This window comes from Clupea harengus, chromosome 10, assembly GCF_900700415.2.
Source record: "Clupea harengus chromosome 10, Ch_v2.0.2, whole genome shotgun sequence".
Classification (NCBI taxonomy): Eukaryota; Metazoa; Chordata; class Actinopteri; order Clupeiformes; family Clupeidae; genus Clupea; species Clupea harengus.
The window spans coordinates 23,667,027-23,720,224 of NC_045161.1; the positions used below are offsets into that span (position 1 = coordinate 23,667,027).

Here is a 53,198-nt window from a genome sequence, read left to right on the forward strand (position 1 = left end):
TAAGTCTTCACAATTGTGCTTTTTAAAGGTTTAGATAATGATTATGTGCAGTCGTTGTCTTATCTCCTATTAAACACTTGCCAACTGTATTGATTTGGAAAAAGTAGGACTATTCGTGTAGCTTATGAACATTCTGAGATGTTGTTGTTGTTGCTGTTTACCCTAAAATAACAGCAGGGTGTTCATTAATTAATGGCATACTCTAATTTCAACTCTGTGAAAAGACATAATTATAACTTGCAAGAAGTCATTATGAAATGCAATGAAGTCAAATATGAAATGTGGCAACATGTCTTGAAAACAGCTGTACTGTATCTACCAATTAAACTGGTATGGAGATATTTGGGTTCATTGCTGCCATTTGGCTGAGTAGTTTATGGAAGAAATAGGAGGCCCATTTTATATTACTCTTATATTGCCTTCTAACAGTACTTAGGAACTATGCTGCCTTAACTTTATGGTGTCTTCATCCCAATAAGTGGGACATTTCTGGTTGTGCTGTTTGATACAGGTGAACCTTTGTTTCAGAAACTTCAGTCATAGTCCAGAATGCTTAATTTGGATGGTTCTGTGTACATGTTCGTGGTAAAAGCGTCAAATCTAGTCTAGTCTGTATGAACAGGTATTTTTGAGTGATACCTTAAATAGCCAATAACACACGGTGTAGGGAGTATTTATATTACAGTATCATGCATCTATCACAATGTTATAGACTAAAAAGATTACATCGGATTGGTGAATAACATGAAAACGGTTAGTGTCTGTCTGTGATAAGTCCCTATTATATGTATCCGATAGTGTAAAGCAGTCTGACCACAGCTCACTATTTGTTTGTGCTGTCCTCGAACAAAGCCTCTGCAAGAACACTTTGGATTGTTCATGCCTTGAATGCCTGCGCGACTCCTTTAAGAAGGCTTCCGGTGTTTTGTCGAGCTGTGTTCGCTTTGGCTCACACTGTAGATGACGCTGTCCCGTGCTGTAAACACGGCTGACGTTGAGCTGCGTGGCCCAGACTGCTCTAATCAAGGACTCGCATTATATTCGTGGACGGGGCTAGCGAGGCGCTATTCACATCCTGAACCTCATATGCAATCACAAAAACAAAGACACGCGAGAAATCTGCCGTCTGCCGTGCAATGGCCAGGAAAACGGAGATCCCTTCTTCATATTATGGTGAGCGCTCTTCTTTTGAAAATCTTTGTTGTGTATGAGCAAGTTTTTTCTTCACCGTATGCTCTCGTTAAGACAGCTGACAAAGAGACTGGAATAACGGTTTCCCCCGAATTCCACTGCATCCCCCTCTAATTGTTTAATTTTTTTGGCTCAATATCCTCGTTAAAACACTGAGTTTTTTGCAACACTACGGGTGCATAATAGCTGCATTGTGTCAGGTTTTCTCCTTCGCGACTATGCTACTTTCTTACCAAACTGGTAAGTGGGTCGTCAATGGGGGAAAACAAAGAGGCAGCGCTTGTTATTTTCATACTAATTCCATTCCATTCACTTCTTGTCCCGTCTTGAAAATAATTCCTAAACAGATATTTATAGCCTACAAAACATTGTCGTCGATTGTCAGATTTTGATGCGACGCTTTGTTGTCAAACCCTGTCTCATCTTTGTACAGTAGGCGTTTTTGTGTTCATAGTAACATTATCTCATCACGTCTAATTGTCAGATTCGAAGTGTTCTGTATCGTGAACCTTCTTGGCTCGTTACAAAATTACAAACGTTAACACGGAACGTGTCATTGTTATCTAAAACTCTACTATTATATTGCTTACTGTCTGAAGATACTTAGATTTTACTGTGGTGATAGAAATTAGTAATCTTACTGCTTCAGAACAGTAGCCTACACTGTATGCCCCCTCTCCTACAGCTCACAGTATATCTTCCCCTTAGGCTTTCATATCGCTGTATTTGTGGAATTGACTCAATATTGGCAGTAATATGTAGTCTGAAATCTATACCTATAGGAAAGCATCACACCATGAGCCAGCCCAACTTCACTCTATTATCCAGTCTAAAAAATAGAATCTAAGTTACAATTTCTCCGGACAGACTGGCAGAAACGCTATTAATACGCCAGGCTATTATTGCTGCGGTCTGACGGCTAATTTTAAGACTTTCTACCGTAGCCTACTCAGTGTGAGGGCAGGGCAGGTGGCGTACAGTAGCTGGTTCTGTCAACCTTGGCACAGCAAGGTGCCTGCCCTTGCATTGTGACCCCCTGTATGATTCAACTCCCAGTGGCCTGCCAATCATGTACTATAGCCTGTCAGCTTGAGCAGGGGATTTACTGCAACTAACTGCCACATTTGAATACCAACTGTGCCTCTAAATGACACTGTACCCATTCGTGTTGTGGAAGAAAGACTGTTCAGTGGCCTTTAATATGGCTGTATCACTAATCTACTGTACAGTATTCTTTTGTATTCTCTGCCTTGAAGGAATAACGAATAATATATTACGACTTTCCAAAACATTCAAAGACTTTTTTGTTATTCAGTCAGAGTGAGTTCTCACTGTGGGCATTTTGAAGTGTTTCTCCTCTGTGGTGCCTTGAAGGCAGGTCTCTGCGGCTTTAAATTCATGGGCTGTGAGAAGCAGTGGGGCATGGAGAGGACTTCTGCTGACTCCCCGTGTTCAGGTCAGCTGTTCTGCCCCAAACGGCCATCCTTTTCAGCAGCTCAGGCCCGTGAAAGAAACTTCCCCCATCCGTCTACTCGCCATTCTCGCCGCTGACACCCAGCTGAGATGGCACTGTGCTGTGGAAATGGCTGCTGTTTTCATTTCAGCCGAAAAAGGGGTACCATTCGTTAACACGTCCTCTACTCTATACTAACGTAGCATGCAGAGAGAGAGCTGTGGCACATCCTCCAATGTTCAACCTTGCTGGGTTGAAGTATTAATAAAGACTGTACGAACCACAGCATGCTCACTCTAAACTTCAGAGAGGTGACTTAAAAGGCTCGCTCACTCCTATGAAAGCCATGAGCTCAGCACCTTGTTAATTAACAGATTTCCCCGCATGATCAGCCTGCCTGAGTGTGCTGTTTCTAAACCGCAGGCCAGCGGAAGAAGAAGAAGAGGGGGGGGGGGAATAACAATGATGGAAGAGAGCAAATGAAATTCTTGATTGTGAGGTGGAGACAATGCGCTCCCAGCACCCCCAGTCTTCAGGGATTCACTTCAAAAACTGTCCCTTTCCCCGGGAACAGGAATAGATGCGGTGTAGGCCTCTCTCAAGTGCACGAACAAAAGCACAAAGAACAGAGCTCCAGCCAATTAGACAGCAGTCTCTCTAAAGCATCTTTATTATAGGGCTGTGTTTTATTTATTTATGGAGGAGAAGCCTCACATCCCAACTATGCAGACAGAGAGACGGCCTGTACGTACTTTATTTGGAAACTAACTGATAATGGCAGTGGTTGACTGATCAGAGTCAAGAAGATCACATCCAGGAAAGAGAATTTAGAACACAAGACTGTGACTTTGATTTTCCTCTTTGTGTTGGACATTGATAAATAGCATGCAGGCAGCACTATTCTGTTATGGTGTGAATGTAAGGTATGATGAGTAAGTAAATGTAAGTGAGATGACTGTTCAGAGATGCATGCCTGCAATGATGCATGCTGCTCTGGTTTTGAATGCATGGCAAAAAAAGGAGACTTTGTTGATCTGAAGTGGAATGGGAAGGATTGTGCCATGAAGCTCTTTGCTGATGCTGATCTGGAATTAGAGAAGTATTTGGAGAGACAGGGCTTAGAGGAATCCCCAGCCTCGGGATACGGAGAGTGAGATCTCATTAATGCCCCTTTCGAGTCCACATCAATGTGCCGGTCCTCCCTGAAGGACTGAAACAAATTATAGACTTTTTTTCGCTTACTGAGAGAGAGTTCAGTGGTGAGTAGAGTTACGGTGCCATTCTGCAGTTAATTGGATGTGTTGCAAATCTTTTAGGAGATGCCGATAATTCGGCACTGTTTGAAGACTTTGCCGGAGAATTTCCATGAACGAGAAAAAAGTTACAGAACGTGCCACATGTGGATGATAATCACGATGAAAAACATGACCACAGGCGAGGCTGTGAATTTAATACGTGCCTCAGGGGAGAATGTTATCTGTGCAGGGAGTAGAGTGGACTTCAGTGCTTAGTCTAACGTAGTTCCTTACATAAGCAAGACGCGACAGTGTAATCCAGACGGAAAGCGATGAAGAGGAGGGACAGGCGTGTGAAGGGTGGGGATGAAGAGGAGGTTTAGCTCAGAGTTGCTGTCTCACCTGGTCATGACACAGTGTCACAGTGATGCATCGCTCACCGTCATGCAGTTAAGTCATGCACTGAGGAAGGATGTAGGCCTACATGTAGAACTCAAAGAAAGTATCAGTCATAGTTCGGAACAATCTGCTAGTTAGTAGAACTACCAGAAGTCATATGCCTTACAGTCATAATCCTGCTTTTGTCCTTTAATTCTCATCGAATAACTATCTATTTATAATCTTTTGTAATAACATTGTACACCTGTCTGTTAGCCTATAATAAAAGTATAACGTTATCAAGTTATGGTATTTATAACAGGTAAAAGGTTCCTACATTCCTTGACGCTCATTTGTATTCATGCTGTGCCCTACTCATGGGTTGATTAAGCTTCTACATCAAATCAGGTGTTTTTTAACATTAGATTAATTACTGCCATCATCTTAATTAATGATTCTATTAGCAGCTATGGAACATTGGCCCTCCATGGATCATGTCCGTTAAGTAGTGTCTGGAGTTTTGGGTGAGCCACTTTTCAGAAATGGTTCCATTAAGTCATAAATCAAATTATATTGCTGTCTCTCTGACAGTGAGGGTAACATGTTACGCTTATGCTCCTGATCAAAAGATTAGTTGCAAACCACGACATATGTAGTTAAGTTGGCAGCATGTTTATGTTGTTAGGATTTCAGAATATAGTAAAAGAGAAAATGGTTTAATGAGTAGACTTGGTGATCTAATTGTTGGATGGGAATATACTGCTCCTGCATGATATGGTCCGTGGGTATAGCGTAATTTATATTTATATAATGTATAACGTACTTTAAATGCATTTCTTTATTCAGTGCTGTGTTGTTGTGTGGGGTTGGGGTTGGGGGTGCACGACAAATTTGTGGGACTTTGTCTGAGCTGATGATCCGAATCAAACGCCACATGGATTATGCAAAAATTCCATCTGTGGGGATGTTTAACTGTATAATGGTGGCATTTTCTCTACAGTGACTCTCTGTATGAGCCACACTGAAACTTTTCAGGATTAAGAAAATGGATGTCTCCCCCAGCATCTCTTCACATTATCCATAACAAAGCCTATTAAGCCTGCGGCTGATCCCCCCGTGAAAGGATCATTTCACACCAGAGGAGGCTACTTGTGCGACTGAGAAGAATGTTTAGCGTAGTATTTCATATCAAAGACACATTCATGCTCACACTCGGCAAACATGACCACCCCTACCCGCCTGGTACAGACTGTCACGCAAGCTACTAAGGCGGCTCTCAAATGCCCTTCACAGAAACCCAAAGCAGCCTTGTGCTTCAGCAGAGCCTCGCTGCAGTGACTGTAAAGCACTGGATGAAGCCATATATCTCATCTTTAATATATAGCCTTATATAAAGCCATACATCATTACTCCAGATCTGCTTAGGTAGAACATTGTGTGTGTGTTAGATGAAACAAACTGCCTGTCATTGGGGGACAATCGTTAATTTTGTTGTGGTTGAGCATTGACTAGTTTTCTTTGTCACGGAATAGGATCTCTCTGCAACCCAGGTCACCAGTGATAAAAGCATTGGAATGACCTCAAACTAAAACGGGGCCTCAACCAACAATGCTGTCCCCAAAGGAGGCTGTAGCCCTCAACAGAGTTGCTGACTAAGGCTTCAACCCACATAGCCACAGGGGTCCCACAGAGGCATAGTGGTTTTGCGTTGAGGTTGGCCTCTGGAGTAGTTGACTAGCCTACTGCAGTGCTTTGGCATAGTTTTTTACCCTTTGTTGTTGCGGCTTGCTGTTACGTATGCTTCCCCGTGCGGTCTCGGAAACGAGGCCGTAAGTTGTTGTTCTTTGCAGTTGACGCAGAGGAAGTTACCTGAACGAAGCTTGAGGAGGAAGCTGTGGGTTTATTATTAGAACATCAGGTTGTAGCCCTCACTGCTGTCTGACTCAGCAGTAACTCAGCCTCAGGGGGAGGGATTCGACCTGTAAACATTCCCATTGTCCTCTCTTATCATTGGCTCCCCTGCCTGCCTATCTCCTGTCTGTGCGCTGTTTCTATGGTGACGATTAGAGGAGCTTCACTTGACTGCGCTGATAAGAACGTAGTTTGGGCGTATCAGGAGACAAGGTCTTTCCTCACCTGCATACCAAGAAGGAAGTCATGACAGCCCTAAAGGTCACATTGTAGTTGTTTTTAGAGGCCACGGATGAACAAATACAAATAAGTCCAAGTGGAAGACAGATGATCTGTGCCCTTTTCATTTCACTGTATTGCAGTTGTTATATAATCACCATACTGGAATTCATTGATTTTCAGTGGCGGGGCCTGTGACAAGGATGAGGGGATACATAAATGCATGGATAGACTGATAGTTAGATGAGTGCAATGCAGGGTGATTGAAGGATCTCCACAAATTGCAGTTTCTCAATATATTGCAAACTCTTTTGTGGTACATTGAATAAATGAGTTACTGACCCATGGCAAGTCAACATTATCCTATTTATAAGTAGTTCAACATCAACGACACTCATTTTATATAAACGTGGGAGGGCACATGAAGATGTCTGTGTAACCAAGCTGGGTATTTGGACCAGCTGATTCATCACTCTGGGTCAGGCTGATACATATAGCATGTAGCAGCGCTAGCTACCTCTTTAAAAAGGGCATTATCACCTCATTATACACCTATATGACAATTCACAGCAACAAGCCATCTTAGGCAATACGATTAGTGATGCAAAACAGTCTGCATTTTATCTGGACCAAAATGTGGGGACCTGAAAAAAATGTATACGAAAATGGAAAAATGTGTTGGGTGGCTTGGTCAGAATGTATAGACAGGTTCGTGGGTGAATGAATGGTCCGAGTATGAGTTACTGGCAGTTATGGTAAATAGTGTGGGCTGGGAGACCTATCGACCACAGGCAGGATTGAGGGAAATAGAGGAGTGGTTGTAGGGAAGGCTGAGTGGCGAGATGAGTAGATGGAACTCTGGTAAGGAAGGAAAGGTGGGATCGCTGCAGTTTTTAGGAGGTTCTTTCCTTAGGGAATTAGTTGCTGTGAAAAAAACCATTGGGTTTTGTCATGGTTTCCATGGCAACTGCAGATGAACGACAGTACAAATGGAAAAGGGGAGTGGTGCTAGATGTAGCAGGAGTAGCTTCAAAAAAAGTTTAAATAATTTATGAAGTTGAGATAACAGTTCTAATCTCATGTCAGACAGACATATGCAGATGCCGCTGAGGCTAACAAACAACACATCCACTGTGCCGACCAGAATTAGTGTGTGATATTATTATTCAAAAGAATAGGTGAATGAAAAAGGCATATTAGTTTATTGTTGAAAATAGCACAAGCAATAGAAAGCAGAGACAGTCAGATTCCTCACTAATGTGCTGGTAGCTATAGGTACAGCAGGCAAAAGAAGGTGAAGATATGCAGAAGAGAAAGGATGCAGGGACAGAGGATGCAGTTACATGAGGCCCTGGAGGATTAGGGAAACGATCACCTGACAAACAGAAGCAGTAGTCTTACGTCTGGCATTTGCATATATTTTCTCAGTAAAAAAATAAATAAATGAAATGAGCACTTCCGAAACTGTCGAAGGTTAGTGTGTATTGAGGCCGTATCAAAGCTATGCCTAAGTACTTAAGTATAACTAATGAGGATGAGAAGAAGTGGGATTGAAAGAAATGAAACGGTAGATTTATTTCATACAGCATTAATTCATCCATGTATTCATAATTCAGTTGTCCTCAGGACAGAATCTACTACATTACATCAGCAAAAAAGGAATTTCCTCATTTAAAGTGGCCTGATGCTTCCCAAATCCTCTGTGCATTTGAATGATTAACTCTGTGAGGTCTGGTGACCACAATATACACACGACATACTCCCAACATGTTTGCATGTTGTGTCATTGAATTATTTCCTCATGTGCTATTTGTTAAAAACAATACGTTTGAATGTATTTTAAAATGTTTGAAGGGCACTGTGAGAGATTAACACTGAGAGGTGAGTGGAGTTTATTTTCAGCACATCCTGGATACGCTACGGACGATTTATTTTTCCTGCTTTTCCTTGCATACTGTATGTAGGCTAGTTATTTTTTTTTTCCTGCAACCTGTGAGTGCAATGAAAGGAGTCCTGTGTGTGCTGGGTGGAGGGGCACTAAGAGCCTGTGTGTGTTTATGTGTGTTTATGGAAAAATGTAGACGGCACCAGAAAGCATTAGAAAGGGTGGGGACAAACTAAACACACTGAAGGTAGCAGCTGGGATGATGTGTAGGAAGGCCATCGTGTAAGATTAATAAAAACGCTTCAGTGAAGGTGGGATCTGTGTTATTGGAATGCAATGTGCCGAAAAAAACACTTTTTTCTCGTGTCATGTTGACCTTGTGTTCTGGACACGCCACACAGTCGAGGGATGGTCGAAAAAGCTTTTCTTTTAAGTGTTCTGGAGCATTTGGAATGCCAAGGCAATAAACGGACAGGCTTCTGAGATGTAATCGACCAGCAGCTCAAGAGATGACGGCTAAATTGCTGTGAAAATGGCTCAGACTCTGGGCACCATGGCGGGCTGATTTCACCGATGTGTTTTGTATGTGTGTGTGGTTCTGGGGTGGGTGTGTGTGTGTGGGTTGTGTGTGTGTGTGGGTGTGTGTGTGTGTGTGGGGGGTGGGGGTGGGGGGGCAGTGAGATAAGGTGTCAGCACACTGACGGCTGCCCGGGGTCTGCTGGGGCTGTCAAGGGGTGGCTGGGTATGGGTGGGGTGGAGGAAGGGGTGGTTGCAGTAGAAAAAAAAGACCAAGATTTTTTTTATTTAAAATAAAACAAACGCTGGGAGACGTGCCACTCGGCTGCAGGGAACACGCTGCTGCAGCTCTTTGTCTGCTGCTCAGCCTGAGCGCCTGCGAGGCGCCCTCCATTAAACATGAGTGAGTGGGACTTCTGTGTGAAAGCACCTGCCAAGCCAGACCCCCACGCTCCCTTACATTCCAGCCGCCGCAGCCGCCGCCGCAGCCGCACACCTCCTCAGCTGCCCAGACCGCAGCACAGTGGGCTCGGGGCTAAAGCTGTGGCGCCCGGGAGAGCAGACGGGCATCAGGGTGCTGGCACTCGTTACGGTCCTGCTTCTTTCTCTCCTCGTAAACTGTAACATGGCGTTGTGCAGCAGAGCGGAGTAGACATTTGACATGGGCCCTGACCTTTAGAAGTCCAATTTGACCCACTGGGATGTGCTGTGCAAAACACAGGTGGCACGACGAACTGCAGGAGTTTGACTTTAGATGGGTGTTTAATGTGCATAATTCATAGCCTGGTGCTGCCAGCCTACATTGGCATCATTCTTTTTGGTCTGTTAACATTCCAATGGATGCCAGGGCTTGAAGTGTCACTAATGAGTGTTGAATTGTTAAATCCAAATTGAGAGTGACTGGATCAGTGTGTGGCTCACTATACGAGCGCTGAACTCCCCGTGGGATGGGGCTAAAGAGAGGGAGTTAGTTATTCAAACTTGCAGAACCCAGGTGTAGTGGAAGATGAACCATAGCTTCTTTTCCACTGAGGAAAAAGCCTGTGGGGCTTTCTGCTCACTTTTCCCAAGACTTTGTCATCTACAGAACTTCGGATTAAATGGATCCAAATGTGGCACTGTTTCCAACCGCAATGACGGCGTTAGTATCGTCAGACTTCGCGTGAAAAAGCGGCTCTTCTTTGTCATCAGTGGATGATTTCATTTTAACACCTGAAATGTAACACACATAAACAGGAGTGTATTGTTCACTGGTGTCAGCTGTGTGTGGCATGGCCGCTAGCATCCCTTTTTTAGACCTGGTGCTATTAGTCTACAGCAGAGAGCCACGGCGAGGACAGGAAGCCTTAAATGGAGAAAGAGGATACACGCTACACACAGCACACACACCAGCCTTGGAGCAGGTGTTTTATTTTCCCTCAGTTGAAATTCCACAGCTGGCTGACAGTGAGGGAGATAAGAGTCGTCGTCACACACACACACACACACACACACACACACACACACACGCTCTCACAATTCTCCCTGCTCCCACTGACAACCTCGCCAGATATCTGCAAGCTGGCATCGCACGCGATTACGGAACCCCCCCCCCCCCCCCCCCCCCATCTCCCGACTCACCCCTGCCCCTGCTATAAGGCAAAACTAGATTAAGAGTGTTGTTTACGGTATGTTTAGCGAAAGCATGTATACCCCAGTGATGATGCATCCAGTATTTAGGATTAGGGGCTGGGGGTTGATTTGATGGGGCCAATACCTCTCAGCTCATCTCAACTCGGCTCAACTCAGCTCAGCTTATCTCGCTGCTTCGATAGGAGGGGGAAAAACAGGGCTGGGATGGAGGAGAGGTTGCATCATGCCACACATACTGGGGCTCCTTTGTCTCCAAAGCCTTCCCACAGCTGGTCTGTGTCTCAGGCAAGTCATATCAGGGCAAGACGGCTGAGCTCAAGAGAGGCAGAGATGGATAATGAGCTAATGAGGACGGGCACATTTTTAGGGATGACGACTTCCATGTGGTCCGAAAGTGTTCATTTATCATAAACCTTTCCTTGTCATCCAGAGAATTTTTGTATGATCAGCCCCACAGTAGCTAGTACACTAACACTACGCTAATATGACTTCTCTGTAGGGGAAGAAGACGTCATTCCTAAGGTTCTTGTTGCGAGTGTGAGTTGTGGTTGATGTGAGAATAGACTCTTGGGAACTGGCTAACATTTTGAAGTCTGAGAGGTCTCAGACAAGTCCATCTGAGACCATCTGTCCTGTTCGTCACCGACGGTCTGCCTCCCCCAGTGGTGACAGCAGTGAGAGAGAGAGACAGGGGGGGGGGGGGGGGGGGGGGGGGACAGAGAGAGACAGAAAGAGAGGGAGTGAGAGAGAGAGAGGGAAGGAGAGAGACAGAGAGAGAGGGAGTGAAAGACACAGAGGAAGGAGAAGAGATTTATTTTTGCCGTGGCTCTCTGCTGCTTTTTTCTCAGTTCCCAGTGACACTTTCAGAGGGTTAAATATGACAGTCTTCAGTAATTAGAATACAGAAGTGAAACACTTTTTTTACTTTGAATTTTATTTTATGAATAATGCCATTTTATATTGGCGTCTCTACAGAACTCCTCACTACAGAGCTGTCTTGTGGAAAAAGAAATATTCTCTCCCCGTTCTGGTTTCGAGGGGGCCAGAAAGGGCATCTTTTCAACTACTATAGTGATGAAAGACTCTGTTAACATAGTCTGCTGTCTGATACCTTCACACAATCTGCACTGCAGTAATACAAAGGTTCACTCTTCAAGCAACACCTTTTTAAAAATCGCCTGCAATACAGTACATCACTGGAGGCCATCTGTCAGTGAGAGTATTGACATGAATGCTGCTCTAGCTGATCACTGTTGGTAGTGCTCACTACTGTTGTAAAATAGAGCCTCTTTGTGGTGGATCTCAAACCACACCATGAAAGTCAAAGGCCACTGTAATAATACCCATCAGTAGTAAGCAATATCACTAGATCAGTGTATGTATTTGTCCCGTTTCCTCTGCTTTACATGGAGGTATAGCTTGGTATTATGAACGAAATAGGAGATATGTAAGCTGAGAGCCCAGTTATTTGTCATTGGTAGTGTAGGGTCTTCAGTTTTCAGTTTTGGTAGCACAGGAACAGAGAAACGATGACAACTGAGACATGAGATCTGCTCCATGGTAATCATCTTACCAGTAAATTACATCATTGTTGCTAAGACATATGATGAACACGGTAATATCTTCCATTTCCTAAAAAGGAGGAACTGGTTTGGATTGGTTACAGTCGTGACACCTTGTCTGACATTTAAATCTCACATCGTCTTTCTGTCTTCATTTTTTATCCTATTTTCAGATCCGGTACCTCCTGGACCCCTTTAAGTATAAGTCAGTGTTTGCAGTATTGAAAAGGAGTTGGAGAGTGTCAGTAAATCAGCCCAAACTCTCAAGACCTGCATACTCGTTCTGCTCTGCATGTCACTAGTGATTAACTGAGTTTCCATTCGGGGCAACTGGGCAATAGCACAGCGGTGGATGTACCCATAAGCCTAGTCCTGGAGAAAAGCAATCCAGCATTGACTACTGAGAGGGATACAGACCCTGGCCAGTCCTCTGAAAAGCTTGAAATTGATTCATGTTCAACAATGTATCCTCTGAGTGTGCATACCTTTCATAAGGAAGAGCACTACACTCGTCAACAAAACAGACCTATTTAGAACTGAAGGGTTTGCTCCTATCCGAATGTGAAAGCTTTTACTCAGAAAGCAATCTTCTTTCAGAGTTCCTGTTGATTGACTATTCATAGTAGTTAAGAGATGGCAAAGGTAGGGTACAGCCCGCACTTGAACACTGCAGAGACGTCACACAAATGCCAAGCCCCATTATGCTTCTTAGATCTAATGCTGTTAAGATGTGCTGTGTGGTGAGTCAATCTGTTGCCATGCAGGTTGGCAGATTTAAAAAGGGATTGAGCAGAGAGGATTATTTGGCCTAGTCATTTTCTGCTGTTTGCCCGGCACATAATTGTACCCCCCCCCCCTCCCCCCCAACTCCTCCACAGCTGACTCCGTGCAAATTAGAATAAGCTGTTGTTTGTCCCTGTCACAGAGACAAACATTGGACATCCTTCATTATATAGCCCAGCTTATTACAGGAATTGATTGACAGTGCTGAAATCAGATGTGGTGGCTCATTCTATGTGAGAGGGCAGCCCACAGCACAGCTCTGTACCGTATGTTGTAGAAACACGCTGTCTGGTGCAGTTACACGGTTACGGTTATGGCTGAAATTATGTGAGCCATCGCAGAGCGTTTATACAAATGACTGTTCTGAAACGGCGAAGTAATGAAAGGGTCAGCGTGCACGTGCAGATAACATCCGATCATTTACTCTCTCTCGGTCATAATGGTAATGTGTGCCGAATGCTGCTCGCCTCAATCAGAAGCACCGTTTTGAGCGCCACCTGAACAGTTGGCATGCCACAGCCTGCCACGAGGCCTGGCACAGAGCAGATTACCCGGCAACGACGTGTCATCTCTCGCCGTGCCTCTGAGCCAGTTTTCCAAATGTTCTCCTGATGGCCGACTCTGCATGGGGCTGCGGGGCGGAGGAAAGTCGACACTCTTATTCCGCCGCTCCGTCTCTGAGGCCGTTTCACAAGAGGCTCTCGGCCGTTTAGGCTTTCAGCAGCAGCAGCAGCAGTAACTCTGCCTCCGTCAGCTCAGCACTGATTTCTGTAACTACCCAGTTCCCCGCTGAGCACTCAAAAGAGTGCAGCTTCCTGAGAAAAATGAGTCATGCGTCGCAGCTTATTATTTCCTCAGGTCGTTTCTCGGGTCCGCACCCGCAAGAGAAACTCCCCTGGCCAATGCCTAGTTGCGTAGCACACATATAGAAGAAGGCTGAGCGTTAGCATAACCACCCCTTGACATTCACTGGGGTACAGGAAGGAAACCCCTAAGGGAGCTTCATGATGAACACTACATGTACCAGAGCTCAGCTATGCAATGGAGTCTCAAGAAGACCTCAAAGAGCTTGTGAGGTTCTGTTTCCTGCTTCCCTGTGCTAAGCGGAGATCCAGGAATCATCATGGCTCGTGCCCCACCACCGCTGAGCCCTGGACTCACATCTAATAACAGAGAGTGGCTGAGTTCTGTCGCCTGATTGGCTGAGACAGTTCTCTCCCACGGGGCATCCAGTTGGACGTGAAGGCAGCCTTTCGCTGCCATGCAGTCGCCCACCAGTAGTGCCCCTAAGCGGTTGACTGGCAGTGAAAGCATGCCCAAATTGCACCCCCCTCAACCCCCCCACACCCGCCAGCCCGTCTCCCTCCGTCCATTAATTAACTTCTCCCCCCCCCCCCCCCCCCCCCCACTCCCCACCGTGGCACAGTCTGTTTTTCCTCTGTTTTTCCTCCAACTCCAAAACGGCTGTGACTTTCAGTTCCGCAGCGAGGGCCGTTAAGTGAGTTAAGTGAGACGCTTCACTCGCACAGTGTCCACGGTGGGTTGTAAAAAAATAAAGTCCCAGCCAAATGAGTATCAATTACTGTCCTCTTCCTCTTCTTCTTCTTCTTCATTTGCATTCTGCTCATTTCAGCTCATTGCCCTCTGAAATCCTACAGTCGGTGCTGCAGCTGTAGACCTAATTAGCTTTGATTTGAGCTAATGTGCTGCAACCTCGTGGCCTGGGGGTGGTGCGCCTGGCTCCGCTGGGAGCTTTAAGGAGCCGAGGACAATTAATGGGACATCACAGAGAAAGGGCAATAGTCTATTAGTACTGCATGACCAATCAAGAGACAGAGCAAATAGATCTTCGACCTGCTACAAGACTTTTGGTTGTTTTTGTTGAAGAGTTGAAACAGCAATGCCCGTACCATAACAGCATTAAGAGCCCACTTGCCACTTGAAAGCCTTGTAATATCCAACTAGGGAGGTGTGGGCCTTCTCCTGTTTGACATTGGCAGGATATGAGCAGATGTTATAGCAAGAGCAAAACTGCCATGGATGATTTCTGTGGGATTATAACCCAAACAAAGAGATCTTTAATGGTTTATGATTTAGATATAGATCAGGAGGCACTCTACATGCTGGAGACATGTCGTCATCTCTCAGACTGTCATAATTATCCTGGAAGGCCGAACGATTCATGGACTCCCCGTGGCTAACAGCACTGAGTTTGTGCTCACACTGACAAATTACCAGCCTTACGAGCCATCCTGCAGACCAAAGCAAATTTCTTTAGACAGATGGATTTTTATCTCACAGATATTTAGCTGTTCATGTGTCACTTTTGCTTCCATCAAAATGGCAGATCCCTTCTCATGTTTTCTCTCACAGTCACAAGTTTCTTCCAGGAGAAAAAATCCAAGCTAATTTGGCTCATCGTCTCATCATGACCTGTCGTTCCAAATCTTGACAGGCCTGCAGTTCAGTGGGTACGGAGGATAGGGAATATGGCATCTTGTGGCGTGTCTGCATACTAATATTGCCATTGTCAGTTTTTACAGCCATCCTGAAAATATCATCATCATTAGATGAACGCTCTCATTCTGTAGCTTGTCGTAAATGACAATCTGACAGAAATGGGACTTGTCATCCCTTTGAAGTGAGATTCCAGAATATTAGTAAGTGTATGATTCCTCTGATTGGCTGAGCTGTGATCTATCCAGCAAGTTAAGGCTGACGCATATGACCATACCAACCCAGCCGCACTGTGCTGAGGAGCAATGGAGTTGTGCCGGTCCAGATTACCCACACTCTCCCCTGGGAACACAAGCACTTAATTGCCCTGGGAGAGACCTTGGAGCCTGGTGCGGTATCTCTCAGGTTAGCCAGAGAGAGAGAAAGAGAGAGAGAGAGAGGGAGGGGGGAGGGAGAGAGAGAGAGAGAGAGAGAGAGAGAGAGAGAGAGAGAGAAAAAGAAGGGGTGAGACTTTTATCAGCTTGAGAGGAGGGCAGATGCCAGTCAAGCAGCCTCCCACTGCTGGCATGGTGTCTGACCTGTGCTATTCCTCTCCAAAACAACACAAAGAGCAGTGATTGCCAGACTTCATGCTCTCAGACTGAGTTCGTCTGGATGCACTTCTTTAATCTGGACGGGTCAAGGTGGTACACGTGCACTCAAACAGTACTGCCAGGAAGGATTTGTAAGACTGCAGAAGGTGGGAATGTGAATTATTCACAACCAAGGCAGTGCCTTTTTCCTGCTGACCTAGATATGCCCACACACTGAACTAGCCTGGCTATTCCCTTTTTCTACTAAGTATTGTTGTATGGGAATAGTACTCCACTGTACAGCACCGTCATGTTGCTGCCTGCAGTAGCTGGGAAATGACCTGGTTTGTGGGCTTCTTCTGAGTACAGTGATTTGCAATGTGATTCTGTGACACGTTTTGTCACGTTGAACAATGTTATGTCACAGAGTGCAGCTCATTATTTTTAACTGATTGGCATCATGCCATTTAGGTCATAAAGCTCTATGTATTGATCTGTTGACAGTATGTAGTGTTAAGCTTTATTCATGTTCAGCATCTAGTTGGTTTTTGTTTATCTTGATTATGTTAAGAGTCTAAAGATGAATCTGATTGAGATTAACTTCAATGTGTTTCCTTGTGCAGGTGAGCCCCAGAAGTTTGACCCGACATTCAGAGGACCTATTCACAACAGGTACGCCTCATGTCCACATTTCAAATGTACCCACTTGACCTTGCATGACTGTTTGCATTTCGACGTAGCCAGTTCGCTATCCGTCGTTTTTTTTTTTTTACGGTTTCCATTTTCATAGCCTCAAAGAGCACAACCTCACCTTGAAACGTCAAATCACCCACAAACAAAACAAGCCCGCTGTCATCCATCCGCCTCGGCCTCCCGCATCTTTGATTTTTCCACTCGCAGTCCGCTCATTGACTTTTGTTCATGATCTCGTCCACGCGCGCTTACCCGCGGTCGCTGCCCCCGTTGGCCCCTCTTCCCTGAGTGGCCTTGACGAATCGATGACTGGTCAGGCGGTGACGGACTCGAGCGTGAGCCGAGGCGCTAGGAGGTGAAGTGTCGAGCGCCCGCACCAATGCACCAGCCAATCAATGGCTATTAGTCGCACGGCTGGTTAGATTTGCCTTAGTGACACACATTATTAACAGGCCAGCCGGAGCGGGAGCTGGAGCTCAGGACTAGCACTAATAGAAATAAAAGGACAGGACAGAGAGTCTGTGAGCAGGAATAACTGGGCTTGGGTGATTTCCCTCGATGCGGAGCTTCATTTGATTGTATCTGTATTCAAATAATATTTTTATAGTGGTGTGTGTGTGTGTGTGTGTGTGTGTGTGTGTGTGTGTGTGTGTGTGTGTGTGTGTGTGTGTGTTTGTGTGTGTGTGTGTGTGTGTGTGTGTGTGTGTGTGTGTGTGTATATGTGTGTGTGTGTACTCAATCATATTGAATTGTTGCAATTTTCATTTTTCATTTTTTGTGTCAGTATATCAGATCAGTCCCCCATTTGAGCTCTTTGATGTTTCTAAGCATACAGTTTGATAAAGCCTGTTATTCAGGGAATACACATTAAAAGGCTTTAAGGATCACAGAAAGAAATCACTGAAGCAGATAATCAGTTCATCAAATATGCAAGTCATATTTGTGGAGCTTTCGCAAAATGCCAAGCAGTTGTCCTGGTAATGTATTCAAAGATACAATGAACTGACACATCAGTTTTGGCTGCATTTTATTCATGAATTCATTCATCAAATTAATTAATTGTAAATTCATGATATTCTAGTCCAAGTCAGTAGTGGGCATTCACTTGTCATGCCTCTCAGGTCTTGGGGAGCTTTGGCCATGTGTGTGTGTGTGTGTGTGTGTGTGTGTGTGTTCTTGCCTCTCAGGTCTTGGGGAGCTTTGGCCATGCAGGAAGAGACAGCCTCTCAACATGTGACATCATCTCGTAGTTCATGGGAGCCCATTGTATCCCTGTCACAGAACCTCTGCTCCTGCTTGATCTCATTACTGGAGACAGACAGCTTCACTGTCTGTATGTGTGTGTGGGTGTGTGTGTGTGTGAGTGTGAGTGTGAGTTTGTGTGTGTGTGTATGTGTGTGTGTGTGTGTGTGTGTGTGTGTGTGTGTGCATGTAAATAAGTTGAGATTCAGCTTTTGTTTTGTGTGTGTGTGTGTGTGAGTGTGAGTGTGTCTGTGTGTGTGGATGTAAATAAGTTGAGATTCAGCTTTTGTTTTGTGTGTGTGTGTGTGTGTGTGTGTGTGTGTGTGTGCGTGTGTATATGCGTGTGTGTATGTGTGCTGAATCAGAATGGCATCCATACAAGCTTGTGACAGTGTCACAGTTTCACCCACCCCGCCTCAACACCCACCTCCAACCCCCCATGCCCCCCCCCCCCCCCCCCCCCCCCCCCGCTCCCCACGTCATTGGCACCACAGTGACTGGGTCTGTGTCAGAGGCAGGCTGATGCCTCCACTGCCAGGAAACGTCCCTGCTCAGAGCCCCATGTGGCCTCACGGTCTCCCCAGAGTGACCTGCCAGTCCCATCCCTCCCTCTCTACCCCCTGTGCCCTGATCGCCCAGAGCTCAGCCCCATCCCTCCCTCTCTCCCCCCTCGCCCCTGATCACCCGGAGCTCAGCCCCAATGCGCATCTGCGCTCATGGGAGTGTGAGTTACCGCTGCCGCCACAGCAGCCACTGTGCCGGGCTCACATGTTGACGTGATCCGGTGGGAGAGAGAGCCATTGTGAGAGCATGCGTGAGGCTTTTAGCCGAGCAGCACGGGATCACAGCACAGTTGTGCTGTTAAATAGTTTATCGCCGCGGTTGGGATGAAAGCAGGGCTGTGTACAGTATTTATGGACTTTGATGAAGAATAGGCTTCTTTGTGGAGCCTGATTTTCAACTCCTCATCTCACTCCTTTCAACTCTCTCACTGTCTCTCTCTCTCTCTCTCTCTCTCTCTCTCTCTCTCTCTTTATCTTCCTTTGTCTCTTCCAACCTCTCCCATTTCTGTCTCTTCCTCTTCCTATTTCTCTCATTCTCTCTCTCATCTCTCCCAACCCTTTCTATTTTCTATTTCTCAACCCTTGTCCCTTTTCAATTTTTTTCTCCCTCTCTCTGTCTCCCACTCTCTCCTGCTAGAGTCAACCACAGCATTAACTGAGAGGTGACTGGCTTATTGTTGCTCCAAAGCAATTATCCTCAATTTGAAAACACCCTCACCTTCTCCCTCTTTTCTCCTCTGTACTAACCTATAATACGGTGTGTGTGTGTGTGTGTTCAGAGGGATTGGGGGCGGGGGGGGGGGGGGGGGGATTGGATCTTTGACGGAAGGCCCCTCACTTGAACAGATGGCGTAACATACAGCGCACTGACCTTAACGAGCTGGAAGGGGATAGCGTGCTTAACGCAATCAAAGGAGATGTCTAATAGTGGTGCCCTAAATTCCATTTGAGTTTGCCCAGCCTTTGGTGTTACGAGGAGGAAGACGAGGAGGAAGACGGCTATAGAGAGGTTCATCCGTAACAAGAGCGTTGAGGAGTCATTAGCGCCGCAAGTTTCTTTCTCTGGGAGCGGCAGGTTAGCCAGGAGGCTCTCTCTCTCTCTCTCTCTCTCTTTCCTTCTCTCTCTCTCTCTCTCTCTCCTTCTCCCTCTCTCTCTCTCTCTCTCTCTCTCTCCTTCTCTCTCTCTCTCTTTCTGATACACGATGGAAGCAGACATATTGTTAAAATATTTACAGTTAAAATAAAAGCGCAGCTGCTGCTACTTGCAGTATTTATACGGGTGCATAAACCTGCTGCCTAATGGCAGATGTGCTACCGAGCATTTTATAATGTGCCACACGTATCTGCCATCATAACCCTGTCCTCCCGTTTGTGTGTGAAATACATTAGTCTGAAAGTTTAGTGTGTATACGTGTGTGTGTGTGTGTGTGTGTGTCTGTGCATTTGTGTGTTTGGAGGACTTCATTTTCTTTGGAGTTTCCCAAGTGTGAGTGTGTGTGATTGTGTGTGTGTGTGTGTGTGTGAGAGAGAGAGCATGTGAGTGTGTTATTTTAGTGTGTGATGTAGATGTACAGTAGGTGTTTGTGCATATGCCTATGTTTGTGTGTGTGCATACACGCATGCATGCACACACACACATGTTACCATTGATCTGTGCTCGTTGGCCCAGAGCCTGTGTCTGAGGCACTTATCTCTTAAAACACCCATTGTGCTGAAATTGATATTCTGTGAATGCATCACTGATGCAGGCCTCAGGGGCCCGCCTGATATTTAATTATGAAATGGCGATCAGGAACCCCCGTAAGCTGCCTGTTGCCAGCCAGCGTAACGGCCAACCAGAGAGCCATCTCAGCATGGAGAGCTGAAGGTGCAGTCCTCTGTCCTGGTAGAGTGTCTGGCTCAGTCCAAGCCACTTTGTTTTTCATATTTGCACAGAGTTTTATTTGAGCACACACACACACACACACACACACACACACACACACACACAGCTAGACAGCTAGAGGACAATGAGGAGAAATGTGCTGAATTTGACAAAAAAGTGAATTTTATTGTAATGGAGGACGCACCGTTAAAGACCAGCTAAGCACCTCAGAGTGTGCCACTGCACCCTGCACCCTGCAGCCCCAGTCCAACCTCTGAGATCACAGTGATCTCTCTCTCTCTCTCTCTCTCTCTCTCTCTCTCTCTCTGTGGGTTTGTTTTTAATGTGTGAAGATGAAGGGGGCTGATGTCATGCCTGACAGAAAACAGAGGTCTGGCAGTGTGCGGAGGACAGAGAGGAACACCAGGGTAGGGTGGGGGGGGGGGGTTCTGAAGGAGGCTACAGAGAGACTTGAGTGACAGCTCCTCTGTCTTTTCTCCTCTGTGACAGTTCCAAACTGATATGTACTGCTATATGTAAGAAGAGGAGAGAGACAGAGAGGGAGGGAGGGAGAGATAGAGAGAGGCAAAAGAGGGAGAGGGAGAGAGGGAGAAGGAGTAAGAGAGAGAGATAGAGAGAGAGTGAGAGAGATGTGCTGCATGCCAAAGGGGGGGAGAGAGAGAGAGGCAGAGAAAGAGAGAGAGAGAGAGGGAAGGAGGGGAAGAGGAAGTGTGGATGAAAGAAAGAGAGGGAGAAGGAGCGAACGAGGCAGGCATCCTCCCTTTGAAGTGTGCCCCTTTGAGGAGTCCCGGTGGAGGCAGCGGGCGGCTGGGGGCGTAAGCACGTCTCATTAGAGCTGCTGCAATGGCCTGCTCCCGCCGGGACTCACTGTCTTCACTCCACACGGGCAGCCGCCTCCCATTACCTCTCTCTCTCTACCTCTATCGTTCTACCTCTCTCTCCTCTCTCTCTACTTCTCTCGCTCTATCTCTCTCTCTCTACCTCTATCGTTCTACCTCTCTCTCTATCTCGCTCTCTCTACCTCTTTCTATCTCTCTCTCTACCTCTCTCTCTCTACCTCTCTCTTTCTACCTCTCTCTCTATCTCTCTCTCTCTTCCTCTTTCTCTCTCTATCTATCTCTCTATCACTCCCCCACCCTCTTTCTCACCTGACAGAGAACACTGCACAGGGAGATGCCACTCCCCACCCCCCTTTCACCTGACAGAACAGAACACCGTGGGGGAAACCGTCATTTCAAAAGCCAAAAATACTGAGAAGAGCAGATGAGCTCGCGAAACAGAAGCTTTGTTTCTCACTCCACCCCCCCCTTCCCCGCTCCGACTTGCCCATTACCATCCACTTCACAGAGGAGCATCCTGGGATACGGAGCGGTCCTGGGATGCCGGCTGTCTCTGCGTTTCCAAACTATTTCCAGATATGATAATCAGAGAAGCCCAGTGGAGAACGTGGTGGCAAGAAACCCAAAACCTCAAAACCAGATTCTGTGTTTGTTTTGTTTTGATGGAGCGTATAGATTCCAGTAATAATAGATGTGAGGCTCTTTTTTCACATACTCTCTCTCTCTCTCTCCCTCTCTCACTCTCCCTCTCCCTCTCTCTCTCCCTCTCTCTCTCTCTCTCCTCTGCTGTCTTTCTCCAGGAGCTGCACAGACGTCCTATGCTGTGTGATCTTCATCATCGTCATCCTCGGCTACATTGCACTGGGAACCGTGGGTAAGCGGCGCTTGCTCCCTGTTTGCTTGTACTTCATCAGACTCAGTTGCATCTCAGCTTCAGATTGAAACGGTTCTGGGCCACATCTGGGCCGGTTCAGAGTGAGCCACTGTCCAAGTGAGGTGGGAGATCAAAATCCATACAGTGTAGTAGCGCAATATTTTGTGGCAAAAAATTATATCGATACAGTAGTGCCAATTATCGCAATATTTTTATTTTTATATAATTTATTTAATATTATGATTTTGGTTCATACGTCTCCACATGCATCTCCACATGCGTCTCCTCGTCTCTGCATCCTCCTGTGACTCGGCCGAGGTAATATTTGCCCGCCGTTTGAACTGAGTGAGAAATATGTCAGCGTTTGACACATACAGCCGGGCCCAAACACCAGTAGGCGAAGCAATTACCTCTAATCCCTTTCTTTATCTTCATGGTGGTGAGGAATGGCCGCCTATATTCAATCACGGCTGTTTCAGAGCTTATTTTCACCGCACATTTCTCACTTCTCTCCGAGTGTGTAATGAGGGGAATGATTCGTTTTTGGGTCGGAATTATTGCTGGTAATAAGCAGGTCTAGGGGAGAGAGTGGCACACAATTCACCCAAAGAGCAGCCGGGAATTCAGCAGCGCTGAACCAGATCAGAGCCAGATCAGGGCCAGATCAGGGCCAGATCAGAGCCACAGTTGGCTGTTAACAGGGAAAATGTTTTTGAGGGTAAACAAAGAGGCAAATGTTGGGCAAAAGATTGAAAAACATAATAGACCAACAATAGATTACCATGTCTGGGGCTCAGTCTATATATGCAGCATTTCTCTTCCCTCAGAAAGGCTTTTGCAGATATTATTTCCTTTCATAACGTTGTGATTAAGGCAATTCCCCGTCTACAAGATTAGACAGGAGAGACACGGTGCCTGCTGAGGTGACAGCTGCGTTGTGACTTCCCTTTTCACCGTGACTGCAGAAGCTGGCACCCCGCATGAAAGGATGAAACACTCTTATTGACCGGAGGCTATGCTGCGCTGCCATCTTTCTCAGTTCACCTCATAGAGAAATCACAGAGTCCCGCTCGTTTGAAGCGCCTCCCCCTTTGCAACCCATGACAACGCCCGTGATTGTACGAAGCAGACTGTGGGAGAGGAGGAAACCAGCTCCTCCTGCCAGACTCCCAGTCAGCTCCTCAGAGGGGTCACGCCTGCACAGATGAGTGGGTGGCAGGAATGCAGGAATCGTGCTTATTGTGAGACACACGGTTGCTTTGTGCCGCGGCGGCCGAGGCTTCTCCGTGCTTTTTCACTGACTCCCTTTCATCTCGAGTTAATCTGTCTCTCCCATGGACCGCAGTGACCCGCAGTGACCAGCTCTGTCTGAGGCGCTCGGGACGGCCAGCGGCCCCGACGGGAGACTGAGACAATACCAGTCACATGACTCTCAGCTCTGTGGGGTTGTTTTGGTTACACACACACACACTCACATATGCACACAAAAATACTTGCTCTTTTTCTGTATCGCACACAATCTCCCTCTCTCTCTCTCTCACACACACACACACACACACACACACAGACACACACACACACATACACATTCACACACACAAACACACACACACACACACATATATATACACATTCACACACACAAACTCCTCTCTCTCGTTCTCTCTCTCTGAGTAAAACAGATTGAGATCATCTCACTGAGAATTCTATCTGGAGACCCCCTTTGGCAGTAGTCTCACGTCCCAGGCCAAGGGTGGACTTTGTTGTCCAATTACTTTAAGAGAGAGAGAGAGAGAGAGAGAGAGAGAGAGAGGAGTTTGTATGTGTGTGTGTGTGTGTGTGTGTGGGTGGTAGTGGGGAATTGAGGAGACTTTAAATGGCTTTGGGCCTGGCTGTGAATAAGTAAAGAGTGTTTTTGGGCCCTACCCCATTTTTTTAATTGTTTGTCCTCCCTCCCAAGGCGTGGGCTGTGCCTATCATGACACGCTTAGTCAGCGTTACAGAGGTCAAGTGCAAGAGGTTTTCATGACAAAGCTTATTAAAGAGACTGTGCTGAGAGAACGGCCTTGAAGAGGTTGATCCATCTCTCCTTGAGCCAGATGGTTTAGTAGAGATTTGTTTTGTTCAGCCTTCTTTGGGATATCAACACGATCCAGCCTTTTTGGTGGAGCTGAGTTGAGAGAGCTGATGGTAGAGCTGAGTTGGTTCTTTTTCAACATTATCTGCTCGCTTTGTTGGGCCACGCGGATAAAGTGACTACATACTGTTTAGCCATGCTGACCACGTAGATTTGTAGAAATGTTAAATGATGATGTATATTGTTAAACCAGAGTGTCAGCTCTCAGTTCAGATCTTCCCTTCCTTATACCCAGCTGCGACAACTGTCTCAGTAGCACCTTGTTGTTATGAAACATATTTCATATTTTATGAAATTATTTCGGGACAACAAAGGTAATTTAATCTGAAATCTTTACATCACATGACACGGTGATGAAAAATGTGTATTTATATATTTATATGTTATATATTATATGTTATGTTATGTTAGGTTGTTGTGCGGTGTCTTGTTATAAGAATTTCAGTGCCCAGTCTGACCCTTTGTTGTTCTGTGCATCTGACAATAAAATACTTAAAATTGAACTTGAACTTGAATACTCCTTCGCTCTTCTTCCAGCCTGGATACATGGAGACCCCAGGAAGGTGGTGTATCCCACAGACAGCCACGGACAGTTCTGTGGCCAACAGGGCACTCCCAATGCGTAAGTATCACAAGCAGACTGTACTGGGATCACTACTTCCCTGTAAACTCGTATATACACTTATGACTGTACTGGGATCAGTACTTCCCTGTAAACTCACTTTATAGTGAGCCTCAATTGTAAAAGTGGAATTCTTAGGTTGGAAGAACTTTATAACAACAGTAATCTCCCTGTCGGAACTACCTAATGAAATGTAATGGCATTGTAATACCATAGACAAATGTCAGCAGTGTTTAATGATCCTGTGTTTTCCTATTTGTCCACAGAAACAAAGCCATATTATTTTACTTCAACATTTTACAGTGTGCCAATCCTGCAGTTTTGATAAACCTGCAGTGTCCCACAACTCAGGTGAGTGAGACGTTTGCGGTTTCATTTCCAGTCACGATGTCACATTTCCTAAAAAACCATCAAATGCATCACAAAATCGAACACCACGTTAGTAATCTGTACAAACCTCCGACTACGACAAAATCAAACACTCCATTCAAAGAGAGATTGTCCTCTGTCTAAATCAAACATTACCCGGAGAAAAGCTATCAGACTCGAAGACTGCACTCACTGCCTCATTACACAGTGAATGAGCACAGGAGGCAGTCTGTGCTTTAGAAACAGATTGTGTGTGATGGGCTTTATAGTTCAGAGAAATAAGCCTTGCTGTTGGTGACTAACACGCTGCTGTGTATGCGTCAGAGAAAAAGCATTACTGTAACCTTACAAATCACTAGTATAAAACCAGCCACCGCACAACATGACACTCATTGTCAGAGTACGACATATATCTCCATATATTATGCAAGCATGGAAGTGAAAGATCACGATAAAGTAACGTAAAAAAAAAGGCCTTGAGGTCATGAAGTTCTGAATCATGAATCTGAGTTATCCATATTTCTACCTGTTGTCTGTGAGGTACATTATGGGATGTAATGGCTTGTGTTGTGTTTCTAAACTAGTACATGGCTAAAAAATGTATAGTGTTTGTAGTGTAACTTTACATACGTGTGATTCATCCTTTTGTCCATCCTGAAGTGGCTTGTTTTTGTTTTGCTCATCGAATCAGTGTAACTGTTTAAGTGACTGTGCTAAACTGTAATCTCTATTACACATAATCAATGGCAATGTTTACTGCCCTATGCCCTATATGCATACTAATATCCCAGTGCTTACACACTCTTTTTGCCCTATGCATACTAATATCCCAGTGCTTACACACTCTTTTTGTCTCACCAGCTGTGCGTCCCCAAGTGCCCAGACAGATTTGCCACATACCTTGACATGCAATACAACTACAGATACAACAAGAGCCACTGGGAGTACTATCGGCAGTTTTGCAAGCCAGGCTTTGACAATCCGCGAAAGGTACTTTCTCTTCATCTTCAACACCACCAAACACCATTCCCACCTCTGGAGAAATCACAGCTGGATGTTGCGGTTGTCAGAGTTTCTAAATGTTTTGGTGAAATGCTGTGGTGACGATACACAAGGACAGACCAAGTAGGGAATGTCGGGAAGTGTTGATGTGATGTTGATGTGGCATCAGCCTGTGTGGTGGATCTGGCACGGGGAGCCCGGAGACACCAACGCCGTCCTATCATTAGCGCCCGGACGACGGGCAAGCTGGCAGGTCACACGCCAACGTAAACGCTGACGGCCTAGTTCTGCTGAGTCATCACACCTAACGGCTCTCTTCCCGCATGCCAACACAAGGCCGAGTTTAGATCAGCCTGCAAGATCTTTCACACACACACACACGCACACACACGCACACACACGCACTCACACATACGCACGCACATGTCCACAGTGTGTCAGAATCGTTATCACTCTGGCAGCGCTAGGGCTGTGTCGTAATTCTAAAAATCATCAGTCATCCTACTCATGGCTGGCTGTAGAGCTCACATGGCACCTGTCGTCTTTCTACGCTGTGTCTTCATGACGGCTAATTTTGGTGTCTGTCTCCCCTTCTGCAGTCTGTTGCGCAAGTCTTACGAGATGAGGACTGCCCGTCCATGATTGTTCCCAGCAGGCCTTGTAAGTGTGCCCACAGATGAGTCTTTAACTTTATGAAAGTACAGTTTTCAAATACCATTTAAAATGTCAATTTTACCTCACTTAAGGCTGTAACACTGTAAGTAACTATATCACTTAGGCTTAATGGCAGTCTTACATTTTTTTGTGTGGTTCAATTATTCAGTTGCTCTGTTAAAACACTGAAGGTCTGTATTTATTTCACACTTACCTGTAGTTTCAACACTGAAGCTCACTGCATCTTTGTGATGTTGAAGTTACTCATTCTGGATCCAAAGAAGTCAACACTGCGTTTTTGGACACTCTCTGTGGAATACACCTGTCCGGTGTGATGTCACAGCCTGAACCCAAGCTGACTTCCTCCATTTTGTATTTCAGTCCTACAGAGATGCTTCCCTGACTTCATCACCAGAAATGGCACCTTAACCGTCGCCAACAAAACCGATTTCAAAGACGGCTTAGGTAAAACAAGGAGCGTGACTGATCTTAGAGACGCCGCAAAGTAAGTAATTTTTTCACCCAGTGTTTAGAGGGTCATTTTGTTTCAGAGGAAATTGTTTATAAATCCAGGTTAATGCTTTTTCCTTCTCAGGGCTGGCGAGCATTTATGTAAGAATACAATCAGTCACTAAACCAGGGAACAGTTTGAAATAATCAGAAAAGCTTTCAATTTACTACCCCTAGTAAGTGTGGGCGACACTTCAGCTGATTATGCTTTTCTGTTAGTAGAGTTTAACACAGCAAACTGTGATGTAAGATATACTACCCAAAACGTAACAGTTGGATCAGCCAGAGTCCTTTAACTCCTCTAACTCCTCTAACTGTGTGAGTGAGCTCAGGAGTAGAGGAGAGGGGGAGACAGTGTAGAGAGCGACAGGGCAGATATGACAGTGGCCATCAGAGGGGAAAATGGCTCTAGAGGACTGGCAAACACCTCCTCATTCCCAGGAGGCCGTGCAGCTTGCCCGCACAATTAGGCAATGCTTTTTGTTGACATTTCAAACTTGTCCTGCAAACCCTCTCAATTTGTCATGGCATTAGACTGGACTAAATTGTAAAGGTGTGTGTATATCTGTGTGTGTCCGTGTCTGTGTATGTGTATGTGTGTGTGTGTGTGTGAGAGAGTCTGTGTGTGTGTGTGTGTGGTTGTGTGTGTGTGAGTCTGTGTGTGTGTGTGTGTGTGTGTGTGTGTGTGTGTGTGTGTGTGTGTGTGTGTGTTTGTGTGTGTGTGTGTGTTTGTGTGTGTGGGTGTTCTTACTGAAGATTAGCCAGGTCTGGCTCAGCTGCAGATACACTCTGAAGTCTGTCTGGAAGCCAATGTCTGAGATGGTGACATCAGCATCTGGCTTCCCCTGGAGCAAGCTGAGTGTGTGTGTGTGTGTGTGTGTGTGTGTGTGTGTGTGTGTGTGTGTGTGTTTGAGAGAGAGAGTGACTGTGTATGAGTGTGTGTTCTAAAGCTAGACTCAATATTGCTTGAGTGAGTGTGACTGTGTGTGTGTGTGTGAGTCTGTGTGTGTATGTGTGTGTGTGTGTGTGTTTGAGAGAGAGAGTGACTGTGTATGAGTGTGTGTTCTAAAGCTAGACTCAATATTGCTTGAGTGAGTGTGACTGTGTGTGTGTGCGTGTGCGTGTGCGGGTGCGTGTGCGTGTACATGTGCGTTTGTGTGTGTGTGTGTGTGTGTGTGTGTGTGTGTGTGTGTGTTTGCCTGCGTGTGTGTGTCTGTGTGTGTGTATGTGTGTGCGTGTGTGTGAGTGCGCCTGTGCATGTGTGTGTGTGAGTGTGTGCCCTAAGGCTAGACTCCATAATGCTATACTTGAACGAAAATCAATCGAAAGATGAATGTGAATTAATGTTGTGGTTTTCTAAAGCCACCATCTTAAGTTGATTATTTTTCCATTTAGGGAAGACTGGACAGCTATTCTGGGGTAGGATATTTGGTTTGTGGTTTAGACCAAAGAGACTCTGACATTTTCAGACTTTTAACTTCTTTAATGGAATAATGCATGATTGCATGAACGTGCAACTGCCGCTCAAGTCTTAGTCCTTAATGCTTCGTCTGTGCAAAGGACTTACAGTCACTTTGGGTATGCAAATCAGAGTCAGTAATTACAGCCTACCATTTCATAACCACTGTCTCAATATGTTCTGTCGAGTACGACACCAAGGACAGCCACTATGGCACAAGAATACAAACAAGGACACTCTAGAATAGAAAAGTTCCCTCCACTGCAGATGTGATTAAGCTGCTTTGTATTACATGATGTTTTACACAATGATTCAGTTTTGCATGGGCACAGTACATTCAGAGGGAGGGATGCAATGATGTGAGGAATTGTTTTGCTCTCGAAGGTTCTCTCTTTCTGTACCGAGTAACAAGCACAATGTCTTCTTTTGTAGCCGAGTAACAGCCATACAGCAAGGAACAGAAAGGTCTCTCCTCATTTTCTAGCCTCCACTCCTGACCTTGTCCCAAGCCTCCTGCAGACTAACCCCTCCACCCACCGTATAATTGGCCATATGCACCGGAGCGCAGAAAAACACAAAAACATACACATACACACTTGCCCTTGATTTGATCTGGGGCTCTTAGAAAACTGTACAGAGCCTCAGTGTCCATGTACAGTAGAGCTTGGGTAGTGCTGTGTAGTGTTTTAACTCTTTCATTAACATACTCCGCAGTTATGTTTTTAACTGATAGAAAGTTATAGTTACTTTATGTTGAAGCCGATTTATAAAACACTTGTTTAGATCAAATCTGTAGCATTGGTCTTGTTGCTATTGGTCTTGTTGAGATGACCATGTTAAAAAGTAGGATCTTGCAACTGGAGGGCAGGCAGCTATTCAGCTGGTCTCAGCAGTAAAAGTGGAGTTCTTTTAGCGTTAGTTAGTCAGGCAGGAAATGGACACCGACCGACCAACCGTCCCACACACTTGCAGATATGCTTTAGAACCCAGGTAGAGGCCGTCCATCTAGTGAACCTTAGAAACGCATTTCACCGATACTCCGGTTCCGATATCTATTACACCCCTTTGTGGAAAAACAGAGTACAGCGAGATACGACATGCGCCCTCATAATCTGTGACTGGGCCTGAAAGAATTGTACAAACGTTATAGTTTGTTTGAGTGATGGCTATCGGAACCGAGTATCCAAATTTGGCTTTTTGGCCCTCTTCTGTGTACATGCAACAACCCCGCCGTAGTGATTCTGTTCATGTACCCTTGGGTTACCGAAAAGAAAAGCCAAAGGGTGCTGGCTGATCTGTGACCTGTTTGCTCTGTGTTCCTCTGTATAACCCTCTGTGTGACCGGACATACTGTAGCCGTTAGTAACCGGTAGTAACGAGACATTCGCTTCCCCTCGACCACTGTGGTAGCACTAACGCTCACCTGTGTTGGTTTGATGACGGAGGCCCTGACTACTGAACGCCTGGTCGTGTGCAGGCAGTCGGTAAAGAGCCTCCTCATAAACTCCCAGGACTAATTCCGTGTGGCTTTGAGAGAGTGTGTTTGTAAACAGCTCTGTGGACGTCGCCGTTTCTGAATCATCCTTTCGTTCACTTTCAGCGGCATCACTGCCCTGTTGGATGCCAAGGAGGTGGGCATCAAGATCTTCGAGGACTACGCCAGCTCCTGGTACTGGATTCTCATGTAAGTCACAGCTTAATGTTTGCAGATGTGCACTGCTGGAGAAAATATGAATGTGCAGAAATAATCCAGTAGGACGAACTTGAGTGCTATTTTATGTTAGACAGAAACATTCTTTGATGACAGTGTGTGTGTTTGTGTGTGTGTTTGCTTGAATGTGTGTGTGTGTGTTTGTGTGGCTTTATCTCTGTGTCTATGTCTATTGTGGTTGTGTGTGTGTGTGTGTGTGTCTGTGTGGCTCTATGTCTGTCTGTATGTCTATTGTGGTTGTATGTGTGTGTGGCTCTATGTGTCTATGTCTATTGTGGTTGTGTGTGTGTGTGTGTGTGTGTGTGTGTGTGTGTGTGTGTGTGTGTGTGTGTGTGTGTGTGTGTGTGTGTGTGTGTGTGGCTCTATCTGTCTATGTCTATTGTGGTTGTATGTGTGTGTTTATGCCTGTGTGTGTGTGTGTGTGTGGCTCTATGTGTCTATGTCTATTGTGGTTGTATGTGTGTGTTTATGCCTGTGTGTGTGTGTGTGTGTGTGTGTGTGTGTGTGTGTGTGTGTGTGTGTGTGTGTGTGTGTGTGTGGCCCTATGTGTCTATGTCTATTGTGGTTGTATGTGTGTGTTTATGCCTGTGTGTGTGTGTGTGTGTGTGTGTGTGTGTGTGTGTGTGGCCCTATGTGTCTATGTCTATTGTGGTTGTATGTGTGTGTTTATGCCTGTGTGGGCGCCCCACCCTGTCACTAAGCACGTAGCGCGGCGTGTTCTCCTGTGTCTGCAGCGGTCTGGTCATAACCATGGTGGTGAGCCTGCTGTTCATCCTGCTGCTGCGCTTCACGGCTGGGGTGCTCCTGTGGGTCGTCATCTTCGGGGTCATCGCCGCCGTGGGTTATGGTGAGTGCCGTGCCGCGCTGCGCCGCGCCGGGACTAAGTGGGGCTGGGAGGGCCTAAACGCCTGCGCTGGGGCTGGAAACTGCTGCCCTGCTGGAAACATTCACTGCCTGACGCTGCCGACACTCATTCATCGCATAGCAGTGAAACCCAGTGTCATTCTTTCATCTCCCCCATGTCTGTCTCTCTCTTCCTCCTTCCCTCTGCTCTCTTCCTCCATCTCTTGTTCATCTCTTGCTCATTCTATCTCTTCATCTCTCCCTCCTCTTGCTCTCTCTGTACCCCCCCCCCCCTTCCCTCTTTCTTAATCTCTCTCAGGAATCTGGCACTGTTATTGGGAGTTCAGCTTGCTCCAGGGGAAGCCAGATGCTGATGTCACCATCTCAGACATTGGCTTCCAGACAGACTTCAGAGTGTATCTGCAGCTGAGCCAGACCTGGCTAATCTTCAGTAAGAACACCCACACACACAAACACACACACACACACAAACACACACACACACACACACACACACACGCACACACACACGCACACACACACGCACACACCCACCCACACACACACAGACACACACAGACACACACACACACACACAGACACACACACACACACACACACACACAGACACAGACACACACACACACACACACACACAAACACCCCAGGCCACCTTGCAGGGATGCATAGAAGAGCTTTACATTGTTGATGATAGTAGACCCCATTACTGTCCTCTTCTGACCCTTAAATGGGACTATAAATCATTACAAATCAATGTACCCAAGTTATGGAGTGGTAACAATAATCCTTAGATAACAATAATGGCCTCTCTATCTTCCTGTGGCTTTGTTAGATTATTTTGGGGCAAAGATCTATTAGTATTATAAAAGAAAGTGAGTTTGTGTAAGACATGCCTATATGTGAAGTCATACAGGTTTCGTGACGGTTCATTGTAATTCAAAGTTTAATTTTTGTTGCAGTGATCTCCCTGGCTGTGATTGAGGCAATCGTCATATTAATGCTTATATTCCTGAGGAGGAGAGTGCGTATTGCGATCGCCCTTCTGAAAGAGGGGAGCAAGTGAGTCCACACAGACAGAGCACAACAGAGCAGAGTCCAGTCTCAAAGGCTGAGTCCAGTCTCATGAAATTCCATTGAACTGGACAGATACTGCTGCACAGTAACTCACTCTCTCTCTCTGTCTCTCATTTTCTCTCTCTGTTTCTCTATCTCTTTTTAATCACTTTCTCTCTTCCTCCTTATCCCTCTCTCTATCTTCCTCCCTCTCTCTCTCTCTCCCTCCCTCTGTCTCTCCCTCTCTCTCTCTCCCTCTCTCCCACGCTCTTGCTCTCAGGGCCATTGGATACATCATGACGGCCCTTTTCTACCCTATCATCACCTTCTTCCTCTTGGCTGTCTGCATTGCCTACTGGGCTGTAACAGCCGTGTATCCTTTTTACCAAATGAAACAGTTTGTCCTTGATCTCCACTGCTGACTGAATGGGACCCAGTGTCACGGTCTGAGTGTTATTTATGTGCTCTGTGTTTGAGTGTGAGCTGGCCTTAACTTGGGCTCTAATCAGCTTCTTGGCCTCGTCGGGAGACGCTGTGTACAAGGTCATGTCCACACAGCCCAAGTGCCAGTATGCTAATCTCACCTGTGACCCAGAGGTAAGCTATGATATGTCCTCCAATCTACTTCATCACTTCATCTCTGTATTTATTTATTTACATAGTGTAAGCTGATGTGCAGGGGTAGTGAAACTCTCCACAGTTTCTTTAAATGTGAACATACTGTACATCTCCATTTCTTCTAGGAATGTAATAAATTAGACGTTAATCTCACCTTAAAGTCACGGTGGGCATGTGTACGACCCCCTCAAAATGTCTCATTTTGCCAGAACTGACATTATACATTTTTTGCATTTCTAACATTACGTATTTGCAACGTGTCAGACCTTCAACAAGACCAACGTGACTAAGGTGTGCCCGGGAGCCCAGTGCACGTTCGCCTTCTACGGCGGGGAGAGCGTGTACCACCGCTACATCTTCATCCTGCAGCTCTGCAACCTGCTGATCTTCCTGTGGCTGGTCAACTTCACCATCGCCCTGGGCCAGTGCACCCTGGCCGGGGCCTTCGCCTCCTACTACTGGGCCCTCAAGAAGCCAGGGGACATCCCAGCATGCCCGCTGTTCGCCTCCTTCGGCAGGGCTATAAGGTAGGCATCTGTGCCAGTGGGAAAACGAGGAATAAGAGCTGCGTGGGGTTTTCTATAGTGTATCCACATATACATCTTCAATTACCCCGTACTTTTTTGGTCCAGACAAACTGGCATGTTTTATATGTATCGTATATATGGTACTTTAGTGTGATGAAATATAACACAGTGTCAGCTGTGTGGTTTCCTGTCTTTCACTGCGGAGGCAAATTCCATGTAAGTGAAACAACACGAAGGTGAAACCCTCTCACCTGCAAGTATCACACGGGCTCCCTGGTCATATGTTTGATTTGTAAACAACACAAAGGTCATATGTTTGATTTGTAAACAACACAAAGGTCATATGTTTGATTTGTAAACAACACAAAGGTCATATGTTTGATTTGTAAACAACACGAAGGTCATATGTTTGATTTGTAAAACCCTCTCCCCTGCAGGTATCACACAGGCTCCCTGGCGTTTGGCGCCCTCATCCTCTCCATCGTCCAGTTCTTCCGCATCATCCTGGAATACCTGGATCACAAACTCAAAGGTACAGGACGCTCAAAGGACAACACACCTCTGTCCCTCTCACCACTCTCATCGTGTCCGTCTCTGATGCAAGTGCTCTGCTCTGCTCTGCCCCCCTCCCCCTCCAGGTGCTCAGAATGCCTTTGCTCGCTTCCTGCTTTGCTGTCTCAAGTGCTGTTTCTGGTGCCTGGAGCACTTCATTAAGTTCATGAACAGAAACGCATACATCATGGTAAGTGACACTACAAACTCTGCTTCGGCACCATGAGGTTTACATCCCACACATTGTACACCATAGCACATGGACACTGGAGGAAGATAGTAGTGAACAATTTCATTAGAAAATGTACACATTAGAACACTAACATGTTTTTAGAATGTTGTTTGAGGATCTATTTATATGTTTAGATATTTATATGAGTATTATAGCACTGTAGATTGCAATTGAACTTACTGAATTGAATTTCCTCCTCTAGATTGCAATATATGGTAAAAACTTCTGCACCTCGGCGAAGGACGCCTTCTTCCTCCTGATGAGGAACGTGGTGAGGTGAGATAAAGGCTGCTTCTCCGATCCTCAGCATGTGTCTGTGTGTCTGAGTGAGGCTGTTGTGTTTAACGTCTCTCTGTTCCTTAGAGTGGCGGTGTTGGATAAGGTGACAGACTTCCTACTGTTCCTTGGGAAATTACTCATTTCAGGGAGTGTGGGTGAGTTGCATATATTGTATATATGGTTCTGCTATATGAATATATGATATATGAATCAGCTATTTTGAGAATGGATTTGACCACGGGACATGGGTGAAAGACCATATTCTGTTCCTTTTTTAAATTCATTGACAGCTCACTGGTTTTCATAATATTTTCTAGGTGTATTGGCTTTCTTTTTCTTCACTCGCAAGATTCCAGTCATCCAGGAAGAAGTGCCATCATTGAATTATTATTGGGTACCTCTGCTGGTAAGTCGGGGAACTGCACTGAGTTCCATGGTTCTAGGGGAGCTTCAAGGTGATCCAGATCGGTTTTTGATCTTCTGTTACTGACATTGTTCTCTTCTGTGGTACACAGACTGTGATATTTGGATCCTACCTGGTGGCGCATGGCTTCTTTAACGTCTACGCCATGTGTGTGGATACTCTCTTCCTCTGTTTCTGTGAGTATCTTTTTTATGGCAGCTTCAACCTCCTCAGAAACACTGATGTATGTATAAACACCCTGGAAACCCTCCCTCTTTCTCTCTCCTCTGATTTCTCTGGTTTGATGATCTGCTATTGTGCTTCTCTGGGCTTGATTTGATCAGTTTCTGCAGTTCTGCATGATTTGGCTGATGTAACCAATTTTTTTAACTTAATTAAACTAAAATACTCTTCCTGCTTGACCCTCTTAAACTTGAAGCTAACTGATTTCTCACATTTCCCACTTTCTCCTTTGCCCCCTTCTCCTGTTTTCCCCCCTTCTTTTGTTCTCCGCCTCTCTGCTATCTCTCTTCCTTCTATCTATCCCTCTTTCTCTCTCTCTCTCTCTCTCTCTCTTCCTGCTTACTGGCGACATGCCCCTGCTGCCCCGTTCTCCTCCTCCTCCTCCTCTTCCTCCGCTGCTGGCCGGTTCTCCACCAGGCGAAGACTTGGAGCGGAACGATGGCTCTCCCAGCAAGCCTTACTTCATGTCCCCCGGTTTGCACAAAATCCTGCGGAGGGCTGACCAGGCCGGCAAGCAGTACTCTGGGTCCTGAGGGCCCGCAGAACAGACCGGGGGCCGCCCAGCTGCCCATGTGCTGGACAGTAAAGCATGCTAGACTAGTGGCTTTATGTGACTTGTAGTCCCGGGGGGGGTGGGGAGTAGGGGGGTGGGGGTCCGCACAGGGGCGGGGAAAGCGCCCACCTCCTCCGTGGCCCCCATCAGTGGCTGTTTTCAAGCAGGGGGCTTTCAGTTCTCCTCCCTCCCTGCCCCCGTTGCCATGGCGCCGACCTCTGACTTCCTGCCTTCTGTCGCCTGTGCTCTGCTTCTCTCTGCCTCCTCCTCATCTTCCTCATCGCTGCCTTAGCCATCAAGCAACAGCGACGCCTCCCAGAACATGGCACCGCAGTGCAGTCTACAGCGTTATGTATCTGGATAGGCCATCGTAGCGTAGGCAGGGCCCAGGTCTTTATTTTACAGTGTCATTTGAGAAGAAGAGCAGTGGACTCTGAGATTGTCTAGCCTAGCCACACCATGCAGTCACCGCTGATCTCCTCCGCTCCGGCTTGCTTCTGATACACCATTGCTTAGGGGTTTTGTTTTTCTTCTGCTGTACACACTTTGTATATTTTTTTTCCTGACTTTGTAAATGACTCTGAAGTGTTGCTTACCGTACAGAATGTTGCTGTTTCTCACTCGCGCCCACAGAAGGGAGGAGGCTTTGATTTACGGAACTGGCACTTGGTGCCGCTGCCCACGTCTGTCTCCCTCCCTCACAAACACGTGCTCTTTCTTTCGCAGACATCCTCTCACTGCTCCAAACTTTCCACATGCCTGGAGCTTCACTCTAGCACACACACACACACACACATACACACACACACAGACACACACACACACAGACACACACACACACACACACACACACACACACACACACACACACACACACATACACACACACTGTGTTCATACACATACATACACACAGACACACACACACACACTGGGCTCACACACACATTGGACTCAAACACACACACTGGGCTCACAAATTCACACTCACATATGCGTGTGCGCGCACACACACACACACACACACACACACACACACACACACACACACACACTCACATACTGGGTTCACACATGCACACACCTGAAGGCAAAATGTCAGGGAACAGATAATCGTCCTGTCGTTCGATCTTAAGAAGGAGATTTTGAGATTTCGAGCCTGTGCATTTTTCAGGAACTCTTGATTGCAGTCTCTGGTCCATGTGCCTAGTTTAAACTGAGGACTTACTGATTTTGTTTTACTCTTTTTCTTTTTAAACTCTTTTTTAAATACAATTTATATAAGGATGTAAAAGCCATTTTTGGTAATTTTGTATTGCGTGGTACAGGGACAGTGCTGCCTTTTTAATACTAGGCGACACATCTGTTTTTGGGGAGGGGAGTGCATAAATGTTTTCTATGAGAAACCTTTTACATAAAATCAATCTATCCGTGACAATGTGATTTTTCCCTCTAAATAAATTTGAATGTTTCAAACAAGATGCACTTATTTCCTGCAAACCCCTTGCCTGACATTTCCCTTTGTCTTGCGTCAAATATATTGCATTTTCTGAATCATTGCACCCTTGGTATGTTGACAAACAATGAATTTTTCCCTTGACTCACCCACTCACAAACACTGGCTGAGTTGTTTTACAAAATAACAAGCCACCGTGGTGTCCTACAGAGGCTCAATGTCTCCCCCCTGTGGTGACTCTGCTCATTACAAGAGCTTCTGGCGGTTCTGACGACCTTTCTTTCCTGTTCTCAGTGGTCGACCTGGAGAGGAACAACGGTTCCGCGGCTAGACCGTACTACATGAGCAGCGAGCTGAGGAGCATCCTCAACAAGAAGAACGTCAAGAGTCGGCCTGGCAAGAAGAAATGATGCCGTCCATCTGGGGAAGAAGAGTACAGAAGGCCCTGAAACCTCAACCACAGATCTGTGGCACGGCACTGCCACACACAGGAGCTGAGCTTCACTGGGACGTGTTTTTGCAAACACATAGACGTCGTGTACGGTGAGGAAATGAAGGAAGAGGACACCAGATAGGGTGGGGAGGAGTTTAGAAACTGGTGATATTCCAAGGGAATTCCTCTAAAAACAAACCAGCAACGGAATAAAAAGTAGCATCTTCAAAAGGGAACGTACTGAAAGGGAAAACTATTGACATCTGTCAAGCACGCATTTGTAAATACATGTGTTTTTTTAATATATATATATATAAACATCTGTGGGGTACACGTACACACCACTAATACCGTTTTTGTATAAAGTATTTTTCAGTTATAATTTTTCATGCAGTTCTCTTAAAGTTACAGACTGAGTTTTGCGATTTTCTCTGGTATTCCAACAGTGTTGCTCTATGTGAATTTTGAGCGTAGTCTATTTTGTACAATGCCGTAACTGGTCCACTAGATGGAGCTGTAGCACAAATATACAAAGTATTGAATGCATGACTGACTGAAGGTCTATGTGTGTGCGTGTGCGTGTGCGTGTGCGTGCGTGTGTAAGTGTGAAAGGGTTTATGTATACATAGATTCTGAGTAGTGAGCTGATTGTGCATTTGTACAATGTTAATCAGCCCAAGCACACAAGTGCACACAAGTCTCCCATCCAGTTTATTTCACTTACAGTAGGTGGAGTGCTCCTTGTTCTCTCATATTGAGATTATTACCTTGGGATATTGCCTTTGCAAAATCTCTTCTACTTATCCCCCCAACCAATTCGATAATTGAAGCCCTGTTAAGTATATCTTCGTCATAAGAGCTGTTACGTAAATTACTACATTCTATTACTTTCTGCCATGCAGAGATGGAGACTAGTTAAGCACTCTACCTTTCTTGTGTGCCTCTTAATCAGTTTCTTAATCAGTGAGTGTACTATAGACGGAATGAACTAGTAATTGAGCAGGCTTTGGCCCATTGTGAAGTTGCTTTGCACTGTTTCTTATAAAGTATGAAACCATAATTGCATACCTTACGCCACAAAAGATTTCAGAGTATTTATGATTATTTCGGCGTGTCATTTTGCAGTTGATCAGTTTTGATGCCCGTGCAAAGCATGGGTTGGTCCATCCGTCCAGACAGGGGTCCCACGCGACCCGCTGACACTTCTCACTCACCTGTGTTCCCGCACATACTGCACATCCAGTAAGACTGTGGTGAGAGTGTTGGGGGGGGGGGGGTGTCATGTCTTGCACCTCTTGAGCACGTGTGCCCTACACGTGGAACCGTTTTGTCCATACCAAGAACTGTGTTTGTGTCAAAGTTTTGGGAACGGGAGGGCTGATTTCATTTCTTACATTTACATTTGAGCCAAATAATGTTTTTTTTTGTTTTGTTGTTGTTATTTTTCAAATAAAAGCTGCATTATAACATGTATGACGTGCCTGTCTTTTTTGATTGCCTCCACTGTAAATCTCCAAAGATTTTGAAAATGTAATGAGAGCTGAAAAATTAAGTTTAGTCAAGTAAATCAGAGTACTAGAAACAGAGAAATTAAAGTTGAGAAATGTAATAAGAAATTATCAAAAATCCAAAGCAGAGTTTTTAGTATTCAGCATTAGTCTGTGAATAGCTAATGTGCAGCGGGTTGTGTGGCGTATGTATAATATTTGTTGTTCGTCATGCCTTGCCCTACCCATCTTTCTCCTGAATTCTTTCGGCTCACCACAAACAGCAAGTAGACACAAGTCAGACATGTTTAAGCTACTGCTGAGCTGAGGATAGTGTCAACATCTGCAAACCAGTGAAAGGGATTCAAATCACCAAATTTACCACTTGTTAAATTATGCAAGAGTAACACGCTGTTTCTTACCTCCCTCATATTTATTCAGATTTTAAGAGAGGCTACTGAACATCACTGTGTTTACTGTCTGGTATCCTTTTTGAGCACCATGAACATTACACACTGCAAACGAGCCACAGTTTCACCCATAACCCGTGAAACGTAAAAGGAAGATTACACTGAACTGTAGTTAAACAGATAACTCTGCAATGACAGAGCCAAGCTGGATGAGGCGAGATTCTTCCCCCTGCTGCTACTTGAGTGAGGTAAAGCGGTACTGCATTGTATTTGGTTGAAATTACATACTTCTTACTTCTGATATTACATACTGCGTCCTTTTCAGCAGTACTAGCCGCTTTTTCTTGTCGCTTATCTACAGCCTACAATTACTCATTCTTAAATACTGTGTAAGTGTGTTACTCTGCAAAAGGTTATGACCTACATGTGAAAGACAATGGTGTAGTATAATTTAATCCATTTGTTGTAATATATTTATAATTTCTTTGCCTCTTTGAAGCGGTAGAACAGCCAAAAGATTACACTGTAACATCGTTTTGTGTTATTTTACATTTATTTAAAAAATGACAGTAAAGCACAGGAAATAAATAGAACATAAATAATTCATATGGACAATATACAGAAGAAAAAAAAACATTTTATAGCACAACATTCATAGTCATAAAACAGCAGCTTTCATGTTTTAGTGAACTGGCCAACATCTTCCATATTTAAGCAATACGATGCCGTAATGTCAAAACAGTGTCTGGTATCATCATACTGATAGCCAGTTCTTATATGAATGTAACCGTTTGCCGGCTGCATGTACAAACAAGCCATTATTATTATTTAACCACATGTAACAGTATATGGCAGGATTTAGCATTAATCTCAAACGCATAGGGTATAATCAACACTATTTTACATTGAAGGTGGGGCACTCAAACTTTATCTGTCAACTGTGGTAATTAACCACATTTCAGTTCCTTTATACAATCAAAGCCAACCATGGAGGTAGTAACGCCAGTTCACCCTTTTAATGATCAGCTGTCACCTAAATGATCACATACAGAACCAAGTGACATCGTAAACAGCCCAGTCTACGCAGAAATAGACTCCAAATTGTGCAATTCCATGCTGTTGGAGGCAGGGGTGGATACCTCAGTCTATGAGTTAGACCAAAACCTTCCCCAAAACCAAAACCTTCCCGTACTGATGACTTGCACCACAAAGAAGATAATGCAACAATATACTTACTGTACAACCTGGGTAGTTGATGTATAAATCAATTAGCATTTCCATAGTGAACAAGGGCCAGAGTTTCAGTCCCGGGCTTATTTGCCCATTAGTTGGGAAAAGAAGATGTTGGGAAAAGAGCGTGAGGCTCAGGCATGAGTGACTGGAAGCGGCATTCCTGGATGTGTTAACAGTGACTGGTACATCACGGAAGATGGCGAATGGACTGCAGGGGAATAGATAGATTAAATCGTGTTAATTAAACTCCACCAGCCACTCCTGGTCACTCATCAGACTAAATCTACTGCTCTCAAAAATGCAATCGAGCTTATGACCTGTTCTGGATTTGATTGACATCTATATGAGGTTTCAAGGGATCACACAGTCTGTACTTTCAATTGGTGTGAATCAATGGATCTAGTGAATTGATAAATGTAAATATAAATACTGACTGATAAATGAAAGTATAAATGTAGAGGTAAACGTATAGGTAGGTGTAGACGGGTGCGGCGACAAGACTCACTGTCGATGTAAGAGTGCAGTGCGGAGAGCATGGAGCCCTCGGGCTCGTAGGCCGAGTACTGCAGCTCCTCCACCACGGTCTGGGGGAGGCGAAAAGGCTGCAGGGAGGAGAGGGGAGGCACAGACGAGGAGGAAGAGGAGGAGGACGACGACGAAGGGTGAGACGGACTGATGTGCTTCTTGTGCCGTGCCCTGCAGTTCTGAAACCATACCTGGAGAAGAGCAGCTATGCTGTAAGCTGTGGCACTTCACAAAGAATCCACCGCCTTTCAATTCTACTGAGTCCGTGTTCTATTCAGTTCTATATACATTATATATTATATTCCTTTGTTCTATTTTATTCTGTACTTGTCTACAGTTTCTCTACAAAATGTCAATTTAAAAATGTTTTACAAACAGTGTAACACTACAAAGAGTAAGCCTTCCATCAGAACAAACTGCTCACTCACACATGGAGGCTGGAGTCGTAGAAAGACTCACCTGAATCACCCTTCTGCTGAGGCCGGTTTGTTCTGCTAACTTCTGGAGTGTCTGGGCGTCTGGATTATTGTCTTGAGCAAACTGGGCTTGCATTACCTGTCCATCAAAGAGAGACCAGAAACTGCTTTTCATAAAGACTGGAATTTAATAAACTAAATGTTCATGGGAAAAAAAAATGATATGCTGAGGGATGTTGGACATCTGCTTCTGAGGCTTACTGTAGTGTAAAACACTTTATGAACTCGTTGACTTACACCGTGCTACCAAACACTGTAGGTTACAACACCACTACTGTAAAATCACTACAGGTCCCAAGACCACTACTGTAAAAGAACTACAGGTCCCAAGACCACTATTACAAAAGCAATAGATGAACACCATAAGACTGTCCAGAGCCCTCACTGGGAGAAAATATATTGGGGATTTAGTGAAAATTTGCTTTTTAACTTAAAACCATTTTTTAGATATGTAACAAAAATAGTGTTCTTTTACATTAATGACCATTTCCCCCCTCCCTCCCTCCCTAATCAGAGCTCCCTGACCAGACGTTGACCAGACCAGTATCGTCTCCTGATGATCACACGGTCTGTTCCCCATAACAGTTAATATTTGTCTTCCCTTTCTTTGTGCATCTCTTTCATTCATCAATGTCTCTTCATGCTCATGTCTTTTATGAATTTGTTTGTACACACACACATGTGTAGAATATAAAAACAAAATGCAAGGCCAGTGATCAACACGGTGGGAATCTCTGCTGATGTTGTTACAGTACCTGCAGCTGGTTTGCCGTGAAGCTCGTGCGGGCCCTCTTTGATGGCTTCGGGTGATTCACTTCTTGTTCTGTAGGCATGGCTCCCTCCACACTGACCATGTTTCCTATTATCAAAGTAAGAGCAACAAAAAACCAGTCAGTGGGTACAGTATCTGATGCGGAAGATCAGATACGTTGTGCACAAATGTCTCAGCTTCACGCTCAGAATCTGTTGAGGCTTGCCCCACGTGTAACATTTACAACCATCCAAAAACATGACCTGCCAAATACCTGTGGTGTGTGCAAACTGCAGCATTCTAAACACTTAGTGTAACAGCTGCGCACTTTAACCCCTGTTCAGTCAAGGCTCTTGCTTAGTTATATTCACATTTATCAGTGGAGAGCTAAAAAAAAAGTATTGGCACCAAGATGCTTTACAGACTCAAAGACGGCATCCAAGGCAATGACAAACTCCTCTGTAATGGCATTGCCAAACAGATGTATCACGGACACAAAATACACCCCTGACTGAGAGCTTAGCAGAAAAGTGCATTCCCAGCATGCGGTTCCTCCTCACCCTTCTCCACGGCGTGCTTGAGGTTGTCCAGCATGCAGTCGTAATGCACCCGGCACAGCACCTTCTCCTCCACCAGGGCAAACTCCTCGCCCGTGGACAGCTGCCTCTTGCAGGAGAAGCAGGCGAAGCAGGCCAGGTGGTAGACGTTCCCCTTAGCTCGCCGCACCCAGTCCGTGGAGTGGATGCTCCGGCCACAGCACGCACACCACGTCCGGTACCTCCTGCGTAATTAAGGCCCAAGATTTAAGAGCTGATGGAGCACAGGGGGACATTTAGCCTCAGAATGAAGTCAAATTTCATAGCCTACATTCACGAAAAAATTATTTGACATACCACAAGAAGCCTCTATTATGTTTGTAGCACATAATCTTAATAAAAGTGTCAAACATGGGCCTATTGTGTGTTTATGAGATTTAGGTTTTTGAGTATAACAACTGCATAACATAATAATACAATGGCATTGACTACACATTGTTGTCCAAATGTATCTATTCTAAAATAAACATAGTCCGTGGCCTTAAGAGAACGCTGAGATATATCACAATAACCTACCTGAAATAATCCACTTTGCAAAACACCTCCTTTTCTTTGATATAGCAGCTCGTGTGCCCGCCAAGCGAAGTCTGGCACACGCTGCACGACAGACAGCGCACATGCCAGCACAAGTCGTTCACCTAGATTTAACAGTGATAAGACCTTAGAACAGAGATCAACCGTTGAAATGTAACCAATTTAAAATGAATTTATGTCTATTATCTTATCGGTTGTACATGTCAAGCAACTTCATTTTTAAGTGGACAAAATAGACTACTTAGTAAGCTGATAAGCAAGTCTGGCAATAAGTAGCGAATGAAATATTGGTTCGAGTCGAAAAATCACTGAGCAAGTACGTATCCTTGTATACCTTGAGCAAGTATTTATCCCCAATTTCCTCTCGACAGTTAGCGCAAACCGCTTTCCCCAAACGACTCGGAGATGCCATTCCTTTCGGTGAAGCGGAGGGGGACGACAGAGAACTTGAGTCAACGTCCAAAACTTCTTCTGGTATTCCCTGAAAAATAAAAAAAACTTTTATTCTCCGTTTAGTTGTATCTAAACTTCCAGCAAATTATAGCGCTAACTACAGGCAGTTGTATCAAGTGAAAGCTACGTTTATAACGACAAAACTTCTGTGCGTGTCTTGTCCGAAATCAGGCGCACCTGCCCAGAATTAATACAGTACTTGTCCAAATTTGTCGTGTACTCTTGCAGGAGTTTGTATTTACCAGTCGGCTTTCCCTCCGTCTGTTTAGGCACCTGCCCAGTTGCTCGGCGTCTCCTTCACAGTCTCCGCACATGACGAGCTAGACAACTGAAGACTCAAATTCACTCTGCAGTCAAGTAGCCAGTGGCAGCCTTTAAATCTCTACGCTCCAACCCATAAATATGACCCACTTCTCCGTTCACCATGACAACCTGGGCGATTATTAAAATAGCATTTGTAAAGGACAGAGTCTAGTCTTTACCTACAAAAACAGCAGACTCTCAACGTAACAGTTATCCATGCCGTATTACACTCTTAAGATCTGCATTAAGGATTCGAAAACGCTTTACACAATGCGTTGCCCCCAAACATATCAATTTCGCGTGCCAATCACAACTAGTGAAGAGTCTCTGGGAAAAGAGAATTGATTTATTTAATTACAGCAATTACAAGCCAAAGTTTATCACAAATGTCTGCCCTGGGCAACCTAAAGGTGAAGAGGTCTCATTAACTACTTGAGTTTTAATTGCTGAATGTTCGAGGACGAATGAGGACGGATGCTTCTTTGTAGCCAGCAATTTTAGCAACATTTTTAAAAACACAGGTCACACCTAATATCGAATAATTCTTTCATCAGCTGGTCAGGGCCAAATAGACAGCAATGACTGTTATTGTTGTGGAGTTTCGGTGATTTCTTTTAAGTTTTTGTGGGAACTGAAATGTCATGCTATGAAAATTTTAAAAGTAAGGCATTATTGTAGACTAAGATTTGAGATGCTGGTTGTTGTCTAAATTTTGCCTGTTATGGCAACCGACTGATTTAAAACAGAAAAGAAAGAAAGAAAGGAAGGAAGGAAGGAAATTAAATCAATTGGGTTAAGTTGAGCAGAAACTAAACTTTGTTTCATAGATCTAATCTAATTCAGGATCGTATTGAAGCAAAGCGTCAGGCCTACATCTTAACAAAGCATGAATATATAGCCCAGTCAAAGTATATACCTATATACGTAGAATGAAAGTAGTCAAACAAGCACTAAGGCAAAACAGAGAGCAGTGATTCAAATCACACATATCGCGCGAATTGAAATTACGTTACATTTTATACAATCCAATTTATCAAAATAAGTTTTCCTATGATGAAGTCCCATTGTAAGCCTACAAAAGATATCTGTCAAGAGTCACAAAAATTCCAATGATCCAATTGGTTTTGTAGGGTTTGCTAAATTATTAACGAAACGCAATCCTTGCTTATTTTAAATTGAGTTCTCATAATTCTCCTATCTAGACTGTTCACGCATGTTTGGATATCGTTCATATATTGTTATACGTCTATGCTACAGTAAGGAATTATATTCGACACACATCTATGGACTTCGAAGTCCAACAGTGGGACTTCATCCAACACCTCCTGCCCAGTAATGCCGTCACTTAAAAACAGGAGACAAGAGAGCGGTAAGGGTCACAAGTGCTTTGATAGCCCACAACCACGGTCAGACTAAATCGTTCTGTCAATTCGAATTATAACTGCTTCTTGAATCAATAAATGACTAAGTGATGATCTCTGGACAAGGTGGTGTTACTCTTTTGTCCATTTTAGAACTGACTTCATTTGATGAAAGCGTGCCCTCTTTGTTCGTTTTTGACATTTGTATGGCATATGAATGCTCCTGGAGCATGGGACAATAGTGCAGTCCATATTCATTATAATATCAATATTGTAAATACACTCAAACCACCCCTTACAGTGAGTACAGCAGTGGCCATGTAGGTGTATTATAAACCTTAACTTCAAAGGCAAAAATAGTTATGACTACACATGCCTTTCAACTCTACCATTATAAATAGTGGAGAAGGAGTTGGATTTTATTAATCTTACATGGAATCTGTAAATATTCTTTATATCTGTTTATATACTTTAAACACAATTTGACATAAAATCAAGTATTTTTTTTCTTTTGGCGAAAACCTGCTTCTTAGTTGGTTAGTCTGTCTAAAATTAAGCCATTTGTTAATGGATTATGTAACATATGAATGATGAATATTGATGCATGATGCTTGAACTACAATAATCACTGTACTGTATTACAAACAAACAGACAAACGAACAAACAAATTAATTGAAAAGTATGATGATGATGATCATCTAGGCTACTGTAGATTAATTGTGTGTGTGTGTGTGTGTGTGTGTGTGTGTGTGTGTGTGCATGGGAAACAAAAGGATAACAGAAAGGTTCATCAATGTGTTCATTAATTTACAGTAAAACCACCTTTGAATTTTCATAACTTAGCAGTGGTCAGTAACTGCCATTGAATCTAAGTCGGTCTTGGTTGAGCAGTTTTCTTCACTGAAGCGGGTAAGATAGCAAGATAACAAGATGTGCAAGTTGCTGCAGGTTGGCAAAGGGAGCATCTGGGGTGTTCCTGAAGCCATGAGAGCAGGGAGCTGTTTTCTGTTTCCCAAAGATCACATCTGGTGAAAGTCCTGTTCTCAAGGACTAGCTTTGGTCAATGGAAGATAAAGATAAGATCTGCAATTCCCATAAAGCATTACTATTTTATAACCATCATCATTGAAAGAGTGTTCAAAAAGATAGTCTCCCTATCATCTAACAATGGTTGAACCACAATGAAGCATTTTGTCAGACACAAGATATATTATAGATGTTTCTTGAGTTGAATACAGTCTCATTAGTGTAAGTTGTGAACATGGGTAACCCACTCTCTAGCCTTTTTGCTGCTGACAAACTTGAACTTCCCATGACTAACCATATTTACATTGTTTCATTTAAAATGATTGTGATTACAACATGGCATGATTTACCAACAGACGGTAAAAGGTAATGTCATTCCCTAGGACTCTGTGTAGTTTAGCCAGAGACAGAGTTATGGTATTATAGAGTCTTTAACTCAGCAGTGCAGCATGCCGTTCTAGGGGGGGGGTAATCTATGGAGGGGAAATCTGACCCAAGACAAGGTGTGTATGAATAAGGTCTTATAAAGATTAGTCAAAAATGAATGAATGCATTTTTTATATATATTTAAATTATCACAAAGGCAAATCCATCATTGGATTTCAAACAAAGAAGGCTCTCTGTTGTTTCAGGACCGTCTCCACCAACTGGCCAACAAAGTTCAATGTAGCTATATTCTTTTCAATAATATAACGCTCCTCCTTGCATTGACATTGGAGGTAGGTGCGCACCCCTCTTCCCCACCCCCAGCCCAATCTTCCATGCACTGCTACAAACTTTTTGACTTTCATTTCTTCTGTCATATTTCCTTACAACATGAAGAATATACGCTTTCACAGCCTAGCGATGTGATTGTCAGAAAAACAATAAGCCTGTCTCCTCATGTAGACCTCTTACATGTTAGAACTTTTGATGTGCATGCAACACGGCCACCATACTGGATTTCAGTAAAGAACCGTGCACACACGACAGCTCAATGCATAATAGATGGACTAGTTGTAATGAAGGTATATGAGTGTATGAATAGCCAGCCGTCATTCACAAGGGCTCTCTCATTTAAGTAGGTTATAAATATTTGTACCTTCATGGACCTATGGTTTTTCCAATGACTTTAGATTTTGCGTCTTTGATATGAACCATTTTTTATTATCATATCATCAGAAATGCTTTCCTCTGTTCCTTCTTCTTCTTATGGACAGACTTAATAATAAATAAATATATGTTTTTAAATGTGTGTCTATTTCTGCACATTATATTGTCAGTTCATAGCTACAGTGTTTGTTGTTTATTATTGTTTGTTGTAATTTGAAAGAGAGCGAAGTAATTACCAAGTAGTTAAAAGCATACGGTAGTAGCCTGAAAACTGTCCTAAGTGGAATATTGAGCCAGTTGTTTTAACTTTATTATCAAGAAGACAGAAAACTAAATTTTCTCTGGAAGTCTCTTGGGGTTTGTTGTCTACAACAACAATTTCATAGAGGTTCAGCAGTGTTAACCAATCAGGATTCTTTGGCAGAGACAGACATCCCTCCATGACAATTGAATTATTCTTCTACTTTGTCCAGAGAAAATTGGACAGCCTACTATGGTGGCAAAGAAGGGCAGATGTTTGAAATAAATCCTATCTCTGATTACAACATGTTTAGGACAAAGGTATGTCTTTTCTAGTTCCCTGTCATTCCTCTGTCAAATATACTCCAACATCTTCACACAAAGCTGTGATGTGATCTCACAGTTTGGGACTTTCCAAAAGTTACAGGGGGATAATTGTTCAGTTCCTAAAATAGCATAGGTTTAATCCTTCCTTTCTCAGTGACCACATCTCTGTAAAATTGAGACAAGCACAGATGAACAACTTAACTACTGTTATTCTTTCACAATACATCATCTTCTGACGCAAACATGTTCCACACTGTATCTAGGATCCATCTTTGTGTTCTTACTCAACCATAGATAGAGAGATACATAGTCCAGTTATTGCTGGTACTGGCAAGCCAATTAATCCAGAATAAACTGAGCGATTACAAATTAGCGGGTAGTGGGGGTGTACCCCTATGTCAGAGATTACGTTTTGGGGAGGAGAGACTGAGGTACTGGGCTCATGCCAGATCTGGGACACCCGCATAGCTACTGCTTGGGCCAAAACTTGCTGCTGGTCCTGCTGTTGATAACTCACCCACGGTTGATCTCTGTGATCAACTAAAAAACGGCCTCTGGAAAAACTATGTCTCATACAAGTGTTTGTAACCCCCCCCCCCCCCATTTTTCCTTCTGTGAGGTGCATTGTGTTACCTCCTGGTATGAAATGTGCCGTATAAATAAAGTTGGATTTGATTTGATTTAGGAAGCTGATTCAAATCCTCTGCCTTTGTTGTCCCACGGGTCACAGTGTAGGGGGACTTGACTATGATACGAATAGAGTAATGCAATTGATCCTAGACAAAGGACTTAGTACGCCGTGATAGCAGATTACATTTGTCACGATGCAATGTAATGCTACCAAAGACCTAATTTTAGACATTAATCTCTGTTTGGTAGCCCTTGTGCTAGTCTGAATTGAATTTGTTCCTTGAAATTACATTTGTCAGTTTCTATGGATAACATCACATTATCAAGACTCCATTTTAAACCATTCGCACGGCTCCATCTTTATGAATACTCACACAGACACTGAAACAACAATGTCACTTCTCAAAGACTATCGGCAGGCTAGGCCGTAAATATCCACATTATAAAATACTTGAAATCTCTTCAAACATGTGAATGAATGAATGAATGAATGAATGAATGAATGAATGAATGAATTAATGAATGAATGAATGCATGCGTGGATATACACCAGCCGGGCACGAAGCCCAGGCAGAGTGTGATTCAGTTGTAGTGTACTCTGCTTAATTCGACCCTTCCACCCAAAATTTTGACCTCTGCTTTCCTTAGCCAAGACCTGCTCATTTGTTTTAATAAAATGGGTCATTATAATTGACTGGTTTAAAATTGACATGTTGAGCGCTTTTTTTTCTCCTCCCTTTTTTTTTCTCTTTCGGCATAAGCCTTTCTCTCTGCAGTGAATGGTCTCTTGTCCCGGTCCCCTTTGAGCACGTCTGAAGGATGCCTGGTGTTGGTTGGGGGCCAATGAGAGATTCAGACTGAGTGTGTGTGGCGCAAAATGGCAGTGTGAGAAGCCTGTGATTGCCGCGGCGACAGCAGGCAGGCAGGCAGGCAGGCAGGACAGGGCCACGCGCGCTGCCCCAATCAGAGAGCCATGGAAAGAGGGCCCTAATCAGGAAGTAATGGCCCACTCGACAATCACACACGCACAAAACCGCACCGTTTAACACTGATTGCAGTGGTTGTGTGACCCCCCCCCCCCCCCTCTTCCCTCCCCCACACCTCAACACTCCAACCCCCCCAGCCAGCCTCCTAACTCCTCTTTCCCCCCACACCTCCTTTCGGCCCCCTCCCAAGACTCCTCAACATATCCCTGCTGATCCCCCTCCCCATCCTCACCACCCCAGCAAAACACCAGGACCTTCTCCTGAAAGGAATTCATAATCACCAGATGTCTATTTGAAGACTAATTGTTATTTTAAGATATGAAGCTTTTATTCGGGCAAAAATGTCTTGCCTGATTGCAATAGTTAATAAAGGCTTTGAAGGCATTTCACAGCCTGCATTTAATTATTTGATCTTGTGTTCAGAAGTCTGAGGAACATTATTATATTCACAGACAAGAAGAAAGGGAGAAAAGGTAGAATCCTAACTTTGGTTGTTCAATTTATATATAGCAAGCCACGATGAAAACAAAGGACGCTCCATTATTCACATGGATCCCCCTTATTTGGGTTTATCATGCATTTACAAATCACCGTGCATTAACAAATCACCATGCATTTACAACTGAAATATTATTAGATGTGTCTACAAGTCTACATATAAAGTAAAAAAAACAAGTAATTTAGATTTGACTCTGCCTCTACAGCTGGCCGTTCAATTAATCTCCTAATTAACTTGAAAAAAGGAAAATGTTTGTGCCCTGGGGGAAAACTTGTCTTGAACACAATGTGCAAAAAAATTCAAAATTAAGCAAATTTGTCAACAAGTCCCACCAATTGCAAAGACTGCTATTAATTATGCATGCAACTGTGTGTAAACAAATACCCAATTAAGTGTGGTTTACCCTCTAACGGCCACAAACAAACTCTATCGTGCCGTTTCCTCAGCACAAACCTCCTCTCAAGATACAGGCTCCTTTCTCCCTTCTCTGTTTGGAAAAGGGACTTTATGTCTGAAGTTCATGGACTGATCAGTTAGATAGTAGTAATCTTAGTATTTGTATATTGGCACAATTAGCACATCAATTGATCAAAACCCTTCTGATTGACAGACCGTGCAATTTTAGAATAAACGCATCCCATTTTAATTACAGGTAGGTGTGGTATGGTGTTACGGAAATGACAGCCTAGATTTTAACTTATGGTTTAATGTTAATAAATGTAAACATTTGTATTATTAATGTTTAGCAGATACACTTCAGTGGTATAAGCCTCCTCAGTCAGGTTATCTCCCAGATACGTGGTGCAATGAAGGAATTGGGATAACAAATCAGATATTTAAAACACATACTCAATATTTGCCTCTGAAAGATGGTTTTCATTTTCACATAATTATCTCGCATGAGGGAGTCTTTGTTTGTTCGTTAAGTCCAGAATGGAAAGAGTGTGCTGGTATAACAGCAATAATAATGATAGCTCATTCCTGCATCACCCCCCAAAAAATAACTATATTGAAGATAAAATATATTAGGCTTTTATGTTAAAAAAATAAATGACATATAAAATATTACTTTAATCCTTTCAATCCTAAATTAGAGCACTTGTTAAAATATACTTCCCAGGGAGTAAAAATGATACATACCTTCACATTTTACTGCAAATTATTTCTGGTAATGCATACCTAAAAGGTCACAAAATGCTTGGATGAATGCAGGATGAACAGATAAGCTATATTACTTGCTAACTTCACTGGTCTCACGTAGCCAATCTAGAGGGCCAGTGATTCCATTACAACACTGCAACAGTATATCAGTTCTAGTTACATTATATTGCTCTGTACAATCTTACAGCCTGCAAATCTGCAACTTATTTTTGATAGTCATTTTTGCTGCTCGCTTTACAGTTCTTTGTACCAGTCTGCAGTCCTAAGCAGTCAGGACTCTCTCTCTCTCTCTCTCTCTCTCTCTCTCTCTCTCTCTCTCTCTCTCTCTCTCTCTTCCCTTTCTCGGCTTTGATCCCTTCTCACCTCTCTACCTCTCCCAATCTCAGGCTGGCTTTAGGTAGAAGGGTTCCCTTTTTGATCAGGGACCAGCATTCTTCTGCTGAAGAGGAACTTTTCCACCTTGTGGAGTTTAGGCCTCAATATCTGTAAAATGCATTGAGACCATTAAATAATAAAATTAAATAAAGTTAATCAGACTAATTAAAGTAATTCTCAATATTTGGCACTATGTCTACAATCACCAGGGAAGTACCAAATACTATAATTTTCAGTGGGCTTACATTTAAAACCTTCTGTTTGTTTGATTGCTAGGTGGCTGCCTCTGTCTGAACCCTGAGACACCAATGGAATACTGCGGGATGTGACGTAAGGGAGAACATTAGAAAGAAAAAAACATGAAAAAAAGACATCTCTTTAGGATATTTGAGATGAATGTTGTCATTGGTTATGTGCCATAAAAACACTCACCATCATCGTATGCGACAGACACAATCGTAGCAATGGAACATATGACGTATGGCCCTCTCGTAAACACATGATTTTATGTAAACTGCAAGGTAACAGTATCCAGGAAATGCTTTCATGACATAACTGTACACACAAATCTGTACAAACAAATATGTGGAAGGTTGGGTGGGAAATGCAGCCCAAGCGACAAGCAAACACTCACCAATACATGCAAAAAATAATAACAGAGATGGTGAAAGCTGTACAAAAAAATACGACACAAATTCAAGACAATTTAATTTAATTCAATACACTTGTGGTCAAATAATATGTTTAAATGCTGACGGTGCCTTTGAAAATGTAATTCTGGGAAACTAGAACGTTTTATAAGGACAGACAATGGGGACAGACCCAGCCAATGGGGAGGAAACTGTGGGGGGATATCTCTCCCCCCCCCCCCCCCCCCCCCGCTGCATACCTAGCGCAGGCTGGAGTGTACCTCCTGGGCCTACAGGTTGATTGTATCATCTCTGTTGAAGCTCGGCTCCTATGGGGTCCTGCTCATCAAACAGAGCTGGTCAGTCCTAACAGATTCCTACAGACTGTGGTTAAGCTCTCTCCTCACTCAGAATACACTGCAAGAAACAAGACTTAACTGCAAAATATATTATTACATATTTTTATATTAATATGTAAACTGTATGACATATTTATCAGATCTTATTCAGTTACATGAGGATCAGATTAATCCACA

At 44.2% G+C, this 53,198-nt stretch overlaps 2 protein-coding genes across 6 annotated transcripts; one reads left to right on the forward strand and one right to left on the reverse strand.

Annotated features, from left to right (window-relative positions):
- The first annotated feature begins 958 nt into the window (after positions 1-958).
- slc44a5b (solute carrier family 44 member 5b) lies at positions 959-39,038 on the forward strand. 5 transcript variants are annotated; one of them, XM_031574471.2, is made up of 23 exons: positions 959-1,173; positions 16,418-16,466; positions 21,817-21,890; positions 24,565-24,649; positions 24,916-25,000; positions 25,880-26,008; positions 26,620-26,680; positions 27,056-27,179; positions 29,076-29,108; positions 30,244-30,327; positions 31,089-31,201; positions 31,517-31,648; positions 32,178-32,277; positions 32,552-32,644; positions 32,781-32,868; positions 33,154-33,416; positions 33,854-33,948; positions 34,055-34,158; positions 34,403-34,476; positions 34,564-34,634; positions 34,797-34,885; positions 34,995-35,079; positions 35,543-36,521. In XM_031574471.2, exons 1-23 carry the CDS (start codon positions 1,137-1,139, stop codon positions 35,656-35,658), a joined length of 2,184 nt encoding a protein of 727 aa, XP_031430331.1. In that variant the 5' UTR covers positions 959-1,136; the 3' UTR covers positions 35,659-36,521. The 5 variants fall into 5 exon arrangements, with proteins under 5 accessions (XP_031430331.1, XP_031430334.1, XP_031430332.1 ...); XM_031574472.1 differs by lacking the exons at positions 29,076-29,108; positions 35,543-36,521 and adding exons at positions 28,580-28,603; positions 37,429-39,038 and having other exon boundaries at positions 960-1,173; XM_031574470.1 differs by lacking the exon at positions 35,543-36,521 and adding an exon at positions 37,429-39,038 and having other exon boundaries at positions 960-1,173.
- Positions 39,039-40,828: 1,790 nt separating this feature from the next.
- Positions 40,829-44,009, reverse strand: LOC105895031 (LIM/homeobox protein Lhx8). Its single transcript, XM_031574879.1, has 7 exons — positions 43,914-44,009; positions 43,562-43,683; positions 43,010-43,230; positions 42,454-42,557; positions 41,682-41,777; positions 41,203-41,413; positions 40,829-40,905 (listed from the first exon to the last, which is right to left on the reverse strand). The coding sequence occupies exons 1-7, from the start codon at positions 43,989-43,991 to the stop codon at positions 40,829-40,831; spliced, it is 909 nt and encodes a 302-aa protein (XP_031430739.1). The 5' UTR covers positions 43,992-44,009.
- Between the last annotated feature and the right edge of the window lie 9,189 nt (positions 44,010-53,198).

What these genes read in the sequence shown, in the direction of transcription:
- slc44a5b (XM_031574471.2), top strand. Translation starts at nt 1,137, where the DNA reads ATGGCCAGGAAAACGGAGATCCCTTCTTCATATTATG. An exon ending in CAACAGGGCACTCCCAATGC is followed by an intron (nt 24,650 to 24,915) that starts GTAAGTATCACA and finishes ATTTGTCCACAG; the next exon opens with AAACAAAGCCATATTATTTT. An exon ending in CCAGACCTGGCTAATCTTCA is followed by an intron (nt 31,649 to 32,177) that starts GTAAGAACACCC and finishes TTTTTGTTGCAG; the next exon opens with TGATCTCCCTGGCTGTGATT.
- LOC105895031 (XM_031574879.1), bottom strand. Translation starts at nt 43,991, where the DNA reads ATGGCATCTCCGAGTCGTTTGGGGAAAGCGGTTTGCGCTAACTGTCGA. An exon ending in TGCAAAGTGGATTATTTCAG is followed by an intron (nt 43,231 to 43,561) that starts GTAGGTTATTGT and finishes TTAATTACGCAG; the next exon opens with GAGGTACCGGACGTGGTGTG. An exon ending in TCACGGCAAACCAGCTGCAG is followed by an intron (nt 41,778 to 42,453) that starts GTACTGTAACAA and finishes TTTGATGGACAG; the next exon opens with GTAATGCAAGCCCAGTTTGC.